At 37.0% G+C, this 69481-nt stretch overlaps 3 protein-coding genes across 4 annotated transcripts; 1 reads left to right on the forward strand and 2 right to left on the reverse strand.

Moving 5' to 3' along the window:
- Nucleotides 1-18585: 18585 nt before the first annotated feature.
- On the reverse strand, nucleotides 18586-24800 carry Smyd5 (SET and MYND domain containing, class 5). Of its 2 annotated transcripts, none has more exons than XM_028317809.1 (7): nucleotides 24393-24800; nucleotides 24170-24297; nucleotides 23747-23983; nucleotides 22766-23003; nucleotides 22245-22422; nucleotides 21493-21707; nucleotides 18586-18718 (listed from the first exon to the last, which is right to left on the reverse strand). In XM_028317809.1, exons 1-7 carry the CDS (start codon nucleotides 24429-24431, stop codon nucleotides 18605-18607), a joined length of 1149 nt encoding a protein of 382 aa, XP_028173610.1. In that variant the 5' UTR covers nucleotides 24432-24800; the 3' UTR covers nucleotides 18586-18604. The 2 variants fall into 2 exon arrangements, with proteins under 2 accessions (XP_028173610.1, XP_028173609.1); XM_028317808.1 differs by lacking the exon at nucleotides 18586-18718 and adding an exon at nucleotides 20173-20451 and having other exon boundaries at nucleotides 24393-24798.
- Nucleotides 24801-26614: 1814 nt separating this feature from the next.
- Nucleotides 26615-32320, reverse strand: LOC114362411 (organic cation transporter protein-like). The gene is made up of 7 exons (XM_028317811.1): nucleotides 32032-32320; nucleotides 30448-30655; nucleotides 29963-30063; nucleotides 29127-29278; nucleotides 28413-29039; nucleotides 28144-28325; nucleotides 26615-27779 (listed from the first exon to the last, which is right to left on the reverse strand). Exons 1-7 carry the CDS (start codon nucleotides 32193-32195, stop codon nucleotides 27612-27614), a joined length of 1602 nt encoding a protein of 533 aa, XP_028173612.1. The 5' UTR covers nucleotides 32196-32320; the 3' UTR covers nucleotides 26615-27611.
- A 2124-nt stretch (nucleotides 32321-34444) lies between these two features.
- Nucleotides 34445-46424, forward strand: LOC114362409 (structural maintenance of chromosomes protein 3-like). Its single transcript, XM_028317807.1, has 9 exons — nucleotides 34445-34531; nucleotides 34660-34774; nucleotides 34958-35097; nucleotides 35177-35335; nucleotides 42032-42157; nucleotides 42664-42831; nucleotides 43755-43846; nucleotides 44739-44892; nucleotides 46296-46424. Exons 1-9 carry the CDS (start codon nucleotides 34517-34519, stop codon nucleotides 46422-46424), a joined length of 1098 nt encoding a protein of 365 aa, XP_028173608.1. The 5' UTR covers nucleotides 34445-34516.
- Nucleotides 46425-69481: the final 23057 nt, after the last annotated feature.

The raw sequence follows: 69481 nt of genomic DNA on the forward strand, positions 1-69481 counted from the left end.
GTGACATACGAACCAATCACACTCTACTCAACGCTATGCGTTCCATTTGCTGCTTCACTTAAGCAAGCATCGTTTGTGAATACGGACGTTATTTTCGTTGGCAGAACATGGTCTAATTCGCCGCAGCCGCGTCGTAAAGAGCGTAGAGTTACGAGAGGCGAATTCTGACCACAACTCGCGGTGTGGTTCGGGCGCTGCCACGCTGCCTGTTGTTTCCCGCTCTTGCATTATGAACAGTAAGTAAGAAAGTTGTTTAATGTTGCGTGCAAATAAAGAAATTAATTAAGTGAAGTCCCTAGTGATTTCATGAAATCGCGAAAAAATTTGAATAAGAGTATTTCAGTGATATTATGACACAATATTGACCTATTTTTAGTCATGCTCGTTTGCCTCCTGTCACATAAAAAAAGTCATACTACGTGACAATTTTAAAGTAGATTAGATATTAGAGAAATATTACGTACTGAAATTTTGGTATTCATCACACCACAACGTCACTTCAAAGCCTTCAAGTACTTTTGTCAGTCTCCTGATCCGTAAACCCAATCTCATGTAGCTACGATACGAATAAAGAGTAGACAGGCGAAATTATTGTACCGAATGTGTCATATCAATGTCACCAATATCTATTGACGTTTGAAGGACTTCCAAAACAAAAAGAAAAGACAGCTAGACTCTATTCTTCTACAAGCATAAAATGATTCAGTGCGGTGTAACGCAAACATTTGCGAAGCACCAGCGGCCACTGATATCAAGCTTCGACGCGGCCCGCTGCCAAAACTGCCCGTTGGATGCAAACTCCACCAGTGTGAAACTAACTGCATAGGCATTGTGATGTGGTAGGCTACTGGGAGCTATGAATGTTTTAAACAAATGCGCATGGTAGAATGAGTTAGAATGCAATGACGTCAATGCTGACGTTAACTAAATGTCGAAAAGTGAATAACGCCCGTATTCACAAACGATGCTTAAGTGAAGCAGCAAATCGAACGCACAGCGTTGAATAGAGCTCTGTGATTGGTTCATGTCACCCTATGCGTCCACACGCACTGTGAGACCTCATAGTAATGCTTGCGAATACGGGTGTAAACATACTGTAGGGTTCCACGTTAACGCCTGAATGCAGTAACGAACCTGAACGTAGCTTTTTATTGAATGGTATATTTGACACTGCAAACTGCCGATCTCACTTAAAATGCAATCTATCTAATCCACGATAGAGTAACAATACCTCCTAACTATACAAATAATGTCACGAACGTTGCAATTTTTATCGACACGTTCACATCAACTGAAACCTGAATTCTTTTGACTGCTAAGATTTTTGAACAGGAGTTACTGCCTCTTCATCAAAGAAAAATCTAAACTGCATTTGTTTAGTCAGAGTACTAATCTAAAAATATTTTGTCACTTCACGTAGACCAAATTATAGGTACAGCACAATGACGTCAACAGCCGTGTTGACGTTCGAAGGCACACAGACTGTCCATTAATACTTAAATGAATAAACAGGCTTGTGGAGCATGAGTTGGACCTTGAGCTTGAAACTATTGTTAACTCAGTCAGACAACAGTATCTCTAAATATATGTATAACTTAAAAGTGACTGACTGACTGACATAGTGATCTATCAACGCACAGCTCAAACCACTGGACGGGTCGGGCTGAAATTTGGCATGCAGGTAGATGTTATGACGTAGGCATCCGCTAAGAAAGGATTTTACGAAACTCCACCTCTAAGGGGGCAAACCGGGATCCACGTAGGTACGAAGTCGCGGGCGGCCGCTAGTAACTACCTACTACATAATAATTTCAATTCGAATATTCTTGCAGAACTTTATCAGGTCACAAGTCGTCTCTTCCATTGATCATAATCCTACTAAAATAAACGCCTCACTATCGTTGGCAACTTTTCCAACAATCATGTCAGCTTCAATGTTCGCAAAGGCAAATTAATTTATTTATTTGGCAACAGAGGGCTTAGTGTAATTTTACATCAAACGTCCTCACTAGTCCTCTAGCTAGATATTAGCACGTTACTACCTTGTTTAATATGCCACGCAATTTTGTATACCCATTCTTATAAGATACACCATACAAGAATGCGTGGTAAATTCAGTGAATTGCTCCTGAATCAAATGTACCTGCTACTGCTTTTTCTTTTTGTTTATATTAACCGGCAGACAGTGGTGACTGAGTTTGTTGCGGCGCTTCTTCTCAGCACTTGCCAAATGTTGGCCTCGAAGCGCTGGTAGGGTGGTAAAAAGATTATGAGACATGTAGAGGCTCCTTAAGAGCAAAATGACGATTTGTAAGAACTATTTATTAGTCTAAACAAATAAAGAAATTTTGACTTTGACTTTGACTTAGTGAGCGCGTTAAAAAAATAAATGAAAATTTTAGTTCTTGAAAGTTTCCGCTAGGGGCGCCTTACGTTTAATCTCATTTTTTACGCGCTCACTAGTGAAGACGTTTGATGTAAACTCACACCCCTAGTACTGCTCAGTCTCACTTACAGCCAATACTAAACTCCTGTAATTCTACCTACAACATCCCCGGCGTATAACTTACACTTTCTCCATTAATTTGTCCAGGCCACCATAACTCCAGCGCCCACAATATCTTCATTCGGTAACGACCCTGGCGGCCGTGTACACAAACAGATAGCCTAACATGCCGCAAGATGTACAGCTACAAGAGGTCCAATTCCCTCGCCTCTACGACCCCGCCGAGCGTGTAGCCCAACTAATGACACCATAGCATACATTTGAGTACGGATAGTCCCACTATGCAACTTCGTTCGTTTCAGCCGAAAGACGTCCACTGCTGGACAAAGGCCTCCCCCAACGATTTCCACGAAGACCGATCCTGCGTCGCTCGCATCCAGGCACCCCCCGCGACCTTCACCAGTACCTCTAGCATGAACAGCTTTCGTCTTCGAATCGTTTGCGTACTCGATAAAATTCGATACTCAGTCTTCGAATTAAACAATAACGTGACAATTTTGATTCTCAAAATAAGTTTCGTGCAACCACATCTCATATTAAGTTCACTTTACGACACGTTCACAAGGGCGCTGTTGTAGTTTTCTTACTAAATCTTTTGATGGCGATTCGAGTACGCAAACGATTTGAACTCGAAAGTTTTTCGTGCTAGCCGTATTGATCGCTATGCAACTTGAATCATTATAAATATCAGCGCTTTCGCGATTTTGACGTTAGACAAATTGGACTCCGGAACTAAAAGTGGATAGATCTGAATCAAAAAAGTTACTACAGGAAATCCGTTAGAAGTTCTCTCTCAAAGAAGAAAGTTAAGGTTTGAAGGGCATGTGTGGTGGAGAAATGTCGTATGCGGTTCATAAATTGTAATATTATCTAGTAGGTAATAGGTATTTCGAATTAAAACTAATGCCGTGCGGCTTATACACATGTACAAAACTCACATATCGACGATAGTCTTGAAAATATTTCTCTTTCAGTCCTAAGAGTATTTAATGATATGGTGTCCCTAATCTCAACTATATGGAAATGGGGTAACGAGTGCACTGACCTTTGTTATAATATACGTATAGGAGGGAATACATAATGGAACATCTGAAATAAAGTGTGATTCATATTTATTATTTACAAGCTATAAGAAAATCTTCATGAGGCTACAATTCTAGATAACTTTATTTTTTTTATTTCAAAAAAGAAATATTCTTTTGAAACCTTTGAAATAGGGTAACCTTATTTTACTCCCACAGAAACCAATTTGGTAAAGTGCGTTTTTATCCAATATCTTCAAAATGCTGTATAAATTTTACCTATCAATTTTTGAACAATCGCATTCGGCAAGACAGATCAGAAACAAACATCATTCTGAGTTACTAGAGTGAAAGATAAAACAAAGAGGAATAGGTTTATTGGGCCGACGAGAACAAAAGCACAATCGACATTGATTACAGAGGTCTTTATAGCCCAAAATCCTTGCAAAAATGTATAAAATTGTAATTTTGGCTGACTGAAACTTGCGACTAGTTAATTTTCATGATTTCCACGCTATTAAAGGGTGAATGCCCAAGTCTTATCACAGAAGTATTCTTCTGATACATTTATCAGAGTCAATACGACTCTATCTACCTACCTATGATTCAGTGCTACTTTTGAAAAAAAAGAGTGTGGACTGCAAGTAGGCTGTATCAATCAACATTGAGATAACTAGAAGATTATTTACGAGTAGGTACATGATTATGTATTGGTTTTACGGCTTACCTACTGGGACTAAGAGAAGATGAACGTAAAAATACTCTATATTTTTATACTGTACTAGCTTTCCGCCCGCGGCTTCGCCCGCGTGGAATTTTTTCTGTCACAGAAAAACTTTATCGCGCGCGTCCCTGTTTCAAAAACCGGGATAAAAACTATCCTATGTTCTTTCCCGGGACTCAAACTATCTCTATGCCAAATTTCATCAAAATCGGTTGCGAGGTTTAAGCGGGAAAGCGTAACAGACAGACAGACAGACAGACAGACAGACAGACAGAGTTACTTTCGCATTTATAATATTAGTTGGGATTTGCGTACCTAAATTTAAAGAGGTCCTACTACATCTTCGACGTCAACTGTGTCGTGAGTACGAAATCCTTTTAGGGCCCGGATCCAAAATGACAACGTTTTGTCAAAAACCTTTCCCGACTTATTCGGAGGTTGCTCCTGAAAGTTTGATGTGGGAGCCTCGAGACGGACTCTCGATTTTTTATTCCTTCCCTATTTACAATCGCTAACTTGTTTATTCCGAGATCGTTTGTTAAGTCACGTGATTATTATCGAAGGATCGTTATTTCTTGAAAGCTTTTTGTCAATTCTAAAAACTTGAAGTAAAGCTGAAAAGATTTTACGGAATAAGAAATGTTTCACTTCAATTTTCTTTTTCTAACAATTGCTTATTCATGTACTTTCTGAAAACAGTCTAACTTGTCTAATTTATATTTATGCGACTTTGTCCTACCTCTCGTAATCTTTTGAAAACTTATCAACCAATTAACCTTGAGAATACTTCGTTCAATCTGGAATCGAATTAAAACTATTTCCAAATATTTGGATTTCACAATTGAAACTATTCCAAATTTGCACATTCAAAACTATTCTGGAAAGCGTCTAGAAGTACCCAACTGCAATTAACTGTATAATGAAACCTGTACTGACAGAACTCGATGCTGTTCAGTAACATTCCATGCTGTTCAGTAACATTCCATGCTTTTCAGTAACATTCCAAAATTCATAGGCACTGCACCCAACCCTAGGCAATTAGGTCGGACAAACAAATCTCGATTAGAGAACGCTCCTCTCATCTCATTAATGTCATGCTCACGTTTAATTAAAACTAGAGATGCCCATTATTGAATATATCGATAGTCGATAGATCGAAAAAAATTACCTTATTATGACTTAAAATGCACTTCACTAAAGAGCTTTTTCTTAATTTATCTGACGAATTCATTGTATTTAGTGACAAAAAGTTGCAAATTTAAGTCGAGCACACAAAGCTACTATCATTGCGCGACCTTAAAATCAAGACTATAACAAAACAATGATAGGTATTAAGTGCTTGCTTAGGTTGTGCTCGTGCGTCATTTGTATGACAACATGGTGAGGCTTCATGTTTAATAGAATGTAGAAACATTCAAATCTAAGTTAGTCTGAGGGTACAATGTTAATTTTTAAATAGAAACATGAAAAGTTCTACTTTTAAATAACAGTAGTATCAATAACTGCACGATAAGTACGTCGAAAGACAAAGGGCGTCTCTACTTTAAACTCCCCTTCGAACTTACTACGGGCTCAGAGGTTGTCGATTTCGTTATTAGCACATTCTTTGAGAGATAACGTCTTCTCCCCCTGAAGATAGAGTTAAAAATATGACGTTAGGTCGCGTTAGGAGGCCGTTATTTTAATTAAATTCTTTTACTCCATCTTTGAATGCTATATCTCTTGGAATAAGCTCGGCTTGCTTTTGAGTAGATTATTTTTTACTTTGACTGGAAAATGTGGAACATTTCTGGAGCTCACATTAATATTGAATGACACTCTACTTACGTTAAAATGGCATTAAATAATAATAGTAGTGACGTACCATAACGTAATGAAATTACTGTAATCTACGAAAGTATTTGTGTAATTGGTTATTTTTGTTTTCATTAATGTAGGTGGTAGGCATTACGCAATTACCCGATAGTATCTTCTACCACTTCTAAAAAAAGAAATTAACAGGCGACACAAATTATTAAAATCACTACAGTCTTCTTTCCAACTTAACCATTAAAGGTACAAATATCTACATCCCACTACATGTTCCTCTAAATACAAACACATGCGGTTATATGCCACAAACACAATCCGACTTAACGACCCGTGCACTATATGTATATAAAGATATACCGCTTAAAAATTGAGGTCGCCAGTAATCCTGTATTTCGTTTTCTGTGATTATGCGGGACGGACCAAGATTGATGACCGCCGGCTTACACCACTAAGCCAAGAGATTATGAGCATAAACAGCAATTCATGCTTCTCCTCCACTTGTGCGATTAAAATAGGACTAGTGAAGATACGGGACCCATGTCAGTTTTAAGTGGCCGTCATAATGACCTCGTTTTTCTTCCGGATCCCTACGAGGCAAGTGACGGATGTGAAAGGTACATTTGAGAATCTATTTATTTCACAAGTAGGTACTTTTCGGCGCTGGCTTTTTCTGAAAACCTTTGCCTGAGAAAGATTGAAAGCTTAGGTATTATGAGGTGAATGTACTAACGCCCGTATTCACAAAAATTACTATGAGGTCTCACAGTGCACGTAGACGCAAAGGGTGACACACGAACCAATCACATAGCTCTATTCAACGCAGTGCGTTCGATTTGCCGCTTCACTTAAGCAGGCATCGTTTGTGAATACGGGCGTAAGAGTTATATTAAAAGAAGCGAACATCTGAAAATGTAGATTCGTACTCACCTAGCTGTTTGTTGTTTTCCTAGCGTTTTAGGAAGAACATTTCCCGAAACACGTTTATAAATTGCAGCGATTCAAGAGATCATTTGTGTCTGGAGCACATCTATTCCTCGGTTTCACCGAATTAAGCATTCAAAGTGCCGAAGCTGATTCTTCGTGAACCCCTCCTAAATTGAAAACAATCGTATTTAAATTTCTCTTTGAACAAAATGTTTTTCAATTACGGACCAGCGTATAATTCGAGTCTGGTACTGGTTTAAGGCCCACATGTTAGGGCTGGATTACCCAGGCGGAGACTATAATGGGATTTGCAGGGATAGACTTTTAACGAATGAAACGTTTATTGGGGGCTTTGTTTAAATCACATGATTTGAATATACACTGCAATGTGGACGGTGTAATATAGAGGACTTATAAGAATATAGAGACTGAAAGCTGACAAGCGGTGACGGGCAAAAGTAGAGGTTCCTAGAGTTATGAAAATGAAGAGTTTAATTTATAGAACAACATGATCCAATCATTGGGCGACGATAATCCGATTTGTGTTGTCCACTGTGTGGTCACACCGTAAAAAAGACTTTTCATCCACTATTATGATTGATTAATATGGTTATTGATGACTTATGATTAAAACAAGTAGGTACCTACTTCATACATGAAAGAAAGAAAGAAAAACTATTTATTTGGTACTAAATGATACACATGTTTTGTTTTGAAAGTGTTTTCAGTCTTCACGTATGCAACAAAGGCCACGGTAAGGGAACAGATTGGTATGTTCTATTACGACTAAAGTCGTACCCTACTAACTCTTAAGCCGTACGTCGAAATCCGCGTTATTTAGCTAAGGAGCACCACAGTAAAAGGAAGCAGTAAAAATAAATCTACTGAAATAAGTAAACTGAAACTGAAACACACAATAAGTGCAAAATGTAAGATTTGAGATAATAAGACAGATGATAAGATATCGCGTGACCTTTCATAGATCTGGTTTCCATGCGTTTTCAAGTAAAGAAGGACTGAGCCATGACTGGAAGAGGTAGAGAAGGCAATCCTCTTACTCAGTGAAACGACTAATCTGCTGATGGGGCGGAAATACCTTGATGCGGGCAGCGCAAAGCTGTTGCAGAAACTTTTGGTAAATGGCTTTGTCCTGAAGTGGACGATCAAGGCTATTGGTTGAAAAAGAGGTATGGACATGTTTTACTATTATTTTTGACTATGGCAAGACCCTAATTAAGAGGCCCCCTAACTTTTCTTGACGTCCGCGTATGTCGGCTCGAACAGATAGATTGTTTGGACAGTCGATAGGCAGCGGCGGATTTAGACGGATTTACCTAAACTTTGTTGGAGTTACGAGATTTATCTTAAGGTTGATTTATGTTGAAGGCGCGCTTACGAAATGTGACGTCAAAGAAGCGTGTTGAGTAATTGTGTCAAGTTTAATTAGATTTTTAGTAGGTTTTTTAAATCTGGGTGATAAAAGTCTGCACTCGCTAAGATTTTTCTTTTTTTTCCTCATTTGATATAAAATGTAGGACTGAATATATGGTCTTACTCAGACCTTTTAGATACTTTGTGTGTTACATTAAGTGTTCTCACCGCCAAATACTGCAATCCATCCATCCATCCATCAGGACATAATCTAAAACCTAGTCTGGATAGTATAGGCGTCAGATTTCAAGAAGGCTAATACCCAGCCTAGTGGTCAAGAAAAATAATGTTCCGAAAATNCCCAAAATTAATACAAGTCCACGAACGTTATTTCCACTTGTGACTAATGTACAACTTCCAGAAATAAATGTGGCAAAACAAAATCAAAAAAGAAATCTACGCTAATACTTCGCACATCCAGATTCAGTTCCCACGTCCGTATCGGCCGAAATTACAGAAACAGAACTGTAAATAGAAATCGGCCGAACAACCGCCAAGAATAAAAACGGGGTGAAACGGGAATAGGTTAAGAGTTCCCGAGGGTAGGGCGTCCCTTGGGCGGGTTTTGTATCGGGCGCTAGTTTGTAGCTGGGTTCCCTAATAACATTTTTGCCGGGAGAATCGAAAATGGGAATGTGACAGAGGACCGACGAGTAAATTTTAATAAGGAAGACCGTTCTGACCTTTGGACACGTCTGATTAACACTATAGTGTGACGTACCGCTTACATACAAGCAAAAATATTTTATTTTGGTAATAATGTCGAGGTATCAATTCTCATAAAGGTGATCTTTTTGTTAGATGCTCCTTACATCTATAAGTTGCACCCATGAACTAATGATAATCAGAAGAAACATAACAAATTGGAATGGCACAATATAGGCAGTGTTCTTACCTCTAGAAGGTGAACTCTTCCAAACAGTGCAAGAAGGGTGGTAAATGAGATCTAACTATGCTATCTATTATTACTTCCATTTTAATGACTCTTTACTGACTTTGAACTTGCTTCTCTAATAATCGCAAGCCGCTATCAAAGCAAAGTCATACAAAATCACCAAATCCTACGCGAAGCACGTCACGAACCGTGGTATTCGGTCTTTCCAATAATAATCCCGTAGTGATTGCAGCTGCCGTGTGACGAGCCGCCAAAGGCCTGGCTCTAGTATACCTAGATAAGATAGCTAACGCTAAGAGAATAGAAGTAACTTTTGAAGCTTCAGTGAAATGAAATGGCATTCAGACCGACACTGACTTTTGTTTCAGCACGAGAATGTTGGTATATTTATAAGCTTACTATGTACTATGGGCTACACTTCCAGATAACCATTCTCGATCATGTCGTCTCGTTCTATCGCAATGAATCGCCATTTGATGAAAGCGAGAGAAAAAACGGAAATGGGTAGCTGAAACTGTGGCCCACTGTACAATGAGCCTATCCACCTAAACGTCCTCATCTCACCACAATTATGGGATGCTTTGAGCTATCATGAAACACCGCCGTAGAGGGAATGATGTGTTTAAATGTAGGTTAGATGTGGGTAAAGTTAGGTGTGGATTATCTTGTATGCCTAAGATTAGCCTAGTAAAGAAGTCGATAATAAATTAACTAAAACTAAACTGAACAGTGATAAGTAATAATATAATCGCACCTTCTATAGTTATTTCGCTACCCTTACTGGACCAATCATCAGATCCAACTGGGATACTAATTCAAATTGAGATACAGACTCTGAACACCTATTTGATGTAAACAGCAATAGCTATTCTACAATTATGGCCCCAATGGTAAACCCTTAAGGTTTTGCTACAGAAGGCCTGCTGAAATTTCAATTAGGTAGGTCCATGGTCTGTGCTAGATGAGAAATTCTTCTGAAACAATACTTTCACTAAAAATATTTCATTCATTTATTATTACTGGAACATTGGCTTTATCTTCCAGATTCTACCTAAAAACATGTAAAATCAAAAGTTGCAATTTATCTGGTAGACAAGTTACTATAATAGGCTATAGGGGATAATATCAGCATTTCTGTATACTACGTGTTAATTAAAACAAGCAAATTATACACAATGGCAGTTCTCGAAATTGCACAAACAATCTAGGTACGAGTTACACGAATCCTACACCCCACAAAGGCGGTAACGTAATTAAGTCATGTATTATATTAGTGTGTTCACGTTCATACAAACTTAATTCATATTAACATATCCCACTTGGTGCTTGGTTTAAATTAAATACAACTACAAATTCAGACCATTCTAGCAGGATTTTTATTTTCTAATTTAGTACTAAGATACTTAATAAAGCACGCGATCCGTAATAAAAATTGGCTTTTAATTTTACCGCAGCCTTTTTCCATTTGAGCATCTCGGACTCAAAAGCGCCTGAAATTGATTAAAAACTCAAATCCTGTAATATTCAAATTACTTTGTCGATAGTTCTCTTCATGGAAACCGCCTTGACACACTTTTTCATGACTGAGAGCAATTTCCGTTTTTTCAGAAGTCTAGGGATGTCGAACGATATCTGACATACCTCTATCTGCAGCATTTTCAGTTTTCACGTAATTATTTACATTTAACAAGCATTTAACAAAAAATTTCTTGGCTACGGCTGATTTTTCAATCGCCTATTTTTTTTTTTTTTGTTGTTAGTTTGAGTAATTTCGTGTGACCATGCATAATAGCGGACTGCAGTTCTTTTGATCCAGCTATAAAATTCTGGCCATACATCTTCCAAACAACGGGCACCCCTACTGAAAAGCTAACGGGATGACAGAGGACAAAAAGCATTTGAGTATGAAAATCGCCAATTACTGCCGGCCAGCCGAACGAGGTGCCGACGGATTACAATTAAATACCCTTTCTTGAAAAGGGGATGGTTTTAATTTAAATCTAGCCGTTGGAGTGTCGAATACACGTGCGGATTTGCGAATAACTTCAAAGGGCAAATTGTTGAGATGATTGTTAACGTTTAATTCCGATTTTAAGAATAGTTCACGGCTCAACGTTTTGGTTTTAGTTGACGACTGTACATTAGTTAGCGCTCTTTTTGGTACTTTATATGGCATACATTTGTGGAGCAAACCATAGACTATTTTAGTTCAGAAATAAGGTAGCAGTAAGGTTTTTAAGTTACCCTTTCAACCGGTCACTAACTGAGTCTGAGCTATTGAAAAATCAATAAGTAACTTAAGTAGGTACTTATTATGTTTAGTGATATTTGACGTCACTCTTATGCCCTTCAGGTCCGGCCCCGAACAAAGTCTACTGAAGCAGAGATAACCATTGCCCAGTGACCGTTGGCCAATTAAGGGTGTCCAGTCTTTGGAAACATTCGCTAATTAGGGTTAGGTCTCCAGTGTTCTGATGACCAATTAAGATAATTATTTTTAGAAAAGTGGCGTGACAGCTGACCATATGTAGGTAGTTATTTAATTTTTTTAGCGTTAAGAGTATAATTTAATTATTTTTCATAATCTGTAGGTACTTAATTAAATTAGCTGGACTTTGTAAAATTAAATAACTTCTATTTCAACGACTCTTAAAAAAGGGTAAAAGAATTTGGATCTCAATGTTACGTATCACTGCTTATCGAGAAGAATTTTATTAATAGCCGTATTACTCGCACAGAACTGTTATATCTACACAAATGTAGATATAAATAAAGGGTTTTATTAAAGGGTTCCGGGATCAAAGCGTCGGCTATCTCCACGGTCGTCCAGGTTACAGGAATTTTGCTCGGTTGAATTCGGCTGTCCTATTAGAAATTAAATCAAACAGAATCACATTTCGGCGAGAGATTTAAAGGATTCGCAAATAAGGGATGGACGACTGATATAAACTAGACCCAAATTGGAAAATTCAATTTGGATAATGGCAAGGAGGCAGATTATCAGATCTGAGGTAAGCAGCTGGCCAATATTAATCCGGGTTTGATGTCGGGCTATTTGTTTTCTGGATGACACTTTTATCTGATAAAAGTTGAAAGAATAATTAATTTGGGAATGACGAGGTATTTAACTATGCATAATAGGTAGGTAATTGCTCACTTGTGTAAAAAAACGTTTTGATTACAAAAACATGCCAAGAATTTCCTTAAAGAGTATTATTTTCAAAGTCAATGAACAAAAAAGCTAAAACGTGCAAATTCGACTAAGCAAATTGAATTTGGCAAACAAACAACCTTTCGCCCGGAAACATTCCATAGCACTTTAACGTTTATTATCCACAGACATCAAGTCACATTAAATTCTTTATTCATTTTACTTTTGCGGGGTCACGGGACTCGGCCGGAATTCCTGCAATGCTTTGATCTAAGCCAAACAAGAAAAAACATGGGCTAAAATGCACTTCAACCGTCTTCATAAAGGGGGGAAAATATAATTTATTCACGAGATAATTTTCTCCTCCCTTTAGAGACGTTAGAAGCGGGGGAGCTCCAATGTTTGCCGGGCGGGCTCTGCTCGGGGGACTTTGTCTTGTCCGGTTTAAGTCCTTTTTGTATCGTCATTTTGACGGCACCTTCGCTCATATTCTTAGCTTATCAAAATTAAATTTGTATCTATTTAAATGCCCTCACAGCGTCGGATGTTCTTTGAAATTAAGCCTCGCAGCGGCCAGTGCCCTGCCTGTTCGAGGGGAGCACAAAAATACAAGTTTAAATGGTTTTATCTCATTTTAAAATGTAAAGGACACAAATAGATAGGTAATGTTAAGAAATCTAATTGCTCTTTAACAACTTAGTTTATTTTAGGAGAATATGAAACAATGTTTACTGCTTTATTTAGAGCTGTTTGCTTGGAACACAATAATTAACTTGAGCACTTTGCCCATCTTCAAGTGACCTCATCCAAAGCTCTGGAATAAGTAATTAAAGCTGGCACAGAACTTCTCCGAAACTAATCAAGCCTTGTTCTATCAAACAGCCCGTAATAATTAATATAAATTCTTCGGGGAACAAACGTTTGTGTGTAGTCTAGTGTGTTTCTCGCTCATATATTCGACTACGAATTAGAATTCCAATGCACTATGGTTCTACAAATTAGGCTTAAATCAATCTCAAATCTGAAATTTCATTCAAGTATAGTTTAGGTAAGTGATTGGTTAACAAAGGCTTTCTTTACAAAGGTACTTGAGAGAAGCCTTTGTCCAACAGTGAGTGAAAGAAGAAACAATCACAAGCTTTAATCTATGCATGACTTTGAATCGAACTTCGTTTCATATTACGACTCTAAGTTTTTCATAGAACTTGGATCAAGAACTCCACACCAAAAATTTTCATTCATAACTTGAATTTAAAAGGTTCACTCACCTTCGCACATTTTAATAACAAAACTGAGACGTTTCAAATATATCTTCGTATTTAAAATTTTCTGTATAGACCCCGCCATTCGTGAAATCAGTAAAAGTTCCGAATACTCTTCATTAGAACGTTTCAGAGTAAAATGAAAACACATCGCTCCCGATTTGGAAGTTGATCATTAAAATAATGAATTCGCGTTAAGTAATTATACTAATGCAGCGGCCCGATTCGTAAACATGAATATTAATTTTGAAAAGGAAAATGGTAGGTATTTTTAATTCTCAAAATGGGTACCTACCTATTTATGTTGGGGTATAATTTTAAATTATTTAAGTACCCCTAAAGAGGAAAATGGGACTTTTAAATTTTGTAGGTAGTACAAACTTTACAAAAACGGACTTACTTCTTCTGCAATGAATTGAATCAAATACTTATGACCACAAACTTTGTCGGTAAATAAAAAACATTGTAGTTTTACCATCATAAACACATTTATTTAAACAAAACCAAACTTTACAAACTTGAACAGAGATAATAAAATGCTTAACAAAATGCGTAAAATGCATTAAATGAAATAAAAATTATAATGTTATGTGCACCACACAGCACACCAGTTGTCTTGCTACAAGGAACTAAATCCTTGAATCAGGTGCCAGCACCCATATAGAAAAGTTTGTATTCTGAATCGTATCTGGTAAATCTCTTGCTCATAACAATATACAGATTCCATAGAATTTATACAATTATTTATTCACAAATTAAATAATAGAGGCATCTGTGTAGAATTACAATAACCATGGCAATTAACACTATTATTTTCAGAAAATTAGTACAAAAATCTTACAGATTAATTGACGACAATTTAGCAGCACACTTGTAAAGCAGTATTCATTTCAATAATTTGGCACATTTTTGTTTTCAAAGCACAAACATTTTTGCAACAACATTAACTTACCACATTAATAAAAATTACAGTAATTGGTTTGTAAAATAACTTTTTTTCGACGATAAACTAACATAGAATACCCAAAAAAGGCTTTGATGCTGGTGAAATAAAATATACACTCGCTGATTCATCAAATTCTAATACGTTTTATATATTTCGACCATAATATTTTTACAAAAATTAAACACAAACTTATTGCAAAATTTTGACACAATTTGGTATTTTTCAAAGTTTAATACCTACACTCGTATATTCTATGTCTATATACGCTACAACTAGCTAAGTATACAATTTTGTTACAGATCTTAATCAACAGCAAGTGGGAGAAACTCTACCGCAGTGTTGATCGCAGTTTTGACATACTTTTTTTGGGAGCGCAATAGACGTTTGACGTATTGACTACACGGTTTGTATCTGGAAAGCGAATTTCTATAGATATCTATAGCCCGATCTGTGAGTACGTAGAATTTTGTCCAATGACCCCAAGCTACCCATCCTTATCGCTCGCGCGTAATTATACAGGGTGGAAACGATAAGTGATCTCACTCGATTATTTCTAAACTATACAAGATATCGAAAAACTGGTTGCTGATCCTGAAAGTGCTTCACGAGCTCTTTCAAACGGTACCAATAATAGGTTACAGAATAAACTGGAACTATCCGAAAATTCAATGTGTCCAGCTTCCATACATTTGGTAAAGTTACTTAATATTAAAAACTACACAAGATATCGCAAAACTAGTTACTAATCCTAAAAGTGCTTCACGAGCTCTATCCAACGGTATCAACAATAGCTTACAGAATAAATGGGATCCATCCAAAAATTCAATGTTTCCATCTTCCAAACATTTAGTACTATCACAGTCATGGCACTCATCTCTTGAAAATATTATAGCAAGTAAAGTCTAATACTAATGTTTTCCACAAATAATTTTAAATAAGATGTAAGTTACGAGTTTATTTAACCGACTTTTTAAGTTTATTATAAACAAAAAATAAATTACACTTCTAATATTGTGTGGCTGGCATACATTTAGTATGGAAGCTAGAAACATTGAATTTTCAAATAGTTCCAGTTTATTCTGTAACCTATTATTAGTACCGTTGAAAGAGCTTGTGAAGCACTTTCAGGATCAGCAATCAGTTTTTCGATATTTTGTATAGTTAAGAAATAATCGAGTGAGATCAGTTATCGTTTCCACCCTGTATTGCTGTCGCGACTGTGCGACGAGCGCCCACAGTGAGTGTGCGAGCGCGACAGCAACATAATTACGCGCGAGCGATAAGGATGGGTAGCTTGGGGTCATTGAACAAAATTCTACGTGCTCGCAGACCAGACTATAGTATGAAGAAGAATCCGTAATTTTCCTTTATTTTGAAATAATTACCGGAGTAATAAGGCGGTCAAACCTGCGTCATCTAAAGGTATATGGAGAAAGGTTATATTAACCTACAGTTATTAATATTGCTACTAAAATACTTCCAAGTTATTATTTCGATAATTTGACGTAATGAATACAATTCGACTACAGTGTCTAGTTTATTTAAATTTATAATCTGAAGTGCACATAACAATGCTGTTTTAATATTATTATGTGCTAGCACTAGCAATATGTGCCCTTTTTAGTATAATATTAGTAAAATACAGTGGCTACGATATAACAACTACTCATACTTTATTAAAATATAGACCGTCTTAGGCCCTGTTTACCAAAATTCGTTACTTCTTTCTTCTTCTTTCTTTCTTTACTAATGTTCATTTGTCACCGATACATTTTATGCCTACAGTACTTTAGAAACTAAAGTGTTTCAAATCGCTTCATCACAGGTAGTAGAAATTCTTAATATTCGTTGCAATCAAACATATTTATTGCGTTTTTCCTTACACGAGAGAGTCAAATTATGAGCTGTATTGGTCGATTAAGAGTTATAATTACAATTTACAACATCAACAAACTATTAGAAACCTATTGTACAACTAAGAAAGCATTTTTACAATCGAAGATCGTCACCAAATAACTAAATCTGCATTTAATATAACCTTACACTTACAATAAATCCTACTTGGTCCTACACAATATTATACGTATCGTAGTTAGGTACAGTCGATAGCACATAAGACTGTGAATTTGTTGGAGTTGGAAATTAATGCCACTATAAGCTTGGTGTGCTATCCACTGTACAATATAATAATTCATTTATTCGTTTGTTAGTTAATAATAAGTGTGCGCAAGCCTAAATAAGTCACAACATACAATTCACTTTCTCACACTCACACAGTTGTAACCGCTAAGCATGCTTCTTAAATTAAACCCTAATACAAGGGTTTTTAGGTCTTCTTTTCCGATTATGGGTGTCATAATCAGACGTTTGTGAGATTTTTTTACTGCACAACAAATTTTAACATACACTAAGCACAGCTAATAAATGCTAAGCAAGCAGGATCTTACACAATCAACAAGGTTTTAATCTATAGCTAAAAATATTTTATTCAATAGCCCAATGGTGTCAGTGTTGGACTGACATTTTTTCGTATAATTATTTCGACAATACATATCCGCTATGTAATTATATTTTCATTATTCTACTTAAATTCTAAGTAGGCCTTTATAGCACTGAATTGTCAGCTAGTAACTACATATTACATTAGTATGTAGAATTTCTGCATACATAAGGAATACATTCTGCCTTAAGCTACACTTTTCTAAGCGAAAATTGTTTATGATGTCATATTGATCTATTAAATTTATCACTAAACTGTAGTTATTTTGTTAATTAGTATTTTTATTACGCCCAAGTATCATGGGATTATTTCAATCACATCATCTCCCACGTCTTTATAGCATGAGCATAAGTACGGTCCACAACAGACTGCAGAATAAACTTCTTATTAACTACATAATTAATATTATGGTGCCGTTTTCTGTACATAACTGTGGAATGTTTCGTCATTATGTTTAACGAACTGTGACTTTTAATTCCCTACCATAATGTAAGAGAACATTGCTTACTTCATCGCTTTGACACATCATTAAGTAGTATGTGTAATGAATAATTGTGTCCACGTGTCTATTTTTATGTTTACTTTAATAAGGGCCAGTTTCACTGATTCCTGATAAAGTTATGTAATATTTAAAGAACTTATAGGTGTCGGACTACCGCTTCGAAGGACGTTAGTTTAATGTCCGTCGTCCCCTGGACTATTGTGGTGATGAACCCACTACAAACAAGCATATAATTAAATTAGTGCACTAACTCTTTTGTACGATTTAAAACTTTCGCGTCTCATTTCAACTAAAACAGAGAAACAATGGTCTCAACGCGACATTTATTGATTTGACCATGGCTGCAGCATTGCAGCCGAAACGACAAGCCGTGAGTACGTATCTAACTCTTAGTAAAAAAATACTGGTGACTTATTGTTCCTAATAAACCATCAGGATCTTTATCAGAAACTTCTAAAACTGGCCCTATTTCTAGGCGCCCGTGTTATATGCCGAGTAGGCAGAAAGCGAGCAGGTTGAACATTATAAAACACTAATATCGCGCTGTCATATACTATGATAGTCGCGCTGCTAAGTCGCTCAACTTAAAAGCGATTACGCTCTTGTGGTTACTATTAGCCGAAACCAAAAGTTCATTTTACAAGTTCTTAATAAACTATCAAGCTATCAGCAAACAGTATAACCAGAGTAAATACAAATGAGTAGGTCATTTTCATAGAAACGCCCGAGCGCGGTTTGTATGTGAGCGCGTCAATACGTATGCGGCGCGCACGCACACACTGACAAAATTTAGCGAGGATTAGCGGTGAGGTTTCTATGAAGATGACCTACTCATTTGAATTTACTCTGGTATAACCAGCCCTGAACACTTAACTTACTAGCCGCCCGCGTTATATGCCGAGTAGGCAGAAAGCGAGCAGGTTGGAACATCAGTCGTCGGCGTCGTCATCGCTCATCTCCTCCTCGCTAGTACAGTCGGGCTCGGACGCCTGGGCGCTGCACTTCTCACACCAGCACACGAAGAGATAGTTCTGGGCTAGCTCCTGAAATAAATTACATTAATAAGGTTACGCGACCTTTACGAGATCGTCGGTCTACCTAGTAGGAGGCCTGCCCACGCTACTCGTAAAGGTCGCGGGAAGAGCCTGGATGCGGGCAGCGCAGGACCGTGCATTGTGGAAAACCTTGGGGGAGGCCTTTGTCCAGCAGTGGACGTCATTTGGCTGAAACGAACGAACGAACGATAAGGTTACGACATCGAATCAGAAATGAGGTCGTAAACGAACTAAAGTCGCTGACATAGCCCGACGGATTAGCAAGCTGAAGTGGCAATGGGCAGGGCACATAGTACGCAGAACNCTATAACTTCTATACTCCATCGATAACGACATTGAGCTTTGGTTGGGGTAAATTAATATAAGGTAACTTCATTTAGTCCCAATAATTGATTCTGAGTTTTTCGTCCATACAAAATGGAACTGACTCCTTTATGCAAAAATCGTTAAAGAACATAATAATAACGTATAATAATAAAAAGGTTTTCATACAAGCCATTTTTTAAACCAATTTCGAGCCTTGCCCCCAGGATTTAAAGTATCGATATCTTATCGACTCCATTTTATCTTTCTTCTCTCTAATTGCTTTTTTCAAAGTGTGCGTCACGTCACGCGGCCATTGATTGGCCATAAGGCACGCCTTCTGGCCAATCACAGCACTTTTAAGCCGGTTGCACATGTTGTCGTAGACTCTCAGTCGCTTTGTTTTTACACAGTTGAATGTGTGTGTGGGAGCTGTGGTGGGGGAAATGTGGGGACACTGGTTCTCGTTGTAGTTACGCGCGACTTCATATCTATTCTCTTTCTATGATCTGAGGTGTCGAACAACCGCTTCGAAGGACGTTAGTTTGATGTCCGTCGTCCCCTGGACTATTGTGGTGATGAACCCATATAATAACAATAATAACAAACAAGCATATAATTAAATTAGTGCACTAACTCTTTCGTAAGATTTAAAACTTTCGCGTGTCATTTCAACTAAAACAGAGAAACACGGGTCTCAATACGACATTTATTGATTTGACCACAGCTGCAGCACAGCAGCCGAAACGACAAGGCATGAGCACATAACCTAACTCTTTTAATAAACAAATACTATTGACTTTATTGTTCCGAAACAATCAGGATCTTTATCAGAAATTTCTTAAACTGGCCCTGAACTTATTCTAGCCGCCCGCGTTATATGCCGAGTAGGCAGAAAGCGAGCAGGTTGAACATTATAAAACACTAATATCGCACTGTCATATACTATGATAGTCGCGCTGCTAAGTCGCTCAACTTAAAAGCGATTGCGCTCTTATGGTTACTATTAGCCGAAACCAAAAGTTCATTTTACAAGTTCCTAATAAACTATCAAGCTATCAGCAAACAGTATAACCAGAGTAAATTCAAATGAGTAGGTCATTTTCATAGAAACGCCCGAGCGCGGTTTGTGTGTGAGCGCGCCCATACGTATTGGCGCGCGCTCACATACAAACCGCGCTCGGTGCGTTTCTATGAAGATGACCTACTCATTTGAATTTACTCTGGTATAACCGGCTCTGAACACTTAACTCTAGCCGCCCGCGTTATATGCCGAGTAGGCAGAAAGCGAGCAGGTTGGAACATCAGTCGTCGGCGTCGTCGTCGCTCATTTCCTCCTCGCTAGTACAGTCAGGCTCGGACGCCTGGGCGCTGCACTTCTCACACCAGCACACGAATAGGTAGTTCTGGGCTAGCTCCTGAAATAAATTACATTGATAAGGTTACGCGACCTTTACGAGATCGTCGGTCCACCTAGTAGGAGGCCTGCCCACGCTACTCGTAAAGGTCGCGGGAAGAGCCTGGATGCGGGCAGCGCAGGACCGTGCATTGTGGAAAACCTTGGGGGAGGCCTTTGTCCAGCAGTGGACGTCATTTGGCTGAAACGAACGAACGAACGATAAGGTTACGACATCGAATCAGAAATGAGGTCGTAAACGAACCAAAGTCGCTGACATAGCCCGACGGATTAGCAAGCTGAAGTGGCAATGGGCAGGGCACATAGTACGCAGAACTGACGGCCGATGGGGCAGCAAGGTTCTGGAGTGAAAGCCGCGTACCGGAAAACGCAGCGTGGACGTCCACCCACAAGGTGGACCGACGACGACATCATAAAGGTAGCAGGCGCTGGACGCAGGCCGCTACCAACCGGGCAACATGGAAAGCATTGGGGGAGGCCTATGTTCAGCAGTGGACGTCCTATGGCTGAGATGATGATGATGATGATAAGGTTACACTGCAAGCCATAGTGATATTTTAATATTTTTTTGTCCCACGTGGTAAGCTAAATATGCTTGCGTTGAGTGAGTTCACTACAATAGTCGAACGGCAGCAGGGTTCGAGCCCGTATTTTTCGGATCGCGAGTTGGCCAGTCTTTCTTTCACAGTTCGGCTATTGTCGCTTATCTTTGAATCATTAACTTGAATTTGGAGGCATTTGTCTGCAAAGTAAACATTTAGGTCCCACTGCAGGGCACTGATTTCTACTTAGGCCATAATATTGTGCAGTTTTTGAGATGCATTATCTCATTTTATCTGGGTTTATTGGATTTTTAACAACACACATATTTTTGCAATTACTTAAAAATAATGCTTGCACCACTAAAAATTCTTAAATGTATGCAAGAAGTAGAACCGAACAAGGCCAGTTCTGTACATCTATAAATCCAGTTCAAATCCACCATATTTGGTTGAACCAATTTTTTTCAACAAACGACACTCTTTACTATAGCAATACATACCTTCTGCCTGGAATGCCTAGACCTCTGCAGCGAGCATTCGTCCAGATAACTGATGCAGATCTCTTCCCCAGGCATGATCGGTTTGGTGGCTTTCAACTGTATCCTGTGGTTCCCATAGGGAAACACCGACTCGGCGTTGGGAGCGCAGCTGTGGTTACTTGCACTCTGTACCTGGTATAATCCCGAACCTTCTGTGTTGAGGAATGTGCCAGATTCTGTAAACAAAAGGGAGAAGTAAGGTTATCCTCGTAACGCCTAGATACCTTTTAATAGGTATAAAGCTTGGTAGTGGTTCGGGCCCAAGGCGTTATGCAGTTTCATCAACTTAACGCCCGACCACCTTTTAAAAGGTATCCTAGACTATTTTACATGTCACGCCGAAGCATACACAGTTTCTGAAAGGCTAGTTAGCCTGGTCCGTGAGCACGTAGAATTTTGTCCAATGACCCCAAGCTACCCATCCTTATCGCTTGCGCGTAATTATATTGATGTCGCGACTGTGCGACGGGCGCCCGCAGTGAGTGTGAGAGCGCGACAGCAACATAATTACGCGCGAGCGATAAGGATGGGTAGCTTGGGGTGATTGGACAAAATTCTACGTGCTCACGGACCAGGCTTTAGTTAACCACTGACCTGTATTTTAAAAGTATTTTTATAACAAGATATCTGAATAAGCTATTCCTATTCTATTCTATCCTATATTTAGGTATCAAAAACTACTATTGATAAGACAGAGACACGACATCACTAACCTTCTTCAACATACTGGTACAATTTATCAATGAACAAATCAAGTTGCTGCTTCTCATCGTCGGACATGGTTAGTTCCATCACAGCATTCACCCACATGGCCAGTGGGCTAGTACCGATTCCCTGTCCATTTGTGCCTATTAGGGCCATGAGAGAACAGAAGCCTTCTGGGGTGAGGAACTGGAATTAAAGAAAACGTAATACTAAGTTACATGACAGGACACACCATTTCATTAAAATATGAACAGTTAGCAGGGACAGCAGTGCAGGGACATATCAATTTGCTTATCCAGGGACTGGTTTAGAGACATTTTCAATTCTATCTATTATCAAATAGACATACTTAGGAACTTTGATTAATTTGGAAATAGGTAAGATAAATGAGTAAAATTATTGAGATACCAAAACAACTCAAATTCATTTAGCAAGGTTACTTCAAACAGTACATTAATGACTTATTAATGTACTGTTATTGTTGTACTTATTATTAATAAGTAATAAAATTCAATGTTAATTAACAAACCTCTTGAGCATGATCTCCGCTGACTACATTGGCAGTTAAATCCCTCAAAGTATTCAACTGGCTTGTAAACTGTTCCCCAAGTAGCTTGTGAACCAACTCCGCATCCTCATTCACTGTATGGTGACAAAACTGCTTGATTCTTGACGCAGCATCAGAAGGGTCTGAACTCTGCTCTATAAACGCTAGTATCCGGACTAGCAACATTATGCTTGTGGTTTCTGGGGGATAGTGCATTTGTCTGGAAAACAATGTTATAGAGAATTATTCTAGGGAAGCTTTCGGAAGTAATTTAGTAAGTTATTTAGCTCTTTAATTTTATAATCAACTAGCTTTCCGCCCGCGGCTTCACCCGCGTGGAATTTTGTCTGTCACAGAAAAACTTTATCGCGCGCGTCCCTGTTTCAAAAACCGGGATAAAAACTATCCTATGTTCTTTCCCGGGACTCAAACTATCTCTATGCCAAATTTCATCAAAATCGGTTGCGAGGTTTAAGCGGGAAAGCGTAACAGACAGACAGACAGACAGACAGACAGACAGACAGACAGACAGACAGAGTTACTTTCGCATTTATAATATTAGTTGGGATTAAATTCTGGTGAAAAATACTTTATCTACAATAATCTTGAGCAAATATAAAAGAAATACAGTAGAACGCCGATTAACCGAATCGCCAATTATCCGAATCGGTCCTAAGCGTAATATAAAAAATTGAAACCAAGTAATTTTTGTTTTGTTGTATTGTAGCAAGTTGAAACTAACAGGAGTCTAGATATTTTTCAACTGAGCGTTATTGTAGAACTCTAAACACAGTTAATAAAGTTTATTCTATGTGTATCAGTTCGTTTTTACCTCGTTTTTTCTTTATTACTAGTCTATGTCCGATTATCCGAATTTTCGATTATCCGAATCTGCCCCGGTCCCAATTAATTCGGATAATCGGCGTTCTACTGTAATAAGTAAACATATACACCACCACTCACTTCCAAGCTTCGAGCAAAATTGTAATCGGGTGCTGAGCATCACTGGTATTGTAGCACAAAATCCTGTGGTACGTAGCAAATGCTTTTTGCTTGCAGCCATCAGAGCAGTACAATACAGCGCACTGGTCACAACCGGTGATGTACTCCAAGTTGCTTTCAAAGCAGTTTGAGTGTGGCAGCACAATATCAGGCTTGCACGATAAACGTCTCACATTCTGCTCTGGAGTCTCTAATGGCCTGTGAACAGAAATTGAGCACAAATCTGTAGTCTGTTTTTAACTTTAGAAAATTAAAGCAAACATTCAGCACTGGTTTCTTTGAGAAACTACCATCTTGGGACAATCTAGACTTAAATTTTAAGGGAACCACCAAGGTGTAAGGTTACCCGTATTAATAATATTAGTTTGATTTGGATTGACTTACCTCATACAATGATCACAAGCTAGATATCGGTAAGCTGCATTCCACGCAAACTGACAGGAAACTAAAGGATCCTCTTCCAATATAACATCACCTTGATCGAACTTCTTCGTAGCGTATAAGCCTTTGCCCTAAAAATAAGGAAAAGATGTAGAAGATTGTACTATAATCATGAAACCAAAATCATACAAAGATCATGATGGACATTTGAATCACTTTTATTTACCTTTTTACTGTTAGATGTCCGAACCTCAAATCCTGACATTTTGTAAATGAGTTAGCTGCTCTTGCATCAATCACAAAATTTGCAATTATTAGCCCTATCCGTTAATCTTCTAAATTAAAATCCAATATTTTCGTAAATCGGCTTTGTTCTCTAGGTTAACCATAAATAAAAGAAGTCAAGACACATTGATTAGACCGAGACGGTATAATTATCAGAACGAGATAGCAGCAGGTAATGTCAGTCTTCTTTTGTTTATGGCTTAGGGCGGTGACAAAATCATTTAGTTAGTATCAAGTTATATTAAAGTATCACTTAAACTTTAAGTTAACTTTAAGTCTTAAAGCATTAACCACTTCTGCCAAAAGTAGGAAAAAACTTTTTCAGCGCTATCTGATCTCAAGGTAAGGAAATTTTATTTATTTTATTTTATTTGGGATAACAAATTGCGTAATATTGCAAATCAAATAAATATTGAAAGTTCATAATTATATGAGTATTGAAAGAAAAATTTATTACCAAACGTTGCATATAAACCATAAACATGGTTAACGTAAGTTTAAGACGGTATTACTTGCAACGTAGGCAACCTAAAAATAAAATACAAACATTAATGTTCATGCGCATAATATTATTGTTTGTACTATATTTTGAAAATCGAACCGCGTTCTCTGGTCGAGTCCCGTACGCGAACCACGCTATAAACAAGCTTTATATATGTTACGGCTAAGGATAGGTGTGAACATAAACTTAAGATTAGCCGGCTAAACTTAAGTTTATCTTCGACGAGGTGTTAATGTTAGTTTCTTCTATCTTTAGCCGGCTAAACTTAAGTGTAACCGCAGACCCTTGGCTAAAAGTGTAGAAGGAAATGGAAAAGGAAACAATGTAAGGGAGAGTCCGCTAATTTGGACCAGTTTTTTTCAATCCCATTTTACATATAGTTTTCTTTTGTTTTTGCTAATGTCCATGGTATATAATAAAAGATACATTATTCAACTTACTATTTCATAAGTATTAATTAACATGATTGTTGTATATTTAGCACAAATCAACAAAGTACGAGTTCAGAGCTTCGGTCCAATTTAGCCAACCGGTTCGATAATTTGTACCACAGGGTTACTAAATTGGATTTCAATAAATTTCAAGCCTATAAAAAAACTATGGCAAAATATTATACGATACATTCTTAACAAATTAGGAAACGAAAAGGAACAGTAGTTAATAACATAGACAATCGATATTGTTTTACACGTTATCACGATTTTGAGTACAAGTTTTGTAATTCCAATTATCGTAACGCACACTTGTACCTAATCTACTTTGCCAGTCTTTTGCTTTCATTTATTGTTAGTCAAACATAACTACGCTATTATAACTTCAAAATATGATTTACTAAAAAAAATTTCAAAATCCTTTGGTAAAGTTCCATACAACTTGATGTGGTACAATTTAGCCGACTAGGTGATAGTGCTTTTAAAAAATCGGTAAAAAATATAGCTTATAAATACCGAAAAATGTTTCAAATAATTGTAATCCACACTAATTTACGCTTCTAAATAATATATTAGAATCACCCTGTGATTAAATTTAACAAAATTACAAACTAAACATGTATTGTCAAAAGTTACTTGAAAACAATGAAAAAATACTTTTCAAAATAAAACACACGTGTTTGTTGTCACGGCAAAAACCACATGGCCGATATTAATTGATTTTAGTTGTGTATCGCTGAGTGTTGCAATTACAGACATTCAATAAATACTTTACGAAATATGAGGGTGGTACAATTTACCCGGCGGTACAATATACCGAACTCTCCCCTAATAATGTATACTATTTTGACACGAAAACTTTATTAAAAAATAATCACTTTTATTACACATACTTTTATGTACCTATGTAGGTATTCAAAATTACAATTATTACAATAACAAAATATTATTTTTCTACTAAAAACAATATAGTCTACCTAATTATTAAAATAAAATAATAAGGAACCATTTGGTCATTACAGAATCTTCTGTAGGTATTTAAAATTACAAAATAAAACTTCTTCAGTGTTAATTACTTAAAACAATATCTAGTCACAATTGTTAAATAATATGGCCGGCCTGGCGCGCCCATTGAATATATTTTTAGCCGTTTCGTTTTGGCTAATGTGCACATTAGCCGGCTAAAGATGGAATATCACGACGCAAACTAACATGTTATCGAACTTTAGCTGCTTCTCGAAGATAAACTTAAGTTTAGCCGGCTAATCTTAAGTTTATGTTCATACCTATCTTTAGCCGTAACATATACACGGCCGTGTTGTCGCTACACAAATATCTGAGCGTAGGTTCTAAGCAGAGGACCAACGATAGATTTAGTTATATTCATTTAAATTCCATTACTGAAAAACAAACTGTATGATTACTAGTTACCATAGTCCTTCTTAGTCGTTTGTACCATCATTAAAAAGAAAAGGCACTGTTCTACCAAAGTTTCTATCAACTAAAAATATTCTCTGAAAAATTTAAAATACTTAGCCTACTACGAGTTGTACCTACAAATAGTATGATAAAGCTATTTATTAATAAGTTGCTGGAAACCTGTACAAATAATCGAAAACCGCATCAATAAATAAATGGCCCGCAAACTGTACAAATAAGTGAGTTAGGAAGTTAGATTGAATGACTTTTAAAAATAAATTCCACATCTTAGACTTAGTAGAGTACCTAATTACCCTTTTTCTGTGATGCGGATTTCGGCACGCGTGCGGATTTGGTCCGCAATGCGGGCTGCCCCCATTTATTTTCAACATGGTTTTCCTATTACACGGGCTACACGCACGCGGATAGAAAAAAGGCACTTAAAGACACAATGCATAGGTACCAACTAACCGGTTGAAAGAATATCTATAAAAAACATTTGTGTTTTTCGAATCTTTCTTTTTATTACCTAAATAAATGCTTTCAAAATACAATGTAAATCGAGATCAAGAAAATAGGTATAATGTAACTGTAATAATTTCTAAGTTTGTCAATAATACAACCTTACTTGATTGATACAAATTGCGAGTAAATGATTAATACTGAAAAGCATAAAATATTTACATAGCAAAATATTTTCACAAATCATGGGTCTTTTAAGTTCATTTTAATAGTAAAAAATATCCTTAACTTTACTATGAATTTATATTAAAACATGCCCTTTATGAAAGGGTTAGGTATCAATCCACTATAAGTGAGTATTAACATCTGATTCTGCTGTTTTGTAAGCATTGATTTGTGCGATTGTGTCGAACAATGGTAAATATTTTGTTTCTGGAGTAAAAGAAGTCGCGAACGCCGATAGAACTGATGTTACTGCAAAAAGTATCGTGGGCAACGCTGTAAATTGTGCAGTCTGAAAGAAACATGTATGTTATGTTAATCATTTATAAACAGAGGGTTTTAACAGCTCATAAAAAGTATCTGAATTGAACTTAATTAATTCAATAGAACGACAAACCATTCCATAACTAACCGAACAAAATGATTGTAAAGTACATAAAATAGGTACCTACCTATGTGATTACATAGGATTTTTTATCATATTCGTACATAATACAAAATTTAGTTAATAGGGCTAATCGCCTCCCAAGTCAGATACGTCTGCCAGATTTTTGCTCGAAAAATCTTAGACAGGTAGTTATTTTGCTTTTTGGACCATACCTACATTTGATTCGGGAAAAGTAATAAAAAACATCTGTTCGTATAAATATAATTACCAATAATGGTGTAAGTGGTGCCAACATGCCACCCACCCTTGCTACTGTGTTTCCGAATCCGAACAAAGACCCACGGACGCTTGTAGGAAATAATTCCATGGCATAGGTGTAGATAGAAGTGAAGCAAATCACTACACCGAGCTTACCAATTAAAAATAAAAGCACTTTGAGCCAAATTATATCTGAAAATAAATAGAAAACATTATTGATTTTTTCATAATAAAAATATTTGAATATTATTTATTCAAGGCAGAATAAATAAATCTTACGTTCAGGGGTGTAGGTTTGTGCAATCAAAAATACTGCGCAAGTTAAATAGCCACACTGCAAAGTGATTCTTCGACCAAACTTATTCAAACAATAGAATGCTATCAGATCTCCAGGGAACGACGTCACTGACGCCAAAATAAAGTTCACATATTTATCCCCTGGCAAATAAATGGCATTAACCACTAAGCCGTAGTATAAGAAACTCGATGTGAAAAAGCAAATGGCAGTAACAACCAGCCTTGTCACTATTGCTTTTGATCCAATTATATCTTTAAAATTCTCCTTCTCTTTTTGTAGCTCTACATTGAACTTCGATCTCATGTCTTCGTCGCTCATCACATCGATTTCATCATCAGAAATATTAACTTTATTCATTCTTGCTATTAACTTGAACGTAGATTTTGCTTCACCCATTTTACCACGAATCATTTGCCACCTGGTACTTTCTTTCAATATAAATATGTAGCTTATATAAAGAACCATAGGTGAATATATGGCTAACATGACGTGCTTCCAGTATTTGAAACCCATGGATATTGCTGCAAATACTACTTCTCCTAAATACACAGCATATGAAAACAGTACCCCAGCTGTAACTCTTTTTGATTCTCCTCCAATTTCAATCACTGAAACAAAACTTATATTAATCATTATGCAAATCCACTGTCTGTGGATTTTTCTATGTATGCGAATTATTTGAAAATTATCCTCACATAAAATTACCCCAACATTATAAAGTCCCGACGCTATAAATGACTCCAAGAACTCTATTGCTAAATAAACATTAAAATTTGTAGCGAAAATTTTAAACACTCCAACGAATCCACCGAAAGAGCAGAAAATCATTGCAGGCTTTCTCCCAACCCTGAAACAAAAAATACTCAGCTGTTGAATGTAGGTAAGTGCGCAGATACGCAGGTACTTAAATATTTACTACATAATTCTCCTGAACTCCTGGATATAGGTACTTGGTGACTATCTATATCATAAGTAGAGCGAACTCAACTCACTCTAGCAATTAGTTGGGGGATCAATAGACTTACAATAAAATGTATCAACAAACCTGTAATATTTTGTCACTAACCTAATGACAAATAATTACGTCATCAAAATGTAAGCATACGCAAGTCATAAAGTTGTGAACAGCTGAACAAACACAATCTGAATAAACGCCTTAATATTACGACCGAATTGGATATGTCAATATACCTACACAGCAATAACACATTTAAACAATTTTATTTTAGTATAAATGATTAATACTTTAATGAAAAGCGATGATAGCCCAACGGTTAGTGTTGAACTGACGAAATTGAGTTCCGAGGAACGCAGGTTCGAGTCGATTGATAACTACAAACAAATACTTTTATATAATTAGGTATAAAAGAAAAAATTGTTATTAACCCTCCTAGTGCTGCCCCTAGGAATTGTGCCCAAATGTCAGTCATAGCATTCGCTGTCTGCGGTAACCGTTTGTCTTAGGTATTTGAGAGATATTTAAAAAGATCACCATACGTCATTAGGCTCCAGGGTGCCACGGTTCACTTACTTATCCGAAATCCATCCAGTCGTCACCATCGACAACATCATTCCTGCATTATGTATAGTCCCGACCAATGTTGCTTTCCATGATTGACATGCAAGGTTAAACTGTAAAAAAAAATAAGATGCACCTAAGTAACGTCTAATACTAAGATTAACTTGCTCGTAAATCGACTCACTATACCTACTTATTGAAAATTTTAGATTGCACATGCGTGCATTTTTCATTAGTTTACGTAGTAGTGTACTATGGGGTTTCGGCCTTGTATTTAAAGTAAAATGAGTCTAACAGCAGGACATAATTTTAGGTGCTCTAACTTGGATAATACTAGATCATTTTTAAAACAATAATGGCAAATCATTATCGTCAAAAATAGAGTTTGCTTTCTAATTTTGTCCAATCTTGCACAAAATTAACTTTTGCAAGAGCGTGTAGTTTTCAGTTAACAGCTTTTCATGCGACATTAAAATGAATTGGAAACCAAAACTTACGGTAGAAATGATTGAATTGTCGTTTTCATAAATCCATTGATCACATTTTGCGACGAAATTGAAAATTGACGTATTTTTACATATTTGATCAGATGTGTTGTAATCTGGGTAAAAAATTGGCCTTTCACATTGTGCATCCACATCTGTTGGCCACCATTCAGGCACCTGAATAGATGCGTTTCTATTTTCACATTCAGGTACAATGCATCTACGAATAAACACAAAATGTTATCATCATACCTAATACTTTGTAAGCCGGGAAAGTTCACTTGCTATCTACTATATAAAAATAAGTCTGGTTTTCCACCCTGACGCTATAACTCCAGAACGCACGAACCGATTTCCACGGTTTTGCATTCGTTGGAAAGGTCTCGGGCTCCGTGAGGTTTATAGCAAAGAAAAATCGGGAAAAGGGGGTAAAACAGGATCCACGCGTACGAAGTCGCGGGCGGCCGCTAGTTCNCCGATTCGAAGATTGAAAGACAATCGCACCCCCTCCCCCCGTATCATGACATAAACCGTAGACTTGCCATGCAGATGCGCCAGTGAGTACTAATCTGCGCGACTTGTGTCACCCCCTGATGCTTGGCACCCGGGGCGGACCGCCCCCACCGCCCCCCCCCCTTTACGCCGCTACTGGCCAAGCCATACAAATAAGAACTCTCTGGCTGCTTAGAGCGATAATTTTATAATTTTTTATTGTTTTGTAGAATTTTCTTAGCACATGCAGTAGCGCCACACACAAAAGTAGTTATATAGGCTCCTAGTTATAATATTTAGGATCTTTAAGACGTAGGTAGGTAGGTATAGCTATCACCTAAGTAGTAGGTAAAGAAAACTATACAAAGAAGGGTCTTATTAAGAAGTTTGTTGTTCCTAGTATGAAGAACGTTACATTTGACTGCTAAAAGCACCTTTTTATTGGCTGTGTATTCTTATAATATTGAAGAAAATAGAGCAAAATACATAAATACCAAACAAACTAGAATGTAAATTAATAACATAAATACCATCAGTCGTCTCAGATTGACGTAGCAGCTCTATTAATTTTTTATCATACTGGTTATTTTCATATAAATAGGTGCTAATAACATATTAAGAAGACTTCCAGAAACTTCTATAGTAAAAATAATTGTTATTGTATTACTTAAACATTGAGAGATGGTAATATTTAAACATACGTAAATAAAATTATAATAATTATGTTAGTTTAATAATAAATAAATTGTAAATAAGTAAATTGTGTAATTAAATAACTTTGGTAAATCTTTACGTAAATGTATTATGTTTACTTTATACTTAAGTATCGTTCTCATTCGTGCATCGATTCAAACAACCAAGCCATTGTTGTTGAGTAATTAGATACGAAAATAGGACTCTGTTTTAAATCATACATTTTTGCATTTTAATATTCTAACATTATGATTATTCTATGTGTCTGAATTAAAATTATTTTAAAGTATTAACTTTTTTTTTCAAATGTTGTAAAACAATAGGTATTTTTTACCAATTAAATACACAATCATTTATGACCCATTTTTAATATTTTACCTAGCATAAAAACTTTTCATAATACCTACTTACCTGTATTCTGTATGCTCTGCTATAAAAACATAGTTAACGTGCATCATGGATACGGTGAAGAGTGGTAGACACAGCCAAAAGTATTGCACGAGTTGATATTTTCCGAACTTATCTAATCCTTTTACACTATCTTCTTGCACATCTTTCTTTGTAAACACTGTCATTTTATTTAGGAAATTAATTTGCTTGATACTGAGCAATTAACCGATACCGACGGCTGCAGCAGTAACACTAATAAACTCTCTGAATAGCGCTTTGATACAGCTCTATATAAATGGAATAAGTATCAATGGAATGTTAAATAAGGATCCGATTATTGACTTCATTTGATTCTTGATACTTACTATCGTGTAACAAGGGTTACATCGACTGAAACCAAGACTGAACTGTCTCTCGTTTCCACATAATTTTACTTTGAAGTCAAAGTAAGGGTTACTCAAATAAGGGCCAGCGCGGTTGCAAGTGGCGCCAAAATACCTCAACATATAAAAAATACGTCTAGGGTAGCCCTATGGATATGAAAGGGGCACTAATGGCATTCAGGATCTGGTACCTTTAATAGACTGCCTATCACGAGAAAAATCCCAGCTTATGGTTTAGACAAGACAACAAAGGAAAGATCAATCGACACACAATGATTTTCGTGGAACCAGTTATATGAAATAGGTAATTACTACTCAGGCAAGCTTTTGATATTTCCTCGTGGTGATAGACAGCATTAAAATATCTATCAATAAAACCAAATTTAAAATTAAACGTGCTAAACATAAATATTTAAACACGCTGTGTAAGAAAGGTTCAGATCAGATGAGAAGGAATTCTTATTTATGTAAGCTGAATTTTATTAACCTACCGGTAAATTTTTTTACACTATTACATTAGTAAACAGAGTAGGTTTGTAATGCTCTGTAATATTAAGGATTCCTATTAAGGAAGTTTAAAAAATCTTTATTTGACTCATACAAAAAATTGTTTGACGTTCATTATTGCGTGAGTCTGATGCCTATGCTAGGTATTTCGTAATAATTATTATGTATTACATTAGGCTCTCACCAATTCAGGCCATTATGTATCTTCTCTTCTATTAGAGATCATTTTTTATGCCAAATAGGTAGTTAATATGTAAGTATTTCCATTAGTATCAGAACAAGTAAAAAAGTAATGTTGATACGTTGTTATTGAAATACGAGTAAACAGATCTGATCGGATTGGTTTAGGTTAATAATAACATTTTTAGCTTCTCTTTTACATCTTCATGTAATTTTATGACACTGGCCAAACCCGGTTTAAGCTCAAACTCGTTTGCCTTACTTAAAGAAGAGGAAAAACTTTATTTACGTTTCTTCCTAATTACATAACTTGCAAGAACTGCTATTTAAAACACGAATTCCTCTTTTTATAAGATTTTTTTTCTATAATATTAACCATTAAAATAATATTAGGTACCTAAGTAGTAGTATCCTAATAAGTATCATCATCAATCATCATACGGACGCGTCATTAAACAGCCTACTTGAGCCTTCTTTGGCTAAAATAGCATAAGAACAACCTACCAATTAATTATCGCTTACTTATTTATTTATCGTTTTGTGTTATACCCTGAATTATTTGTAATAATTACACGAATTAAGTAAGTACGTACGCTTGGGTCTAAATAACTATATAGTTATTATTTCCCTATAAGCCATATTCACATAATAATTACAATATTTTGTAGTTACTTCCTTTTAGGTAAAAGAAATATTGCACCTGGGTCAAGAAATATCGTTCTTCAAACATTAGTTATTTTCACGGACATAATAATATAACAACCGAAAAATGATAATAAATTGTGCGAAACAATTTTATTTTGCTCGCAAGCATGTTCAAAAAATACATAGGTATTAACTTAAAACAGAAAAAGCCACTATAATAATTATCTGGAAGGGCAGAGTAGTTATTTAAAACTAAAATCCATCAGGGTCCTTTATCTTTTCAGCACCACGGTCTTCTATAGAAGACACTTTCTAAACACAACATTTCCTTGATTAAAATAGGTATACAAACAAATGCTTCTTTATTTTCAAAATAGAAAATAAATTTTATTACTGATCAGGGACACAATAAATAGCTTATGATAAATTATGGATTGGTGGCTAATAGGTTAAAAATAACTATAACGTTAACCTTAAAAACTACGTTGCACCTTTTGTTATTATTACGTGCTCTGTTCCTTTTGTAAAACAGAAATTAAAATAAGAACTTTTGTAGAAGTAGAACTTTAAATAAAGCTTCATATTATCCAAAAAATAATAATTAAAGTCAGACTTAAAAGATACAAGTTATTTCATCGGAGTGACACATGCACATCTCTAAGTTCTTAATAATCTGTGCAAGAAAAAAAATAATAAATAATTTGACATATAAATGACAGCTAGAAATGGCGGTCAGCGCTTCGTAAATTTCGTAATTAACTTTTGCGTTTTTTGTTAATTTATGTGGAAAAATGCATATAAAACAGGTATTTTTTTATTTTTACAATGTAATACCAACTTTGTAATTCGATTTGCAGTTTTACAGTGCACTTTTATGTGTAGTAAATAAGAGAAGTCGGAATTGTTGTAAAGCCAGCTCTGTTATTGTTTACAGGTAATTATTCAGGGTTTCAAGAGTTACCGCGAGCAAATAGTCGTTGAACCATTCGACAAAAGACATAATGTAGTCGTTGGGAGAAATGGATCAGGAAAAAGTAACTTTTTCCACGGTGAGTTGAGTTTGTTATTGGTAATTCTAGGGCACAAGTATGTCAAATGTGAAAAGATATTTGTAAATACTCCTATGTTTGTTTGTAATCTGGCCCCAATGGTGCTACGTTTATTGCCAGTTACCAGTGTTAATGTAGGATGATTGTTTCCTATCTAATTAAGTTATGTTTATTGTATTTCAGCCATTCAATTTGTATTGAGTGATGAATTCTCTCATCTCAGACCTGAACAGAGGCTGGCGCTTCTTCACGAAGGCACTGGACCAAGAGTTATATCAGCGTTTGTTGAAATCATTTTTGACAATTCTGACAACAGGATTCCAGTTAGTAAATCCTAGTACTTATTATTGTGTTGTAATTGTAATAAAACAAGTCTAAACATGTGTGTGGTGTGCATTTTAGATTGAAAAAGATGAAATCTTCCTCCGTCGTGTCATCGGTTCGAAAAAGGATCAGTTCTTCCTCAACAAAAAAGTGGTACCGCGGTCCGAAGTGCTCAACTTATTGGAGAGTGCTGGTCTTTCTAACTCCAACCCTTACTACATCGTCAAACAGGGAAAAGTAAGTTGTAACAAAAAATTTAAAACTTACCAAGCCATTCATGAGTTGCTTTTATGAAAAACTTTGTAACTTTAGCANCAAACATAATTACATTTGAAAATATAATTAAGCTAAAATAGAAAGACATGGGTCTTAGCACGACATTTATTAATGAGTTACATTATGTGCGGCTTGACGTTTGGGCTGCTATGCTGCAGCTGTGGTCACAAGCAGACTGGCGGATCGCGTCACAATCACTCACGTCACGACGTCATTGTTGAAACGGAATGCAAAAGTTCAAAATCTTTTTAGGCTAATTTATGCTTTAATTGGCTATGGTGGGCTGACACCTCAACTAGTTTTCGTAACCTAACATAACCTACATTAGTAAAAACTTGTATCTGTATTGTGTTACATTAATTTCAGATCAATCAGATGGCTGTTGCACCAGACTCTCACAGGTTGAAGCTACTCAGAGAAGTGGCGGGGACAAGGGTTTACGATGAACGTAGGGAGGAGTCCGTTACTATCCTGAAAGAGACTGTTGGGAAGGTAAAATAGGCCAGGCCCATTGCAATAAATGGAGTACCAGCAAACTTATACATTATTTACTAAACTAACTGCTAAGTTACTAAAGTTCTTTGAAAACTTTTTTATATTCAGGAAACTGAGATTGTAAAATTTTTGAAAGTCATTTAAACTTTAATTTTTTGTCAGGACCTGTAATTATTATTAGCAAATTAATTGTATTCGATAGTGGCGACCACGAGCTGGAAGACGTAGCGTGGGCAGGCTTCCCACTAGGTGGACCGACGATCTGGTGAAGATCGCGGGAGGTGCCTGGATGCAAGCGGCGCAGGATCGGTCTTCATGGAAATCCTTGGGGGAGGCCTCTGTCCAGCAGTGGACTTCATTCAGCTGAAACGAACGAACGAATTGTATTCAAAATTAATTGATGATTGCTGTTTCTGACCTAAATTTCTGCCCCTTTTCAGGTTGAGAAGATCAATGAGTTCCTGCAAACCATCGAGGAGAGATTAAAAACCCTCGAGGAAGAAAAAGAGGAGCTGAAGGAATACCAGAAGTGGGACCGCGCCCGGAGAGTGCTCGAGTTCATCATACATGACACCGAACATAGAGAAAATAAAAGAAAGCTGGAAGAGGTAATTGATGTAGCGACATCTATCTACACTATACTACAGTTATTTCCCAACAGATGGCGCTGTCAGCTTCTTTTCGATGTCACACGCTACCGCGCCTACAAACCTGCATCGCGGTGTCAAAGTTTCTGCATAGACTAGCTAGCTTTCTGTATAAATAGAAAACCCAGATCCTACTATCCTACTAATATTATAAATGCGGAAGTTTGGATGTCTGGATGTTTGTTACTCTTTCACGCAAAAACTACTGAACGGATTTTGTTGAAACTTTACAGTATTATTTTTTGTAACCCAGATTAACATAAAGGCTATAATTTATGCAGATTTGTGACACTAAATTTCACGCGGGTGAAGCCGCGGGCAAAAGCTATGGTTAATAATTGGACCTTGGTCCCTGAGCACAGCACCCGCTCGGAAGGAAGCACAACACCTTAGCTTCCTTATTGTGGTATCCTCAAATCCACAGATATAAGTCACAATTAATGAATGTTCTTCTCAGAACAATAATAGAGATTTCAATATCATTTCCCTACCGTTCGCGTTTACAGGAATCGAACTTTAACAGCCTTTCAAATCGAGTTTGATGGCTAAATCATTGTGCTTTCTATGTTCTACCTACTCAACTATTAACTTCGTTACAGTTGGAAAAAATGCGTTCAAACAGTGGTAAAGAACAACAGCATTACGCCGATCAAGTGCGGGAGGCGCAAGAACATGTTAGAGAGGCTAACAGGTAAATAACACAAAAAATATCTTACTTAGGGCGGATTCGACCAAACGAGAGTAAATAAGAGAGTAAATAATTAATCTCAGAATAAACTTGTCATTTTGACATATTGCCCATACTGAAACTGTCAATGTGCCAGTTATACCAGGAGTTATTCTCGGATAAAAGTTTGGTCGAATGGGGCCTTAATAGCTTAGCTCGCGGAGAGTGTATGAATGCGGCGGCGCAGGACTGGTCTTTGTGGAAATTCTTGGGGGAGGCCTTTGTCCAGCAGTGGACGTCATTCGACTGAAACGAATAACTTAGCTACACTACTCGCTTCGGTGCTTCCAAAATTGACGATTTTCGAGGGAACGATAAGGCAAAACGAATTGATATGCGTGTCTACACTACACTATCTACTTCGATTAACTTTGGCCAACTTCGCGAGTGCGTGCAAGCCGTGTGGTGACGGCAGAGTAGAATATTTGTCACCAACCCCTACTCTTCATAGGGACTACACATCAAACAGAGAACGGGCAGCAGTGTTCTTTAAAAACATCAATCTTTTAAACTGCGATCTCCAACCTGCCTGCCAAGCGTGGGGATTATGGCAAAACCAGTCTGTCAGTCAGTCAGCAGTAAACTGTAAAGGGCTGTTGATGATGATGATGACGAATTTCGAGTAGTGTAAGCTGCATATTTATGTAACACTTTCTACATATTCATGACCTTGCTTTTTCTGTATTTGTCTCTAACAGAAAACTAAAAGAAGCCCGCAAGGATGTGGCGGCGGCGCGCGAAGAAAAAGACATTCTGTCCACAGAGCAGCAACAACTGGTCCGCGAGAAGACCAAGCTCGAGCTCGGCATCAAGGATTTGACGGATGACGTCGACGGCGACAATAAATCCAAGGTAAATACATACACATATAAACGGAAAACGCAGCGTGGGACGTCCACCTACAAGGTGGACCGATGACATCGTAAAGGTAGCAGGGAAGCGCTGGACGCAGGCCGCTGCCAATCGATCGGCATGGGGGCGTTGGGGGAGGCCTATGTTCAGCAGTGGACGTCCTATGGCTGAAATGATGATGATGATGAAATACATATTACAACTGTCTACAGCATTTTTGCGCACGGGTTATGCATAGCTTATTTTTATTGCTTTAATACCTAGAAATAAGAATAACAACAAAAAATTGTTCTGAATTTGCTTTTATGTGTAAAAAATATAAATAATCATATCAAAGAATGTATGAAACATGGACATAGAGATGATTTCATTTGTTGCCAAATATATTTTTTTTCTTTCATTCTTTATTTTTTTCTAATTATTAAAATACACCAAACATCCATTCAAGATTCATTCTCACAAGAGAAGTTTTGAAATAGAGTCCAAATATTTATTAAAAATGAAAAGTTCTACTTTCCTGTAATGTTCCATAGAGGATTTTTCTCAAAAAAACCTAACCCTATCATGCTTTCAGTATACTGGTCTTGGTTACGTCGTCTCTCAAATCCCACTATATTTTTATGGAAGCGTGCCCCTTGTTCTTGCGAATAAACCCCCATAATTATCTATAAATGTATCCCAATGAGAATTTGACGTGCATCTTTAGAGACATTTTACTATGAAGATGGAAAATTCAAATCGCTATAGCTTCTTAAAAAGCAAATATTTTAGATTTGTAATCGCACTTTTTTATATAAATTTGCTTAAATAATCAGAATATAATAAGTAAAATCCATGCGCAAAAAAAAATATTTTTTTGTTGACCGGTGTAATCCAAGCTTAACTCAGTCATTGCCCGAGGTGCGGGAGCGGCTCGGGAGGGGTAATGCTTCAACCACACCAACGCGTGCAGATCGCCATCGCCGGCGCGATCACGGTACGATCAAAGGCCAATGACAGGTCGCGTGAACCGTCATGGGTCGCGCTACCTGTCATTATTAGCCTTTGATTGCGCCAGCGATGGCGATCAGCACGAGATGGTGTGGCTCAAGCTTAACATTTACGTGACAGAGCATAAAAATCTGAAGTTTTGCTGACGTTTTTGACGTTACAAAACCACCCGGGCCGCTCCCGTACCTCAGACACTGAGTTAACGTTACACAATCCATCTGCTTTTGGTAAATAAAAAAAGCCTTTGCTCATGCAGAAATTCAATGACAATGATCATGTTTATGTATTTAAATATTACTTTATTTGTTGTAAACTTGAAACTGATTGCAAGATACTGCATATTATTATGAGCTTAACTGATAACATTGATACGCGAATTCTGAGTTCAGCGCCCTCATGATATTAATTTGTTCTCATCACAAATTCTTTTGAATCCATGCAGTGTGGAATATCAAACCTCTAACTTGCGTATTATGTAAACACACTCGCAAAACATTCGTAGATGAATGTTTTTACTTCTTCTCACTTGTTTAATCTCACTTTATGCGAGTTGTAAAACGTAAGTTTGCGTTTTGTAACAAAAACATAATGGATCATAATATTTACTATGGAATATTTCCAATGTTACACAATCTTAGTGAGTCACATTCGTTTTTTCAACAATTACATACTTCACTGTACGCATAACTTTCAATTAGGGTATGCAAAACCGAAAGTTTATCAAAAACCGATTTTTTTTTCGGTTTTCAAGAAAAAAAACCGGTTTTCGGTTTTTAATCGGTTATTATTGTTCCATTTTTTTTTTCAATCAACTAGTAGTTACATACAGCGATTTGTTACGTCCTGTCCGTTTTGTTTTAGATTACATTATTTAAGAGAGGGTTATAACAGTTTTGATAAATTTAGCTTATTCATTAGGCATTATAGGCACATAATGCATAATGTATAAGCTAAATTTAACTCAAGGGATGGTAGTTTATCTCCATTGTACGTAATAATTGTCAACGAATACGTTTTTAAAATTCATTACTCTGTCGGTTTAGTATTTTGTTAATTACCACCATGTACGTAATGTACCTACCTACATCAAAAACGTACTTGCTTACAATTACTATTGATATAAGCAATATCTTAAATTAAAAAGTATAATAAAATGTAAAAAGCTTTATTTGTGAACGTTAGGTGATTACGATTGATATTTTAAGCAATATCTTAAATTAAAAAGTAGAATAAAATGTAAAAAGCTTTATTTGTGAACGTTAGGTGGTATTTTTGTCAAATTTCAATACACTAAGTATTACAGTAATAAGCTTCTGCAGATATCGCAAATAAATGAGATTCAATGTTCAAAACAATTCAGAAATAAAAACTGTTCAATTCACTCACACATAGGTTAATTATTCACTGCAATAATCACCAACCACCGGGGATTCCCCGTTTAAAGGTAAACGACGGAGTAACCAAGTGACAATGTTGCCAAGTTATAAATTGTAAAATAACCAAATATTCGTCAAATATCAAAATACCCAGGTTATATTATAATAAAATGATATTGCTTATTTATGGAANCAGTGTCTCACGCAGCGGACAGCAGTTTGCGGTCGCGTCGCACATCACGGCTGACAGTCGGCGGTCGCCGTCCGGCATAATATCGGCCGGGTGATATATTTCAACAGCTGCGTTTGATTAATTAATATTGCTGTTGTAAATCAAGTGATTTGTTTAAATTTACTAAACTTGTAACTGCCAGTTTTTAGGGTTTAAAATAAAGAATTAACTGTCTTGGTCTACTTCCACCATACCCATGCAAACCATTGAAAAGAGATGCGGTGGTTATTGCCTGCTCTCTATAGGGGAAAAGATGAAACATCACGTCGTGATGCACTTGAGAAGATTTTTTTTATCTAAGTTCTTTATTATGTAATTAAGTATTAAGTCGACTACTGACGATTGAAAGCAGACGATCAGTAGGCCTAAGATGCGCGCTGCGATAAGCGGTTATCACGCCATTTTATCGATTTTGCCCATACATTTTGACGTCGATAAAGTATTCACGGCGCGCATCCTAGCTAGGCTGGTGAAGGTTGCGAGGGAAGGATGTGGACATCGCAGGACCGGTCGTTGTGGAAATCCCTAAGGGAAGTTTTTGTCCCCCCCCCTGAGGCTTTTGTCCAGCAGTGGACGTCTATTGGTTAGTAAAAATTAATAAAATAACAGTGGTATCTAATCTGAAACTATTCACGAAAGCACTCGTTGAAGACATCAAAAACTACCTTCTGTTTAAAATTAATCTGGGGGCACGGCAGTGCCCCCACCAAGTCGAGCAAAAAAGCGGCACGGCCGTACCATCCTTTTCTCGAAGCAATTCAGGCCATTTTCGACCGCCTGTAACTTCGTTGTGGATAAAACTAGAAGGCTGAATTTTCATTAGCTATGCAGGNTCTATGCCAGGGTTTTTATGTTCCTGGTCAGGCTATACAAACAAAATTTCATTTTTTGGAATTATAATTAGGCTAAAATAGAAAGACACTGGTCTTAATGCAACGTTTATTAATGAGTTACATTATGTACTCACAGCTTGACTTTTGGGCTGCTATGCTGAAGCCGTGGTCACAAGCAGACTGGCGGATCGCGTCACAATCACTCACGTCACGACGTCACTGTTGAAACGTCGAACGCAAAAGTTCAAAATCTTTTTAGGCTAATTTATGCTTTAATTGGCTATGGTGGGCTGACATCTGCCCCCCCTAGACAAAACGCACTTATTGATCGAATCGAAAATTGAATCCGTCAAAACTCCATACAAAAATGGGGGTTTTCGACCACTTTTCGACTGGTTTGCGATTATAATTTGCACTTTGTCTAGACCTACTGAACTAGTTTAGTAACCTAACATAACCTACATTAGTAAAAACTTGTATCTGTATTGTGTTACATTAATTTCAGATCAATCAGATGGCTGTTGCACCAGACTCGCACAGGTTGAAGCTACTCAGAGAAGTGGCGGGGACAAGGGTTTATGATGAACGTAGGGAGGAGTCCGTTACTATCCTGAAAGAGACTGTTGGGAAGGTAAAATAGGCCAGGCCCATTGCAATAAATGTAGTACCTGCATACTTATACATTATTTACTTAACTAACTACTACTAAGTTACTAAAGTACTTTTTTATATTCAGGAACCTGTTTGAGATTGTAAAATTTTTGAAAGTCATTTAAATTTCTATCAGGACCTGTAATTATTATTAACAAATATACAATTTGACACCATTCCCCAATAAAACGAAATCACAATTTTTCTAAAAAAACACTTCATTCTGGTCTTAAAAACTTAATTAATTCTAAATTACGTGTAAATTACGATTTTTGGTCACATTGTAATTGAAAAAAAGTAGGTAGTTTAATTGAATTGACAAAATAGTGACGTCACTTGCTTGTAGTGCCATACGAAATCTATGGGAGAGTTTCGTTTTGACAGTTTTAAAAAGTACGTCAATTGATTGGTGGTGTCAACATGTCTACTGTATTCAAAGTTAATCGATGATTGCTGTTTTTATACATAAATTCTGCCCCTTTTCAGGTCGAGAAGATCAATGAGTTCCTGCAAACCATCGAGGAGAGATTGAAGACCCTCGAGGAAGAGAAAGAGGAGCTGAAGGAATACCAGAAGTGGGACCGCGCCCGAAGAGTGCTCGAGTTCATCATACATGACACCGAACATAGGGAGAATAAGAGAAAACTGGAGGAGGTAATAGGGATGTTTCCTGGGTCAAAAAGCAAGAGCTTTAATTAGTCCGTCAGTTAACTTATAAAAAAATACTCTACACGTATTTTTCACTTTTTCAAACTAATAGAGATAAAGCGCACCAAAGTTCATAAGAAGAGGCCCATGACGTCAATGAGTGAATAAAAGTGACGTCGCGCGGAACTTCAACGCACCATAACTCTGTAATTATTTGTTTGATTGACAAATAAAAATATGTGTCCAAAATTTTTTGATATTAAACATGACAAACTAAAAAATTTTTTTAGGAAACTAGCCTATTTATGTGGCGACATCTATCGACACGCCACTACAGTCATCGCCCAAAAGATGGCGTTGACACCTACCTTTCTATGGCATATGCTACCGCGCCTACAAACCTACATCGCGGTGTCAATGTTTCTGCATAGACTAGCATAAATAGAAAACCCAGATCCTACTATCCTACTAATATTATAAATGCGGAAGTTTGGATGTCTGGATGTTTGTTACTCTTTCACGCAAAAACTACTGAACGGATTTTGTTGAAACTTTACAGTATTATTTTTTGTAACCCAGATTAACATATAGGCTATAATTTATGCAGATTTGTGACACAAAATTTCACGCGGGTGAAGCCGCGGGCAAAAGATATGGTTAATAATTGGACGTTGGTCCCTGAGCACAGCACCCGCTCGGAAGGAAGCACAACACCTTAGCTTCCTTATTGTGGTATCCTCAAATCCACAGATATAAGTCACAATTAATGAATGTTCTTCTCAGAACAATAATAGAGATTTCAATACCATTTCCCTGGTGTTCGCATCTATGAGAATCGAACTTTAACAGCCTTTGGAATCGAGAGTTTAATGCCGAAATCGTGGTGCCTTCTGTGTTCTACCTACTTAACTATTGAAACTTCGTTACAGTTGGAAAAAATGCGTTCAAACAGTGGCAAAGAACAACAGCATTACGCCGATCAAGTGCGGGAGGCGCAAGAACATGTTAGAGAGGCTAACAGGTAAATAACACAAAAAAATATCTTACTTAGGGCGGATTCGACCAAACGAGAGTAAATAAGTATTAATCCTTCAAGGCCCGCGAATCTAGACACAATAGATATTCAATTGTTATGACATGAATGAATGCCGTCTGGGACTCAAGCGGTTAATCGCAGAATAAACTTGTCTTTTGACATATTGCCCATACTGAAACTGTCAATGTGCCAGTTATACCAGGAGTTATTCTCGGATAAAAGTTTGGTCTAATCAGGCCTAAATTACTAAGGGTAACAACCTAGTCCATAAAATCGTACTGTATTAAAATTTGTAAATCATATTTTGGCTGTAACCTGTTTTGTAAGTCTTAAATAAATAAATAGCTTAACTCGCGGAGAGTGCCTGAATGCGGGCGGCGCAGGACTGGTCTTTGTGGAAATTCTTGGGGGAGGTCTATGTCCAGCAGTGGACGTCATTTGACTGAAACGAATAACTTAGCTACACTACTCGGTGCTTCTAAAATCGACAACTTTCGAGGCGAGGTTGCTCAAAATGAAGTAATATGCGTGTCTACACTACACTGTAGTGCCGTGTGGTGATGGCAGAGTAGAATATTTGTCACCAACCCCTACTCTTCCCGCGGGTGTAAGAGACGACTTAGGGACTACTCATCAAACGGAGAACGGGCAGCAGTGTTCTTTAAAAACATCAATCTTTTAAACTGCGATCTCCAACCCGCCTGCCAAGCGTGGGGATTATGGTAAATCAGTCTGTCAGTCAGTCAGCAGTAGACTGTAAAGGGCTGTTGATGATGATGATGACGAACTTGGAGTAGTGTAAGCTGCATATTTATGTAACTTTCTACATATTCATGACCTTGCGTTTTTTAAATTTTTCTGTATTTATTTCTAACAGAAAACTAAAAGAAGCCCGCAAGGATGTGGCGGCGGCGCGCGAAGAAAAAGACATTCTGTCCACAGAGCAGCAACAACTGGTCCGCGAGAAGACCAAGCTCGAGCTCGGCATCAAGGACTTGACTGATGACGTCGACGGCGACAATAAATCCAAGGTAAATATAATCCAAGCTTATCTCGGTCATTGCCCGAGGTACGGAAGTGGCTCGGGAGGGGTAATGCTTCAATGACATAATGACGATATTTATTATGTATTTAAATATTACTTTATTTGTTGTAAACTTGAAACTGAATGCTAGAAACTGCATTATTAGGCTAGTTGCCTAAAAAAATTTTTTTAGTCCGTAATGTTTAATATCAAAAAATATTGGACACATATATTTTTATTTGTCAATCTAACAAATAATTACATAGTTATGGTGCGTTGAAGATGCGCACGACGTCACAACGTGCGGCATTTTTAAGCAAGCGTTGACGTCACGGGCCTCTTCTTATGAACTTTGGGGCGCTTTATCTCTTTAAATTTTCATTAGTTTGAAAAAGTGAAAAATACGTGTAGAGTATTTTTTGATAAGTTAACTGACGGACTAATTAAAACTCTTGCTTTTTNATTACACAGCTAAAGACAACATCACATTTGAATATAAATGACAGTTCTATCATAGCGGTTCCAGCTAGCCAGCTCTACGTTATACAGCATGAAGGTGCTCATCAACAATTCAGGCGATAACGACAGTGTCAATATAAATAATTATCCTCAGTTTTCTTCGATGGATTTGCTAAATTTCCGTCATCGTATTGTTAAATGCGGTTATTGATAGCAATAAACGTAACAAGTCAGAAGAAGCCAGGTCTTCTTCAGCTATCCTCACTAACTTTGGAGAAGGTAGGAAAAAAGAACCAAATGTGATTAGTGCCACATAAAACGACTTACAAGCTATGCCAAGAGTAATACTGGTGATTATGTGATTTTATTTTTATTTTATGTCATACAAAAATAAATAAAAACCTGCTTTGAACAACTAGTAGATACGGCCCCCTTTTTATGGATTATTTTTTTAAATACTTTTTTCATGATTTTTATGCTTCCCTTTGTAAGTTCTTGCTGAGAAATCAATTATTATTTACAAAAATAATTATCGGTCTAAATGGGTTAATAAGCCTTTATGAATTATTTCGGATTTAAATTGTTTTTGGCAATGTAAGAGTACCTACAATGGCCGTGTTATGATGCCCGGTCGTCCGTATGACACGTCATATTCACGCCATTTCAACTCGAATCAATATGTATAGTAGATAGCCGATACACACAATTAAGTAGGTTATCACAAAATAGACAATCCTGCAAATAACAGTTTACTTCCGAGAATCGTTATTAGACTTCAAACACCTCGCGCTTGCGCCTCATTTTCCTTTCAGCTTCTAGCCTTTTCCTTCTATTGACAACCGACAACGAATTTGAAAGGCTTAAAGGCTTCAGCAGACCAATCGCAGGGCATTAGCAGCACTGTTTGAATGCGGGCCCGCGCAAGTTGTAAATACAAGAAACTCTTTGAAGTGTGTCACACCAAATTCCAACCGCTCCGCGCCGCGCCGCACTGCAACTACCGAACGACAAACCAGGCGGCGGCGCGGGATCGGGACAGTAGCAGCATTAGATAAATATACTGTGGTAACAGCACAGTAGATAAATCAAAACTGTGGTAGCAGCGAATGAGCGGCGCGTGCGCGGGCCCGCGCTGTTGTATTACTATGGCGGCCATATTAGCATGACTCACCGGAGGCAGGGCGGTAGCAGTGCAGCGCATCGCGTTGAAAGCGGTTGACGAATATTGTATTTTTAGGGTTCAGTACCTCATAAGGAAAAAACCGAACCCTTATAGGATCACTTTGTTGTCCGTCCGTCCGTCTGTCAAGACCCTTTATCTCAAGAACGCGTGAACGTATCAAGCTGAAATTCACATGAAATACTCAGGTCTATTGTCCCTTTAAGCTGTGAAAATATCAAACTTCTAAGCCAAGCCAATCAAAAGATACAGCCGATTATGTCGATATTTTCAACAAATTTTCGACACTCGCAAAGGAATCAAAACCTACAGGATACTTCCCGTAAACTCAGAATCTTGAAATTTGGCATAAAGCATTGTCATATAATGCAAATATAGGAAAAATTGCGAAAATTACATTTTTTTAGTTATATAATATAATAAAAATATTTTAATAAAATGAAACTTACTACCTTATTTCTCACGAACGAATAAAGGTATCAAATTGAAATTTATACCAAATACCTAGATCTATTGTCCCTTTAAGAAGTAAAAAAATCAAACTTCTAAGTTAACGGTACCTCATAAGGAAAAAACGGAACCCTTATAGGATCACTTTGTTGTCCGTCCGTCCGTCTGTCAAGACCCTTTATCTCAAGAACGCGTGAACGTATCAAGCTGAAATTCACATGAAATACTCAGGTCTATTGTCCCTTTAAGCTGTGAAAATATCAAACTTCTAAGCCAAGCCAATCAAAAGATACAGCCGATTATGTCGATATTTTCAACAAATTTTCGACACTCGCAAAGGAATCAAAACCTACAGGATACTTCCCGTAAACTCAGAATCTTGAAATTTGGCATAAAGCATTGTCATATAATGCAAATATAGGAAAAATTGCGAAAATTACATTTTTTTAGTTATATAATATAATAAAAATATTTTAATAAAATGAAACTTACTACCTTATTTCTCACGAACGAATAAAGGTATCAAATTGAAATTTATACCAAATACCTAGATCTATTGTCCCTTTGAACTAAAAAAATCAAACTTCTAAGTTAATCCGTCTTAAATTTATGCTCCTCCATCTTTCCCCATTGTAATGTTATGAATTTCATTTTGCAATAAAAATACCATAGTTATGACTCGATTGTCGTAATGAACGAACTTTGTAAACCTTGCAGGTTTGTACGGAACCCTCGGTGCGCGAGTCCGACTCGCACTTGGCCGGTTTTTTTTACAACCGCATGATGGATACTAATGAAAAACTAATTGAATTAGTACGTAAAAATAAATGTTTATATGATTTTAAAGATAAAAATTATAGAAACACAACATACAAGCTGCGATTGTGGGAGAAAATTGCACTGAAACTAAATATAAATAACTGACGCTAGCCCGCGTTGCAATTGCTTTGAAACTGTCGCTGCCTTCAGTGTGCCTACTGCCGTGCTGCAACTGACCCGCACTTGGTCTGCCGAAGCCTTAAAACAGTACCTCCTATTCTCACATCCAACATCACCCAAATCTAAGCTTACGATTGCAGTTCGTCTAATTGCAGTTTATCATTTTAACAAATTATTTGAACATCAAAATGCCAAATGAGCCATTTTATTAATATAGATTCGGAAACTTACTTTCAATATTATTTCTACCAACAAGATAGATTATGCAAAATTATTGTTAATTCTGAATACTAAACAGTCTTGAATTTCGAATGTATACTTAACGATAACAACCACGAAACTACTGAAGGTAGTGGTGATGATATAATACATAACACTGACGAAACGTGCGGGAGTTCTCTAATGGTCGGTTGCTTTTACCATTTGATTTTGCGTGTAAATTCACTTTATTTGAAATTTCATTCTATTCCAACTTGCTATGCAGGTGATTGGTTTTACAAACAACTCTCCTTTGTCAAACTTCTTGTTTATTAATCGTAACATGTTTAAATTTTACTAGGAGTAAATTATGTAGTTATAGTAAAATTTTATTTTTGAAGGTGCTAAAACCACCGTAAAACATAACCGTTAGTTCAAACCGGAGCTCCGCGTACTATGAACTTGGGGTTTAAATGACGTGTAGTCTGTGTCACCGTGTTAATCTAGGATGTGCCGCAGACTATTATACGTATACAAAATATTTGAAAACGCGGCAGTCAATTTAAAAAAATATATGATATAACTTTTATTCAGCAAAGTTATTTTGGGAAGTTATTTTCATTATGTTCAGATCTTAACTGAGCATAATGAAAAGCCGATAGTATAATTGAAAAGGTCACCAACAACTTTATAACAAGACTTGATCTGAATGAGGTCGAATGGCTGAACAAAATGAAAAGGAATCAATTCCAAACTTTTTACTCGAACTAGTCAGCACGTATTCTTCTTTTATTATCTATGTTTCTTTTAACAAAAAAAAAATACACTTTTTATAAACATTTGGACCATGAAAAGAGATTGTAGAAATCTCGTTTCGGTCGTAATTTTGAAACTGCGCTCGACATACCGAATTGGTGTAGTTGTGTAGTATTAACTTTTTTCGACGTGGACAATTTTAACTGTAGGGGAACACAGCCAGGCTGTAAAGTTTCCAACTAGTCTCTTTTTACGACGAGAACCGTCGTAACAAAATGATTGCTCACCGAGCTTTCCACAGTAAAATGCAGTAAGTTATAAAGAATTTGACGTGAGACGAATGCATTACATTTGTATAAAAGTAATTATACTTNAAGAATCAAACGAACTTACCTGTGATGTTTGATATCTAATTATACGAGTGTCTTGACCGAAGTTGATTACAGTCCCACCTCACCCGAGTATAATTTCCCTTTACCGATCGAAAAAATTTGCTCTAAAATAATGACAAGAAATATGGCGGACCGCGGAATGTACTACGGTGCTGAGGAGTCAAAACACGTACTTTATTATATTTAAAACTTATATTTTTAAATAAATATTCTCTAAAAGTGTGATAAGGACGGCATCATCCCAGGTACTGCTGCATGTAAAACATAATCATCTTCGGTCAAGACACTCGTATAATTAGATATCAAACATCACAGGTAAGTTCGTTTGATTCTTAATTCTATCATAAATATTTTGTTCTTGGAGTTCATCTTCATACAATTTTTATTAGATAACCATCGTCGTTTCAATCAAATGACGTCCACTGCTGGACAAAGGCCTCCCCCAAGGTTTTTCACAATGAACGGTCCAGATAACCATATTCAGTCAAATTATTAGAATTATATTAGATAATTCAATCTAAGTTATCAACAAGGATTTACTATGGTAGGTAGCACATGTTTTTAGATATTTGATTTATTATTTACTTACATAAGATAGACTTAGATATTAACTATAATTCCCTGATAAACCAAAGTCTAGATTCTAAAAATATTTGATTACCTAATTAATAGTCCAGTCAATAAAGCATTATAGAGGGAAATCCGTGGAATAGAATTTCTGACTTCGGGTCTTTATTTAGACTAGTTAGGAGATGAACATATTAAAAGTCCCCGCCCTTAGCCCTTGAGCCGGTGGGGAGAGGGGGGTTTGAAGGTCCCATTTTTCGGATTTTCGCTTAACTCTCGGAAACTATGCATCCTAGTGACATGATCACATGACCACTATGAACCAAAAAAAGCTGAATTGCTATAGTCAAGTTTTTCTTTAATCTTATACTTTTTTTAGAAATTTGATTTCATCATTTTTTTTTTTTAATTTTCATACAAAATAAATTTTATAAAATCCGATTTGTATGAAAATTAAAATAATTAAAATGAAGATATCAATTTTCTGACTTCACCATACCATTTATATGACCATGTTAACATGGGCTAGTGTCGGCTCATATACCCATTTACCTAACACCCTGTATAGCTTTCGAGGCATCTGCTCTAGAAGGTCTGTGGAAATATTATTTTGTCTCACTCACTCAGAAATTGATCAAATCAACACTGAGCAAACATTTTAGATATGCGGGAGTGTGTTAAGCCAAGTTCCAGCGAGGGGACTGCACCGTATTTCTTGTTTTCACTAATTACTTGGGGCCACTTTTGACCCCTCATCACCCAAAAGCTATTGTGCGTTTAGACGTCAAATTTGGCTCATGTGTTGAGACTTGCAAGATAAACATTAGTTCCAAATTTCATAAATATACATCAAATGGTTATTTAATTATTTAAGTCCAAAAATCGACATTTTCATCACTGATTGACTGACCTATAATAGATCAAATTTTTAATAACTTTCAGATGATATAGACAGTTCAAATTTGGCATCCAGTAGATAATGTAAAAAAAATAGTAAATATGTTAATTCATTTTATTATGAAAATTTACATTTTTACCATTCCTGGGGGCAGCGTTAAATTTGATTAAAACTAATTAATTTATCTTTATTGTTGGAAAGTATATCAAAATAGTATATAGAGACATCTATTGACAGCTATGTGAACCTAAATGTCATGTGTATGATATTTCACATTCAAATGTGAAAATAAAAGACAGTCGAAATTCAGCAACTGACTCGTTTTACTTATATTTATTTTAGTAATTAAACAGGTAGGTAATAAACCCTTTTTGTACTAATGGTACTAAATAAGAAATATGACATCCCTTTGTTGTTGTCAAACTTGTCAAGTGTGTTAATATTTTGTAGGTGCCGTCTCCATTCATCTTCATCATCATCATCGGCACGCATTTCACATCCATTTCATATTCAACCTCGTGTAATTTCAACAGCCGCGGAAAAATAAACCGCCCTATGACAGAACGTCAATAAGACAGACTGATAATTTCTGTACATATTTTGCTGTTGAATTTATTTAGTGCGTCTTTCATAATTATCTTGCCTTGTAAATAATACTTTTCCTTCTCCCTCTTTTCTATCGTATGGGTGCGTGCTGTGTAAATAAACTTGTAAATACTACTGTAAATAGAGTGTGTTATTTCGGCGCGACACTCCATATAAGGCGGCTCTGTCCGGGCCGCCTCCAAAATTTTATTGTTTCCTTGCACATTACGACGATTTCTGCTTATAAACCCTTGGATGTTGTGTTGTTACATTTAACGATGTCGTGAGTGTCAATTGTTTTCAAATGAACATCAAGTGTTTTGTTTGTAACGAAGAAGTGACTGTATCGAGTCCTGATATCTCCAAAGAGGGTAAAAAAGGGATAGTTTCTCTTAAAAATGCCAGTATAGAGAGGGGTGATGGTAAAATTACCCAACTGGCAAATTTTACATTACTTCTCGTCCAAAAGTCGTGTAGAAAAAATTACACGAGAACCCAGTCAATCGTAGCTTTCAAGAAACAAGAGGCATCAACTTTTATTTATTTATTTAAAACTTATATGCACATAGAACGGTGTACATAAGGCGGACCTAATGCCTTTCGGCATTTTCCTTCAGTCAACATCTGCTCAGGGTCAAAAGTGGCCCCAAGTAATTGGTGTAAACAAGAGACACGGTGCAGTCCTCTCGCTGTAACTTGGCTTAACACGCTCCCGCATGTCTAAAATGTTTGCTCAGTGTTGATTTAATCGATTTCTGAGTGAGTGAGACAAAAAAGAATATTTCCAAATTTACAGACCTTCTAGAGCAGATGCCTCAAATATTTACACTGAAATACAAAATAGAGTCGAGATTTGCGTAATTAAATCTCAATTTAACTCACTTTTTAATATGTATTATCTTAGTGACACTCACTTTGATAAAATGCTAGTAAATCGAGCACAAACACATATTTTTAAGTTAAATCAAAATTATGTTTATTTGTGAAGACTCTAGAAGAGCAAACTAGGAGTCTATTGGCAGAACTTGTGTGCAGAGAAGACGAGGATATTATGTTAAAGGACACCTATCTCGTGAAAGAAGCTACCAGAAATTATGCCCATTACTACCAAAAGCATAATCGATGGAGGCAGCTGCTCCAAAGCGGGGGGATTCCACATGGGGGGACACCTTTACTTAATTTTATTAAGAAACCATTTACTTACTGAAACGTAAAGGTCGTCATCGCTTCACATTTTACGCTGTTAACTAATATTACTTCATAATGTATTTATTAGGTTAATAGACCACTTAACTTAATTTTACTTAGTTATTATGAACTATCAACCTCTTTTATAAGCACATAATTATCCGTTACCGAATGCGGCGTTCGTAGCATGAGTGTGGGTGAAAATTTAATTTAGCCGCCCTAAATTAGGACGAGCTGCAAAACTGTCAAATCACCAACGTCGCAATAAAAAAGTAAGGTTATGTGAACACCAGTAGTAACTGGTTGGCCAGCGGCCCTCCGCAAAAGGAGAATAAACAAAACCTTTTCCTCAATTAAGCAATTTGAGTGGACGTAAATTCAACCAGTGTATCGTGTTCACCGGTGTTCTAGAAACGACTCTATTCTATTTACAACAATGCGCTCTCTTTCAGGACAAAACCAACATTTCAACATGTTTTCCACAAAAGCGGTGTGTGTTGGAAAAAATACGAGAGAATAATAATTATATTACTAGATCTTTTTAACATTCTAAAATGGTGATAGTTATGTTTTAGTTCGATTTCCAAGTGTAAAATAGAAGATGAGAAACATTGTATAAAATATCCCATTTTGGTTAGGACATTGCACATCTGAATCGACCTAATTTTGTGGCTACGAGTGGCCTAACTTGGCTTATAAATTCGATTTGGTTTTGAATGCTATTCCCAATGAAACGTAAAGTTTGGAAAGACAAGTTTAATTTGTTTACATTGCGTTGCAATCCTGCTCTTTTTATTACGTGACTGGCCGTTTGTCAGTCAGCCTCTGCAAAAGAAGGAACTAATGTACTACCTACTGTATGTTTATTGGTACTTATTCCATGTAGTCTAGATGTTAAGTTGCATCTCTCGAGTTGAATTACTTGCATTAAATACTTATTCGATGCCGAACGTTCGTTATAAAGTTTTAGTATTGGTTTCTATATTCCGTAGTTATGAATGCATTGTGCAGTAACTTTTTAAAACGGTTTCATTGTGCTTAAACAAATCTAAAAAATCATGTTTCAAAACAGAGTAAGTTGGAATCACACAAGGCAATTAAAGTTTGAAGTGGTTTTTAGTAGTAGCAGTAACCTCGTGAGTCACGGAGGAAGTTTTACAGCTCTCGCTGGCATCTAATTGTCACATACAACTGATACAACAGGTGCTTTTAAGTTAAAATTTCGCACGGCAAAGTGTGTCAAAGTCACGAAAGCTACTCGCAAAGGATGGAGTCTTTATTCAAAGAGTGGAAAACTGGGATTATCCTAGCAGATTGAGTTTCATGTTTTAAATTATTTAAATTAGTATAATTTTATAATCTCTTGCAATGGTTAACTAATAATTTAAGCATTCGTTACAATTAAATGCTGTTAGTTAATCAAGGGTCTTCACATGCAACGTAATTGTTAATTCCTAAAAATCTAGAACCAAATATGTTCGTGTGTATGAAGTAAAAAGAATAAAATAATACGTTGAATAATCAAATGAGAGTGATGGAGTTGAATGTAATGTTAATGGATTTGAATTTTCTCACAATATTAAAAAGTATTATCTTGCCTTCATTTTTAATTGTGAAAATGTGGGGAAGGTGATCGATGCTTCAGGAATTGAGCAATATCCACATTGCAACGAGGCGTGCGTGACCGGCGCCATATACATGTTCAAAGAATTACTGCATACATTTGTATAAGAGATTATGTGATCGAACACGTCCACGCGACGAACCGAGGACGCTCACACAGGTCACTCTGTGTTCGTTCACTCAATATAAATCATTGAAGTATCTGGATATGTTATTTGGTGACACGAGTATCTTAATATACGAAGGCACCCCGACGACAGCAGGTCGTTGCCAGTGTGAATTAATTGTATTATGCCTGAACAAGGGTTTCATTACTGTCTTAATTGGGTTGACCTAACAAAGTATTAAGCGATCCTTGATTCAAAATGTACTTCTAATGAAATGAAACAGAAGAATTTACTCCCAGAGATGATATTATAATAGAAATAGAATGTAAAACAAATATTATTTGTATTTGTAACCTGATGTAGGTACGCGAGAATATTTACACGGTTTTTGTTCGCGCCACTTTATGGTCTTTCTTTGCATACGAACCTCTCATAAAACGCATTTAAATAGCACTGGCTGGCAAGTGACAGGTGGATTTCATCGGAAGAATGTCAGTCAGTCTTGTCAAGTTCAACACCGCAATTGATCGCTACACTTATCGCATTCGCTTAATATTACTTGAAGACAGCAAATCTCTATCGCATCCTATCCAGCCAACAAAGGAAGGCTCAAGAGTGCCGGCATCCTGTGACGGACGGCTGTTCGGAGTTACGGTGAGTCCGCATTAACTTCGTTGGCCAGGCTATCGCGTTTCGCATCCCGCTTAACCAGTTTTTGAACGTTTAAAAGGCATAACAATATAAATAGCTATTAGTATAACTGAAACTCCATCTTTGACATTATTTAATGAGATCTTTGGTTGGGCCTATGCTCAAAATCTAGTACATCTCTTAAATTTCCTAATTTCAATGGACTCCAAATATATTATTTGATTAGCTGGTTGCATAAATTCCGTTGATCTGTTTATCGGATTCGGGACCAGCACCTTCGCACTTCGCCTCGCGACGAACGTTGATTAAACAGTACGGAAAACCGCTCCTCGTATGTTTTCAACCGATGTCATGGACATGAAGTGAAAAACTGTTGTGTGGTTGTGCTCGTGCCTGGTATCCATTCTCCAGATCCGAAGGTTGCTGGATTGTGCAGCCGTAATGTTGAGTTGTTTGGAGTCATTAGCCGCCCGCCGCATTTTTCTTCTTCCACTACCTTAAGTGTGGCTATTTACACGCCACACCAATCTTCAAAATTCCAGCCCTTGGCTATCATTAAGCTTGTAACTTAAAGATTAAATGGACTAGTTAATTATAAAATATAATTACATCCTCGCAATAGAGTGAGTCGTTAGAAACAGAAAAGTACCAATACAACTTGAATCTCCTGCTTATTACCTATATCAGACCTTTGATATGCTGGGACCACACTTAACTACCTTACCGTCTACCGCTCGTTTACCGCAATAATTATGGCATTAAATTACTGCCTGAATGCCGCGTGAAGCGGCGCCTTGATGTGACAATGAACTATTATACCTATAGTCATTTAGTTAGACAATATGGCTGTTTTGGCAGCTATTAGTTGGGCCTATGCCCAAATTCTAATTTTCTCTATATCTTAAACTTACTAACCCTTTCTTCGGTGGCTCTAAATAAATCTTTAAATCATTTGGCTGCATAAAATGGTTTCCTATTGATCTGTTTATTGCAGCATCTTTGCGGAGTCAAGTGGCCAACGGGCGTAGTGCCACTTTAGTAAGAAAAAATATATTCATAACCGCTCTAGTTTGTTTCAACGTCGTTAATACACATTATGTGAAGAAGAAACTGGTGAATTTTCACTTGACCAAACCGCAAGATTATTATCGACGAGTCGACCCTCGAGCCTCGAGCGATTGGTGGTCTCCATTTTGTGCAGCTATAGTTTTAATTACACTTTCTTTTATCAAATGTCTGAGCACCACGCAGAGATTATTAAATGTTTAACAAATACACTATTGAATTACCATCACTAGAGAATTTCATGAAGAATACAACAAAACAGTAAACATCATAAAGAAATACTGCTTTCAACAAAATCTAAACGAAGAAATAATTATAATATCTATGATTAATACCAGCAAAAATGATTCCGACAATCGTTGACGATGAATTAGCGGAGATAAAAATGGGAATTTTTTACAGCATGACGCTCTGTGGCGAAATATCAGAATCTCAATAACAAAAATGTACATGGTAGGTATTTTCCGATATAATTAATTCAGTTATTAGGACCATGAAAATATAAAAAGTAATTTTATTACAGTCCAGGAAAAAATATTTCCTATACCTTTCCATGGGACAACCTCATTGAAAAAAAGTTAAAATGATTCCTTTGTTGAGAAAATGTATTTTAAAGGCTGTTAATATTTTTTTTAAATCAACCAAAAAAATAACATTTTGATCATTAGATACCCGTGCCAGCCAGTACGAGTTCGAGAAGTTTCACAAGGCACAGATAGAAGGTGCATGTCTATATGCGTGATTGATCGCGAAAAAAAGATGAATATGTTGACGCCCGTATTCACAAACATTACTATGAGGTCTCACAGTGCGCGTGGACGCACAGGGTCACACGCAAACTATTCAACGCTGTGCGTTCGATTTGCTGCTTCACTTAAACACGCATCGTTTGTGAATACGGGTGTGAAAGTAGTTTAACTACGTAATTAAAACTAGAGTTGGGTAGACTCTGATCCACGTGATTTTCACCATCCGAGCTATTATTATATTCGTTCGTTGACTGCTCATTCTCTTATTCTATTCGTTATAATGAACTAAGTTCGAAAAACGAGGTGGCCGCACTGGCCGCAAAGACCCTTCTTTTCATGCTCATAATTCGCTCCAATATTTTATTCAAACACGAACTTGAGAACTATTAAAGTCTGGAGATTGTCGCTGAAATCAATCTTAAACTGTAACTTTTCCTTGTGGAGCCACTGCGGCACACAAATAATGGGGCTCTGAATGTCTAATGAAGTTCTTCACCTCTTCAGTACTGACTAACTTCCTCTTTTCAAATTTGAGTGCGACTTCGTCCGCGTCGACGGCTCCTGTGCAATTAAGTGTTTCGGCTTTCATTGCGAGAAACTTCAAATCACTTCTTTGATTACGCTTCAAAATTCGCATATCAGACAAAACATCGGAAAGACGTTTTACGGGAAAGGCATTGATGAGTTCGCCTTGATAAATTGTATACTTTACAAATAAAAAGACATAATGTAATCTTTCGTAAAATAATTAATAGGCCAGTAGAATTAAACACAAAAATTGATTAAATCGGAAATAATTCCTACAAAAGATTTTTTTGCTTTAATGGCTTCATTGGTTGCCCATTAAGACTCTCCTAAGTTTTCGACTTCGACGGAGTTGTGCTTAAGTGGTGGGGGCCCCCGAAAGCGGCGTTTTTTCGGTTTTCCGGTTATACCGCGTAAAGGACTTACCCTATCGAAAAGTGGTCTTGATGACGGTTAAAGGGCACTTAATCCTGCATTGAATAAGACCAAATTCATATGTTTTGGACAAACCGTTCTCGCGCTAAAGTTCGGCAAAGTAGAAAATATACGTATAATTAATGACCCTCTCCACGTCCAATGGCTTGTTACCCACATGCTTCCAAGCCTTGTAAAGGGTCGCCTTAATCAGTGTAACCCTAACAAGGCTCACGAGTTTGATTCGCTTATCCTTTTTCGTCCCAGCCGTTCCTTAACTGCGGTTGCTGCACCTCTTCCTGGCACTCTCCTGAACGACTCTGTGTTACCTAATGTGGCTGCCCCTCTTCCTTGTACCCTCCTGTACGATTTCATTGCTTAGCCATATGCCTGGTCCAAGGTTCGACGCCACAAAATCAACTTCGTACGAGTGAAAATAGTTTAAATACTATTTCCCGTGCTTGCAACATTTTTCTTTACTGCTTCGCCTCTATTAGTCGTAGAGTGATTGTATATATCCTATAGCCTTCCTCAATGTATGAGCTATTCAACACAAAAATAATGATTTCAATCAAACTAGTAATTCTTAAGATTAGCGCGTTCAAACAAACAAACAAAAAACTCTTCAGCGTTTTAATATGAACTTGTTGTTGTTGATTTTTGGCGTCGAACCTTAGACCAGGCATACGGCTAGGCAACGTAGTCATGCAGGAGGATACAAGGAAGAGGGGCAGCCACAGTAGGTAACACAGAGTCGTTCAGGTGAGTGCCAGGAAGAGGTGCAGCAACCGCAGGTAAGGAACGGCTGGGACGAACAAGGATAGGCGCATCAAGCTCGTAAGCCTTGATAGGGTTACACTGGTTGAGGTGGCCCTTTTCAAGACTTGGAAGCCTGTGGGTAACAAACCATTGGACGTGGAGAGGGTCATTAATTATACGTATATTTTCTACTTTGCCGAACATTAGCGCGAGAACGGTTTGTCCAAAACATATGAATTTGGTCTTATTCAATGCAGGATTAAGTGCCCTTCAACCGTCATGAAGACCACTTTTTGATAGGGTAAGTCCTTTACGCGGTATAACCGGAAAACCGAAAAAATGCCTCTTTCGGGGGCCCCCACCACTTAAGCACAACTCCGTCGAAGTCGAAAACTTAGGAGAGTCTTAATGGGCAACCAATGAAGCCATTAAAACAATAAAATCTTTTGTAGGAATTATTTCCGATTTAAAAGCTAATTCTACTGGACTATAAGGTTGAAAGGTGATTGGGCACAATTTGACCCGGTTTTCGAAATATTTCCTACAGAAATCAAATAGCTGTAAACTACTGAGCGGACTCAGCGCACCGCAGCGGGAGAAGTCGAGAAAAACACTTTAATTGAAACATCGTCGAAATCTATCGGCACCATGAATCGATAAACAACAGAACATTGCTATGCAGTAGAATTCAGTCCCGAGTCCCGACGCGTCAATAGTAAACAATATTACACCTAACTATACAGGGTGGAAACGATAAGTGATCTCACACGTGATCTACAAGATATCGAAAAACTGGTTACTGATCCTGAAAGTGCTTCACGAGCTCTTTCAAACGCTCAATGTCCTGAACGACTGACTGATGGATCTACGCACAGCCTAAACCGCTGATTGTAGAGACCTGAAACTTGGAGGGCGTGTTCTTTGTATGACGTAAGCATTCTTGGAGTGGGTAGTCAATGCGAAAAAACGCTCAACGGTTGGAATGTGCAGGTGTCAAAATGTCCATATGGACCGGCTGTTAGTGTGGCAAAAAGTATGAACGTCGAAATGAGCAATGGTTAAAATGATCTATAGTTGAAATGTCTTCGGGTTTATTCGAAAAAGCGTTTTATTGTATAATAGCTAACATGAACACATGTTTAAATGCATCAAGGTAAAAATGTTCAAGAGTCGAAGGGTATAAGCGACACCACGTGCATGTGTCAAAATGTCCAGCTTATAGGTTTTAGAGTGTTGTCCTATACGTAAAAAATATTCCATACTATGACTAAATTAGGTTTATTATATACTGAATAATTATTATTGACGGGATTGCTACAACGTCCTATCGGCCACAGTGTTAACTATCCATTTCCGTTTTTGCTCTCGCTCTCATCAAATGGTGATTGATTGCGATAGAATAAGACGACATGACCGGCAATGGGTAGTTAACTCTGTGGCCGATAGTAACTTAATGTTTAAAACAATATACGTAAAATACTCTTTTCAAAGCATTGTAGCCTATCTCTGTCAATTGGTATTGGCCACTTTAAAATTAAAAAGTAATTCGTATTATGACTCATATCGAAAAACAATGTCACTTCGATACTGTCTCGGAATTATTCAATTACAATGCAGGAAGAAAGCGAAAAAATAATATTTAGTAAAACTCAAAAAGGTAGGGATACACTGTTACTTGGTGTACATAGATTTATTTTGAGCGTGCATAATCCAAGTGGATCCACTCTATGGAAATGCATAAATCGTTTATCGTGCGGTTCTTCCGTTACCCTAGATGCCATCAGTCGAACAAAAATTATCCGAAAAACTGTACATACTTGCGAGCCATCCCCATCAAAAAATAAAAATCACCTAGCCTATCAAGACTGCAGAAAAAAGGTTTGCGAGAATTATGAATCCGTACAAAAAATATTTGAAGATGTTTACTGTCAGGATATGGACACAGCTGAAGACTCTGATGATTGTACGATTCCATTATTTGAAAATAAAAAAAGGTCATTGTATAGAGCACGAAAGGAGTTTTTGGAGGTCAAATCAACGTCTTTCAAGACACTAAAAGACGTCGAAATACCAACAATATTAAGAGACCAATTTTTAATTTGGGAGGATGGGACTGATGATAAAATTTTATAGTTCGGTACCAACTACGCGACAAAAATATTAAAAAATAAAAATGACGACAAAATGTTTTTTGGTGATGGAACATTTAAGGCAACTCCTCAACCATTTAAGCAGGTTTTCAGTATACATATGGATGTAAATAGCACAGAAGAGCAAACCAATGTCATACCATTGTTATATGCGTTGCTACCCGATAAAACCACAAACACATATTTACGTCTCTTCAATTACCTCAAAAATGAGTTAGGCATGTCTATAAGAAAATATAAAACTGATTTTGAGAAGGCTGCAATAAATGCTTTTAAAAAAGTTTTCCCTGAAAGCGAAGCAAGTGGATGGTTTTTTCATTATAACAGGGCTATATGGAAAAAAGTCGAGGTACTTAAACTAAAAGAGACTAAAGATGGCCGCAAATTAGCACAGTTAGCGTCCTATTTACCTTTGTTACCGGCTGATCTTATACTACAAGGCTGGACTGAAATTATGGCTAGTATGCCTAGATCCACTACAATTGAAAAATTTGAAGAATATTTTTGTGAACAATGGTTGTCAAAATCACTTCTGACAGAAATCAGCTGTGCAGGTAAAAGACATCGAACTAACAACGCGTTGGAGGGGTGGCATAGTCGGCTAAATAAAAGGATGCGGGCCAAGCCAAGCTTATTCCAATTTATTCATTTATTAAGAAAGGAAGCTATTTACCAAGAATCAAAAGCTAAAGATTTGCTTTTTCAAAAATGTAAAGAGAAGGAAATGTGATATTTTATTCGATATAAAATATAAAAAAATGTTACAACAATTGGAGAACAGAGAGCTGAATATTATAAATTTTTTGAAGTGTATTATAAAGTTGAAGCAAAGTTTCAATAACTATAATAATTAGATTGGAATAATTGGCACATAAACTAAAACAAAAAATATAGTTACCTATTGTTCAAAAAAATAATTATTAAGCTCTTTGTTATCTATTTCATATTTTTCAATTATTTATCAAATAATTGTTGACGGTGTAACAAAAACTAGTTTTGGTTATTTAATAAAGTTATTTGTATTAAAGTGGTGTACCTAATCATTTTCCATATTAAAACAATAGTCCAGTCAATGCATGCTTGACATGTCCAACTCCTAATAGTCCATTCAGCGTAAGAAGGTTATTTAGACAGATCTATATGTTATAATGAGACGCTCCTTTTAAACCTAATCGATATTTTTTTAATCGAGAATATTTTCTTTAGAAATCTCTAAGAATTTTATAAGTAGGTATCTGGATATAGAATAAACGTGAATATTCTTAGTAATGTAATGCACAATAAATCACGAATAAAATCGGTAGATATCTATACTAATATGTCCAAATAAATGCGAAAGTAACTCTGTCTTTCTGTCTGTCTGTCTCTCTTTCACGCCTAAACCACTGAACCGATTTTGATGAAATTTGGCATAGAGATAGTTTGAGTCCCGGGAAAGGATATAGGATTTTTTTATTCCGGTTTTTGAAACAGGGACGCGCGCGATAAAGTTTTTCTGTGACAGACAAAATTCCACGCGGGTGAAGCCGCGGGCGGAAAGCTAGTTGCTAAATAAATGAATCCACCCGGACTCAGAAACCCAAAAAAATCAATTACTACCTGCAATTTTTTAAAATTAGGGATAAAATGTTATATTCCAGACACACAGTATAACTCTTTATTGACTGGACTACAAGAATATTGAAATTTTTTACATTTATTAATTTAGTCATAAGCACGATATATTAGTTGATCATTTTATCTATCACACCTTTTGTTGTACTTGTATTTTGTGATGTGTACCATTTGTCAGTAAACCATTGTAACCATGGAGATAATGTACATTTTGACACTGGGACATTTTGACGTTTATACTTTTTGCCACACTAACAGCCGGTCCATATGGACATTTTGACCCTTGCGCATTCCAACCGTTGAGCGTTTTTTCACATTGACTACCCACTCCCAGAATGGACGTAAGCATCCGATGAGGAAGGATTTTCCGAAATTCTGCGGATGTGAAGAGTGAACGATGATGATGTGTTTCGTATTAGGGTGAGGCCTGGTGACAAGTAGCACAGGTTTCTCTTTTGAAACCTATTTCAGGCACCAGTATCTCGCACTTTAGGTTAGAAATTCTAGGTTTAATTTCTATTGTATTGTGTACCTGAATTGTGAAGGGTAATCAATATTTTTTGATTTGATTTGATTTGAAATTCATACTAACCTTCAACCAACCAACCATCCCTAACGGTGTTAAAAAGGGGTAGGGTGATCGCTATAGTACCTAATTAGAAAATACATATAGTTATTGGCCAACTTGCGTAAAATAAAAGAAACAAGCCTAATGGAAGTTATTAAGAGAGGAAAAGAGACAAATATTTTTTCTGGGCAATACGCAGTCCAATGTAGTAAATATTTTTGTCTCTTACTTATTAACAATCCAATATGCCAAGTACTATGTATAGGCTAATTACTATAGCAATCACCCTATGTTCGAGCCGAACTAAAACCTACGTGGTGCGTAGCGCGGTAACGACACGCGCTCTTACTGGCCACTTTCTCTATCGCTGTCAAAATTTGAATATTTTTTATGCATGCCAAAATTTTGTTTTATACGCAAAATAGGTAACTCTTGAATAATATTATGTAAAACGGCTTTTTTCTGCTCATCATCTTCTGCGGCTGAAATCATAATTTCTCACACGAAAGTTATTCCGGAGGTGATTTACTTCGAAGTTGATATCAGTCCTTAGTGCAGCTTTTGATTTATCGTTCGTTGGTTGTTTCAGACGAAAGACGTCCACAGCTGGACAAAGTCCTCCCCCAAGGATTTCCACAAAGACCGGTCCTGCGCCGCTCGCATCCAGGTACCTCCCGCCACCTTCACCAGATCGTTTTTGATTTATATTGCATTTTATTTTGACAAAATAATGTCATGTTTGAAGACACAATTTCAGATTGTAAGTGTAAACATTGAATCGCTGATAACGATATTAACCGGTTTTTCTCACGGAGTGTCTGTAATTTTACTCCTAGGATTCCTCTAACACCATCAAATTACCCCTTCGAATTCAAGAGAGTGTAGTTTCCCATCAAAGTCTGCTTCGCAATGACCATAAACAAAGCTTAAGGTCAAACTCTAGGGGTCTCCGATAAGCCTCGGATGCCTGCGTCACGCCGCGGGCACCCGCTTGCGTTGCATAAACTGATTTTCGATACGGAAGGCGCGCGGGCGCTCCGCGAGAATTTTAGCAGTTTTAGTAGAATTGAGGAAAATTTGTGGAATTTGGGGCTCCTCCCACGGCCAGTAGAATATGGCATGCTCCAGAGCACAGATAAGTGTGGCGATCCTAACACCCATAGGAAAAGAAAAATAAAATTGTTTACAGAGAAGGTAGGTGTTGTTATTTGCATGTTTATTTAACCTTTAATTCCCTATACTTTATAATGAAGATTGTTACTTTTTTAATAACGTTAAAAACAATTTAAAACGACTTATACTTTAAGTCGCGGGCGAAAGTTAGTATAAAAGCTACGTTGTCATAAAACTATAAAATTAAATAAACTTCAATACCAATATTCGAGGGAAAACGTACCTAAAGCGCAACCATGTAATTGACTTTTTAAATTGTGGGCACATTCAAGAAAATCGATAAACATTGTTCGTTTCTTCTTCTTACCACATTACATTTGTACAATGCGATAAATGGTCTACTAAACAATATTATAGGAAAATGCTGAATAGCCACTTGGTCGCGGGCGGCCTCTACGACCGCTGCGAACTTTTATGTTGTGAAACTTGGCTGTTTGCGCTTGACATTTATTGCTTTTATATTTTACGAGCTCGACAGAAGCGGCTTGCTGAATTCTGTCGCACAATCTACGAAAATATAACGCTTATGAGGAGTTCATTTCACGATTCACGCTTCTGAATAGTTGAAATGTCAGCGGTTCAGATAAACTTTTTGATCGTTGGCATGAGAGAAACAAGATATGGCTAGCAAATAGCTTAAGACTAAAATGCAAAAACTATTGAAGACGGTGAATAAAATCCGCAGGTATTCTTAGTGTGTGGATATTTTATAATCACCAGAAACAATGTATTGAATTTGCTATTAAAATAATTTTCATGTTTTATTTAATTTTTTAATGATAAAATTGTTACGACCGTCTTACATACACTCAGCGGCACGGAATTTGGCCCAAGCCTAAACACCCAGATATGAGGCCAAATAGGTGTTGTGTACCTAAGTTTCGTGTGACATGTTAACAGAACATTTGTTTTTGTTAATTTAAGAGACTAGATTAATAAAAAATGCGTCTGTTTAACTTTTTTGACTCTAGAACCGCATTTCTTTGTTGGAGCGTAAAGAGTACGGGTAAGTTTAAATTCGATATTAAATGTTGTAAGGGTTTGGCGTTTTGTTTTTTGTTTTTAAATTAATCTTAGGGTTATTCTCGTTTCCATAGTTTGACAATAATGCCCATTACTCCAGCTCAAGTTGCTCAAATAGTGTTGCTTAGAAGACAAGGGCGTATGCAGCGGAAGATGGCTGAAACTTTCAATTTATGGTGTACAAACTTAAGATACACGTTAAAAAGGCATGACCAGACCGCCTTTTACACAAGAAGACCAAAAAGTGGGGAAATAAGGTGTAAATCAGCGCGCGATGACCCGATTATCGTGCTTGCAATATCAATAAGTCGGGTTCTCACTACGTGTCAGGTACGCCAGCGTTTATAAACAGCAAGCCCAGTGAATGTCAGTGAGCACACAATAAGAAGAAGGATGGAGGATCATAACCTGCATACTCGAAGACCAGCTCGAGGACCAGAACTTCTCCGATACCTTCGCGAAGTGCAACTTACGTTTTTTAGAGTACATGCAAATTGGTCGTTTGACTAATGGAGTAAACTCTTTGTGAAAACTGTCTGTTTGCGTAATAACTCTTCTTCGTACCTTCTCTATACACTTCCACGGCCGTCTGGAGCTCTTAAGGTGATTCTGCAATCATCGATCCATAGAACTTTACTCCATTAGCCTTGCGTCCAATTTGCATGTTCTCTAGAAAACGTAAGTCGCACTTTGGGAAGGTATCGGCGAAGTTCTGGTCCTCGAGCTGGTCTTCGAGTATGCAGGTTATGATCCTCCATCCTTCTTATTATTGTGTGCTCACTGACATTTACTGGCCTTGCTGTTTATAAACGCTGGCGTATCTGAAACGTAGTGAGAACCCGATTTATTGATATTGCAAGCACGATAATCGGGTCATCGCGCGCTTATTTGCACCTTAATTCCCCACTTCTTGGTCTTCTAGTGTAAAAGGCGGTCTGGTCATGCCTTTTTAACGTGTATCTTAAGTTTGTACGCCATAAATTGAAAGTTTCAGCCATCTTCCGCTGCATACGCCCTTGTCTTCTAAGCAACACTATTTGAGCAACTTGAGCTGGAGTAATGGGCATTATTGTCAAACTATGGAAACGAGAATAAACCTAAGATTAATTTAAAAACAAAAAACAAAACGCCAAACCCTTACAACATTTAATATCGAATTTAAACTTACCCGTACTCATTACGCTCCAACAAAGAAATGCGTTTCTAGAGTCAAAAAAGTTAAACAGACGCATTTTTTTATTAATCTAGCCTCTTAAATTAACAAAAACAAATGTTCTGTTAACATGTCACACGAAACTTAAGTATACAACACCTATTTGGCCTCATATCTGGTTGTTTAGGCTTGGGCCAAATTCCGTGCCGCTGAGTGTAGATAGAGACCTTTTTTATAACCTTCTAATGCTATGTAGTATAGATCGTTTCATCCACGATGTCGCGCCCAATTTTGGACGAGGGAAGCGCGGGGTGCGGGGATTTTGATCTGAGCAATCCGAGCGTCATTATTGTAGTGTGCGTGTGCACTCATGGATACTGTCATGTCTATGGATGACGTCTCCATAGAAACACATTGTTTACTAATAAAAAAAACGTGGATGAAACGATCTTTACCATAAATGTCTTTATTATTAAGAAAAGGATATTAAACTCAGTATCAAACAAACTTTTGTTTCAATCACTAACTTATTATTCAGTGTCAAAAGAAAATTTAAAAATATATTATTCCCTAACAAGGTCAAAATGTAAAGCCGCAGGCGTGGCTGTACTCGCTGCCACTACGGTAGCAGATCCTTCGGAAGACGGCGCCTCCTACATCGTCGTCGAGACAGCAGGCCCCGTCTACAATACCCTCTCCAGAATCTCCTCCTGCTAGTATATTTATAATTCAATCTACTATTCCTAAAAATGCGCGTTCCAATCGTTCTAGCACCAGCACTTTGTAGGCTCCGATCCTATCTGCAAAGGCGGAGCACACTGGACGACTAGCACAGCTCGATGCAGGGCTTGAGTAAGCCCAACATCGCATTAATAGCGAAGAGCTTCGATCAACATCTTAAGAAGCTTTCACTGGATGGTATACTATAAGTACTAAAGGATTTAAGATACAAAAGGCGGTGATCCTCAGCACAGCACGCACTGTCCTGAGGTTCCTCAGTCTGTGACCCTGACCACCAGTAGCTTGGACCCAGCCCCACTGCCGGCGGATAGACTAGTTTTAAGTTGTTTTATTATGCCTACTTTTGCTTATTAATTATGAAAAATTATAAACTGAACAAACTGATAATAATACTGAAGTTAAAACAGCAGAAACTAAGCATCTTAAGCCTCAAAAGTACGGAATATAAAAAATAACGCCTGAGAAAGTTCCACCGCAATACAAAACTTTTTTTATGGATGATTATGATTGTGATGTGATAAGGATATTAATGTTTTACCATTCTCAAATACGAGTATAACACTTTTGGCATATTATCTTGCAGATGGCACCAATCAAAAGATACACGGAACCGCTAAGACAGTTATTTTCTATTCATAATCTATGCCTACGTAGCAAATTATATCAAAATATTGTCAATAGAATGTACAAGTCATACATACCGCTGGTTGAGCCTATGTCCAAATTTCTTATCTTCCTTTTCTTCGGTGGCTCCAACTCTCAAAATTATCTAGCTGCATGAGATGGTTTCCCACCAATCTGTTTATCGGATTCGGGGCCAGCACCTTCGCAGGAGCCAAGTGGCCAGTGTTAAGTGTCACGCGAAAAACCGCAAAAAATTAAGAAGAAAAAACTCGTTGTCTTGTAATGTCAGTCAAATGTGAAAAGTCCGCTAATTATATTGAAATATTAAAACCGCAAGTAAACCGCAAGAAATATCGACGGGTCGACCCTCGAAGCCTGGTCTCCTTCTCCTGATCCGCAGGTTGGTGGTTTCCGTTTTATGCAGCTGTATTTTTGAGTTGTTTGGAGTCACCAGCCGACCCCCGCATCATCTTTCTTCTCCGCAATTTATTCCTGGTGTGGCTATTTACACGCCACACCAACCGCTATCTTTATAATTTTCCTGACTTTGAAGAAGGACAATGAAAGCTATCGCTGTAGAACACTACAACAAAGTCAAGAAGGAGGGAACCCAAATGATCGACCAGGACAACCAGGATAACCAGGACAACTAGGACAACCAGGATAACCAGTGTAGACAAACCTCCTTTTTAGTTATCTATGGTTTTGTCTATTTATTTTACGTTTTTACTTTTGTCTTTTGTTGCATTACAATGACGTAACAAGATTGCTGTGTTTTAATTTCTATTCACATTTTACTTAAGTTTTGCCCTTTCTTTAACATCTGGCGACCGTGCGAATTGTAAAAACANGGTAAATCTTGCGTGACATATGACGAGCTAGCTACGATCCTTTGTGACTGTGAGGCGACAATAAATGCCAGGCCATTAACGTATGTAGGAGATGACAGTTGTAAGGAGTTGGCTCCTCTCACTCCTGCAAATTTTTTAAGTCCACTTTCACATTCAGATGCGAATCCTGATCTCGATCAAATCGACGGCAATTATTTGGGCACACGGGTACAATATCTAGCCAAATTAAGGGCAGCTTTCAAACGTCGGTTTGTGGCAGAGTACCTCACTACTCTGATTCAAAGGGGGAACGACAAAGCTACGTCTCCTAACATAAGGTTGGGAGACGTAGTTTTAATTGAAACGCAGGAAAAACGAGTGAAGTGGCCATTGGGTAGAGTCGTTGAAATAAGATGCGGCAGGGACGGAATCCCGAGGACCGCCATTGTAGAGACGGCCACGGGAAGAAGGGCACGTCCTTTCCAGCGGCTGTATCCTTTGGAGGTGTCGGCAACTACCCCTTTATAGGAAGTTTTAAGTTTAAGCAGTGTGTTCTTTTTATTGTATGTTTTTATTTTTATTTTTTACACATGCAATAGAATGTAATTTGTTTTTTCATTTATGTTTGTTTAAACTTAATTGTCGCATGTGGAAGATGTAGACAAACCTCCTTTTTAGTTATCTATGGTTTTGTCTATTTATTTTACGTTTTTACTTTTGTCTTTTGTTGCATTACAATGGCGTAACAAGATTGCTGTGTTTTAATTTCTATTCACATTTTACATAAGTTTTGCCCTTTCTTTAACAACCAGGACAACCAGGACAATCAGGACAACCAGGAGAACCACGACAACTAGGACATCAAGGAAACCTGAGTTTTTAATAGTGATAAAATCCTTTTTAAGTGTGTTTCGTGAAGGCTGAAAAAATAAAAAAACAAGAAAACGGAAAATACTGTAAAGAAGATTAAGGCCTGATTTTTTATTCTTAGTTAAGGCCAAAGTTACCTCTATTCGTTTTCTATTTATGGTTTTATTTTTAAAATAAGCGATTTGAGATTCTAAATCTTTTACTAAAGTTCAGAAATAACTTGAGGGCTTTTAACGGATGAAATTTTTATATTGCGTCTTATTTAGTTACTATGTTAAAAAATGTGGAAAAAATTGTCCATGACGGTTTAGACAATCTCAATCAGTCGCGCGGTGGCGCTTACGA

The sequence above is a fragment of the Ostrinia furnacalis genome, unplaced genomic scaffold (assembly GCF_004193835.3).
Source record: "Ostrinia furnacalis isolate ACB-3 unplaced genomic scaffold, ASM419383v2 OfSCF6490, whole genome shotgun sequence".
Classification (NCBI taxonomy): Eukaryota; Metazoa; Arthropoda; class Insecta; order Lepidoptera; family Crambidae; genus Ostrinia; species Ostrinia furnacalis.

What these genes read in the sequence shown, in the direction of transcription:
- Smyd5 (XM_028317809.1), bottom strand. Translation starts at nt 24,431, where the DNA reads ATGTCAGGATTTGAGGTTCGGACATCTAACAGTAAAAAG. An exon ending in GCGGAGATCATGCTCAAGAG is followed by an intron (nt 22,423 to 22,765) that starts GTTTGTTAATTA and finishes CTTTAATTCCAG; the next exon opens with TTCCTCACCCCAGAAGGCTT. An exon ending in CTAGGCATTCCAGGCAGAAG is followed by an intron (nt 18,719 to 21,492) that starts GTATGTATTGCT and finishes AATTTATTTCAG; the next exon opens with GAGCTAGCCCAGAACTATCT.
- LOC114362411 (XM_028317811.1), bottom strand. Translation starts at nt 32,195, where the DNA reads ATGACAGTGTTTACAAAGAAAGATGTGCAAGAAGATAGTGTAAAAGGA. An exon ending in ACTGGATGGATTTCGGATAA is followed by an intron (nt 29,279 to 29,962) that starts GTAAGTGAACCG and finishes TTTTTGTTTCAG; the next exon opens with GGTTGGGAGAAAGCCTGCAA. An exon ending in ACAAACCTACACCCCTGAAC is followed by an intron (nt 28,326 to 28,412) that starts GTAAGATTTATT and finishes ATTTATTTTCAG; the next exon opens with ATATAATTTGGCTCAAAGTG.
- LOC114362409 (XM_028317807.1), top strand. An exon ending in AAAAAGTAACTTTTTCCACG is followed by an intron (nt 34,775 to 34,957) that starts GTGAGTTGAGTT and finishes ATTGTATTTCAG; the next exon opens with CCATTCAATTTGTATTGAGT. An exon ending in ATAAGAGAAAACTGGAGGAG is followed by an intron (nt 42,832 to 43,754) that starts GTAATAGGGATG and finishes ACTTCGTTACAG; the next exon opens with TTGGAAAAAATGCGTTCAAA.